Genomic DNA, 64,744 nt, shown 5'->3' on the forward strand with positions numbered 1-64,744 from the left:
TGTATCTTTAATTTTGCCATATGACAAACTCGCATCTGCAGCTGACAGTCATTTTCTTCTTGTATCCCACTTCCCCATGTAATTTGCACTCCAGACAGTGAAGGTGTCAGTGGAGGTGTTAATTCATAGTTCCTATAACCTGGCTCACCTTTCTAACCAGCTAGCTACTGGCTAAACAGAGGGCACCTTCTCCAACCGGATTTTGAAGGACCTGTGCTCAGTTTTTGTAGCACTATTCTAGGCACAAAGCTGTGATCCTCAAGCAGAAGGAGCTATCTCCCCTCTGTCATTGACCTCTGGCATCTTCTATAGCCCTTCTCCACCTTTCTTCTTCTTGGGAAATAACAAAGGCAACAGTGTGTCCTGTGTGCTCTCCTCTTGACCTGCTGAGCTCTGTGAGGACGTGTCTGACTTCCCCTGTGCTTCTGATGAAGACAATAGATTCCTGGTTTCGCTTAGATCACAACATCCTGGACAAAGTGATTAGCAGTAATTTTAAAGCCACTGCAACTCAATGGCAAAGCTAAAATGACCATAACAGTACATGGCTGATTAGGTAGATATTACTCTGGACAAAACAACTGAATACTCACAGGTACACATGGCTAAAATTCATAGAAGTATTCTGACTTCCTTAAGCTATTAATGCAACAACAAACTAGATTGTATGGCACAGCTAATACACAAACATCTGAAAATATCTTAAGGAACAGTATTAAAGAAAATGGGTCTAATCATAAAATGCGTTTAAAAAGAAAAACATGAGAACATCCCTGCAGGGAGAAAATGAGGGGTCAGGAACTGTATTGTTTCCCTACGCGAGTCCCTGCACTATGAGATGCTGAATGGGGGAAGAAATAAACTGTCGTTGCTTTATTACCACACTCCATGCAAACACTCAGGCAAAGATAACCAAAGCTTTACTGATTTCAGTAGTCACAGGACAGCTTAAGATGGTGGAGAAAATAGTTTTAGAAAGACAGAAGCAAAGGGCCTGGTGAGAAAAAGGGTTGAAATACAACCCCCTGGTTTTGCTCACCTACCGCTGTCCTTTCTTTTAGCTGGACTGCAAGGTGTATGGAAAGTATTGACAGGTAGAAGGAGATGAATATGTGTATAGCCAGCTAATATGGTAAACCTTAGGCTACAAGATTATGTTGATGGAATAATCTTCAAAGAGTGGAATATGAATTCCCACTAACACAATAATAGCAGTAATTAAGAACGAAAAAAAACCTGAAATAGTGTAGAGAAGAAAGAATACAGACATACTAATTCATGCCTGGCCTATAACAGAAGGAACCCCATCTGAAAAATATAACTCCTGGGAAAAAAAAAAACCACAAAAAAATCTTTAAATAAAAGTTTAAAAATAAAGAAGTGAAAAAGAAATTACAGTTTCACCTTCAGATAAAAGCTACTAAGGGAAATAGAAAGTACAGACTATAAAAGAGTATTTTCTTTAAAACTTTACATATTTCAATTCTTGTCTTTCCCTTGGGGTTTGCATATTGCGGTCACATAGTTATCCAATTAAAATGAAAACTTTGCATTATCCTTTAGGCGAGGACAGCTGCCAGCTGCTAAGTTTTATAAAGTCTTTAATCTTGTCCATAAATATTTAACAAGAATTGGTTGGTACACAAACCAAAGTAAAGTAAGAAATCAAAGGCATAAGCTCTGCAGTAACCTCTGTATTGTCTGAATGGAGATGAACTACTTGAACAAAATTATCACTTTTCTCTTTTTATGTTGAAAATATTATTAAAATATATGCAGGCAGCTTTTCTGATCATTTTCCCATTTTCTTCCCCTCATGTAACATATAGAAAAGAAACAAGGTACTAAATAGATTTCAAAACTGAGATAAACCTCTCTTTTCCAAACTGAGTTTACAGCACAGCAAAGTACCAATCTTTGCCATTTTATCCTATATGCTTTCCATGTGAATCAGTTGTTTTTCGAGCACAGCCTTCAATAAGGGGTAACATCTTTTAACGATATGTTAGATATAAGAGACTCTGTGTTCAATATCTGTAGGCAGAAATATACTTACAAGTGTAATGAGACTGCAGGCATAGCCTGCAACATGAGGTCCTTGCAGCACCAGCACCAGCACATCCTTACCCATGGCATGCCATCCAAGCCCCACGGCAGCAGCAATGCATATGGCCTTCTCATTTAGACTGACATCATCGTGACAACTGAGCTGGAAGCCTAAGTCACACCCAGGAGCAACAAGGAGTCCTGTGATCTGCTCTGTTTCAACAGACTTCCCGCATAGGAATGTACCTGGGAGGAGATAGCCTTCAAAGACACGTCTGAGGAAATCAGCGATGGAACAGCCCCATGCTAAGCCATGGAAAACCAGCAGCTCTTGCTTGGATACAGAATATTCTAACAGATCATGAACTGAGAGGCTGTTAGACTTCTATTTGTAAGGCTACATGCAGTCATAGCCTTGCATAACCTCATTTTTGCAGAAAGCAGAGGAATAGACCTGTTGTCTATAAGGAAAAGGTAACCAATCCCCCTCCAATTCCAGGCCTCCAATCCCAATTTATGTCTGAAATGGATTAGTAGCAGGAAACGTGGCCTTGCCCTGCAGCAGTACATTCATGATAAACACAGAGCAGAGTTACAGCAGCAGCATTAAAGCATCATCATCTCTTGGGCTCAAGAAAACAAGCTCAATGACAAGGTCCACATGCATGATCGGTTTCAGTTTTTCTCATGTCTCTGCTGACCACCAAACCTCATCTCCATGGCCTGGACTATCAGCTCCCCGGCATCCTACACCCATGGGACTAGGGAGTTCAAACACCATGACAACAGGTATGAAACAGCACCTTCCAAGTCCTTTGTATCAGTGATGGGCAACTCACGGCCGAGACAGAGAATGGCAGCTGCTGATTCACACTTGTAGATCTATTTTTTCAAAATGTTTGCAAACAGAACCATATGTTTTGGTGCCTAAGGGGTTTTAGCCTGGTTTTGCCTTCACCTCAAGGCATTATCTTAGTTTAATTTTTGTTTGGATTACATACATACCACTAAGTATAGTCAAACTAAGATAAAGTCCTTTAGCGCAGGCTTTAAAAAATAATTAATGAGACTAATTTCTTGCCCATTTGATTGCCAGGTCTGTAGAAACTCAGAGCTGAGAGATAGCACAGTGCACAGTCTCAGTCTAAGAAATAAATACACAATGTCAAGCACTGCTCTTAATCCTATCCATTTGACAGTAGCATCATAGTATTTCAATGGGCAGAGTATTGAAAAATGTAAGCACAAGCTCTCCAAGCACACACTACCCAAGAAGAGGATCAGCCAGATGACCTAATGACTCTTTGCTACCCTTGTGACAAAAATAGGTATTTTTGTCAGCTGAACCCAGCTCAGGTGAGTCAGAGATGCTTTTAAATGGATTGCTTATCACTAAGGCAGCCAGAGCAGAAAAAAACCAAACAAATTCTTTTTTAATTTCCAGAAATTATATATCAGTTATAACAACGTAAAATAACTGTCTGTGTCAGGATGTCAACCTTGATGTAAACAGACAGTTAGATATTGGAACCACACTCAGTAAACCAAAGCTGCATATTCTATAAATTGGTTATAAGGCACGCCCTGGCACAACGGAGCAAAGCGCACGCTAGAGCTTAGTCCTTCTGCTTTCTGAATCAATAGAAATATTCTTCTCAATTTAACAGGATGGGATGAAAACACTAGAATCAGCTTCACAGAAGTGGCAGAATGAATTATGAGGGATGCTGGAGATGAAATCAGATGAAAAGGGTTATTGCCAGGACCTTTGTGAGCGACAAACACTTTTCAGAACTTTGCATTTTCGGTTTTAATCTGAAAACTGGCAATAAAGGAATCTGACTTTTCAAAGGAAAATATTTGGCAATGTTGTTAAGGTGGGAGGCTGGGGGAAGAGAGGCAAAAGATAAGGGTTCTTGTGAGATTTCTGGAAATTAAAACCTTAACCTATTCAAAGTCAGTAGTCATTCACGAAAAATACGACTCATTCTCCCAGCTCTGTCACTAGTGAGTCAAGCAAACTTAGAAACTTATAGTCGGAAATATAGGTGACTGCAAGTCTCTCTGAAGTTAATGAAAGTTGCTGAGACTATGCACAATGGAAGAAGCCAGGTTTCAAAATTTCACATATTTAAATGTAATTCTGAGGTAGTATTGACTCATCTTTTTATTCTTCAAGTAATCAAAATAAGGCCTTCAAATACATCTATGGAAAAAAAAATTGCTTTAAATTCCTCTGAAGATAGACTCCAAGTACAAAGCCAATGGTATATCCCACCCAATCTGTGATGAAGATGCTATTTGCACTTTGGATCCAGACTGAAGAGGTATTAGTCCCGAGTTCTGTTAGCCCTGGCAGATTAGAGCACAGTCCTTCACAGGACTGTGAATAATTGAACAAAGGAATTCATTGCTATGGTCAAGGTTAGCAGAACTTGATAAATATTTTCTTGGAAGAACTCATCCCCACAAGAAAATTTTATAGCACAGATTCATCTCTGACATATTAATTATAGATGAGGGAGCTCAATGTAAAGATAAGCTAGGCAGGACAGGTACTACGAGAGCCTCAGAAAATCTGCACTTAGCCTAGTGAGCAAACGTACTTTTGTCAAAGAAGAGCTCCTCAGGCTCACAAGCCCTTAGGGCAGAGCTAATTAAAGTTCAGAAAGAGCAGCAAGAAGTGATGAGCATGACAATTTCTCTGATGGAGGAAACAATCCAGGAGAAACCAGTGGGAGGCTGAGCATAATCGCCTGGAGGTGAGATGTGTCAAAGTTAGGGAAGGCCATAAGAAAACTGGTGATATCTGGGTGAGAAGAGCTGGGGAAAGCAGGAGGCAGTCTCATACTTTGCAGTGGGAGGTGGAGGAGACCCGTAAATGAAATATTTTTTCCACTCAGTACAAACTTAACTTTTCTTCAACAAAAGCACAGCTTACGTGCTGAAGGACAGGTTGACTGTCTGAGCCTAGCCTCTGGGCTAAACATCCATGTCCAAATGCTTAGTCCTTGAGCCAGAATTAGCTGTACAGAGTAAAATAATCCTATTAGATGAAGCCATGGCTACTGGCAGAAATGCTATGAGTAGATGAAAATACATGCAGTTCAGCTGTATGGACTATTAGGGACACATGGTTGCTACAAGCTGAAATATGCCCTGTGACTGCTGTGGGACCAAGAGGAGATGGGGAGTACTTCACCTCCAAAATACTAAACTGTTCAGCAGAGCAATATAAGCCTGGCAGAAAAGAGAGCAGTATCTTCCTTGTGTGCATCCAGACAGCATTGCACCATCGAGAAGCTTCGGTGAGAGGCACAAACAACATCACTCTCCCCTTTTGGATCTCCTCTGTAGACACGACACATAACATATAGCACAAGACACATAAACAACTTGAAGTGCAAACATATTGCAGTTCTATTTTTACCTGATGCTGTATCAGAAAAGATTGCTATAAAGCTAGAAGAAATTTCTAAAGCAGTGCCAACTGCCTTTAACTGATACTATTACTTTAACTGATTCCTTCAGCAAGTAGCGAGCAATAGCCTTTATTTCCTAGGTTACTTCCTCACAACAGTAATCGAATTCTTCTTAACAATTTTCAGTCATGGAGGAAATCTGAACAAACTGATCTCTGATAAAGCACCTCTGTTCACAGCTGTGGAATCTGAAGTATTTCTGAGGGAGAGACATATTAAGCCTTTAAATTCTTCCATTTATTATCCTCATGCCAATGAGAAAATGGAACATTTTAATTGAGTTTTGAAAGAGTGTTTGCAAACTGCTGACCTAGAAGGAAAGCCCTGCAAATCATTTGCCATAGATTTCTTACAGGACTAGGGAAAAACCTGACATGAAACAAAACAGCCATTTGCCACAGCACCGGTGGGTAAGTAGCGCATACACATCCAGTTAAAAGCCGTTTTTCACAAGCCTCACCCAGAGCTATGTGTAGCTTTGATTCAGGAGCAGAGGAATCATTTTACACCACAGCATCATGCACACCATTTCACCTTTCCTTTAAAAGGAAAAAACCAGGAAAATATAAACCCAGGAAAATACAAACAGATAGAGATCATCTGATTTCTAGTGCCCACCTCTCCGCAGAGCACACAGGTAGAAATTCAAGTTGCTTAAGCAACCATCTGCCTGTTCTCTAATTTCAGGGGAGTCCACACAAGTTATCATCACACTTAGGCACGGAGCACATAGGTTTATCTCATTCTGGTAAGAAATGATTCAGCATAATTCAACTGACTGGAACGTACACAGCACAGCACAGATATAAATAGACTTATATCTGCTTTAACGTTCTGTGATAAATGATTCTGTTTTGATTCTAAGACTGGATTTCTGATAATGAAACATGCTACTAAGCTCAGAGGTGCTTACAGCTGCAAAGGAACTCACACCACAGTTACCAGGAAGGAAAAACACGAAATGATATAACCCACATTCTTGCGATAGCAGACCAGGAGATTACATTTTGGATTATCTTGACAGGCTGGATTGCAATACTTGATATTTGGAGCAGAGTGTATTTGTGTCAAATAATTGTTCTATCAGAAAATGAAAGACACATTTATCAGTGAGAGACAGGTGTGAAAGCAGAGATCAAACACACAGAAGCATCTCCGCACAATCTCCCATAGTGGTGCTGTGGTTGACTTCACATGTTAAAATATTTCAGAATCAGAAGTTTGACCCGGTGCCCAAGGACACAGAAAAGGCCATGTAAAAGGTACTCAATGACTCCTCCACCTTGGTCTTTCACTGGTAAAGCTTGCCATTGGCAATCCCAGGTCCATGATACCTGTAGGAAAGTCTAGAGCAAGGAAGGCTTGCCATTCCTGGAAGAGGATCAAGTTAGGGAATATTTAAAAAGAATGGACTTACATAAGTCCATGCAGCCTGATGGTGTGCATTCACAAGTGCCGAGAGCGATGGCCAATGTCATTGCAAGGCCACTCTCAATAATGAAAGGTCAAGGTGATCAGGGGAGGTTCCGGAGCACTGGAAGAGAGCAACAACATGCCAGGACCTACATGCCAGATGGCCTCACTTCAGTCACAGGGAAGGTAATAGGACAAATTCTCCCAGAAATGCTTTACATAGGACAGAAAGGTGATTGGGAGTAATTGGCATGGATTTATGAAAGGGAAATCACGCTTGACCAACCTGATAGCCCTCTACAATGACAAGATCAGCTTGATGATGACAGTAAAAGCTGTTTATCTGTACTTCATTATGACTTTCAGCACCATCTACTACAGCATTATCACTGACAAACTGTTGAAGTATGCACTAGATAAGTGGACAACGAGTGGACTAAAAACAGGCTGAATTGCTGGGCTCCAAGGGTTGTGATCAGTAGCACACAGGCAAACTGGACACCATTCCCTAGCAGTGCACCCCAAGAGTGAATATCAAAGCCAGTGTTGTCAGAATCTTCATTAATAATCTAGATGATGGGGCAGATCAGGAAGGCATCATCAGGAAGTTTGCAGATGATACAAAACTGGAAGGAGTTGTTATAGAGGTTGATAGTGGTTGGAGGGACCTCAATGGGGGTGAAAAATGGACAGAATAATGTTGGACTTCAGGAAGTTCGACAAAGGAAAAGATGAAGTCCTGCACCTGGGAAGAAATAACCCAATACACCAGTTCAGTCTGGGAACAACTTGTTGGAAAAGAACTTTACAGAAAAGGATCTGGGAGTCCTGATAGACAACAAGTTGAACAAGTTTGCTGCAATGTGCCTTTGCAGTAAAGAGGACGAAAGGCATCCTGGGCTGCACTACAAACAGCATTGCCAGCAAGTCAAGGGAGGTGATGCTTCCTCTCTACTCAGCTCTGATGAGACACATCTGGAGTGCTGTATACAGCTCTGGGTTCTCCAGGACAAGAAAGACATGCACATGCTGGAGTGTGTCCAGCAAAACATCCCAAAGATTACTAAAGGCTTTCAGCATACAAGTAGAGGCCAAGAGAGCTGGGACTGTTCAGGCTGGAGAAGGGAAGGCTCAGAGTGACCGTATCGATGTGTATCAATACCTGATGGGGGAAGTAAAGAAAATGGAGTCAGACTCTTCTCAGCAGTGCCCAGTGACTAGACAAGACACAATGGGTGCAAACTGAAATATGGCAAATTCTATGTAAAATTAGAGAGGGTGGTCATGTTCTAGAACAGGTTTCTCAGGCTGTAGAGTGTCCATCCTTGGAGCTATTCCAAACCTGACTGGACAGGATCCTGAGCAATCTACTCTAGTTGACCCTGCTTTCAGAAGAGAAGTTGGACTAGATTATTTCCAAAGGTGCCTTCCAGCCTAAACCATTCACCATTTTGGTCAATTGTCTACACATCTTTCAGTGGGATAATTCAACAAAATTGTGAGATGTCTATTATTTCATCTAAAAAAAAAGTATGTATTCCACTAGGCACGACATGTTTGATGCTGTGTTTGACAGCTGCAGTTAGGGAAATGGTTTTAAAGTATACTTTATATTGCAGTGCATTAGTGTGACTGCTCATACTGTCCAGGTACCATTATTAGATGGAAGTACCTGAAAGAAAGGATGCCATTGCACTTTCCCAAGTAATGTATCTATGAAACAGCCCAGCCTCTTTAGTGACACACAAAGAAACTGTAACTCACATTTTATATGAGTTCATGTATTTTAAAGCTTTCATAATTCAAAGATACCAGCACTTACGTGTTATTGACTATATTTAGAACTCCTAAGTCCAGGGACCTGTTTCTCAGAGCCAAGGATCACCTTTTTCCCCTTCTAACCCATCTATAATTTTTATTGAAGAAGATCTGTTTCACCCACGGGCACCACTTGTAGTCAGTTGCTGCTTAATAGCAATCACTGCCTCTCTGTTTTTTCTCTTAGCTTTAGTGTAATCTCAACAGCAATTCTGTACTGATTAATCGTACCTAAGTTTAGTTAATACGTCTCAAACAGTATGAGTATTGAATTTCAAAGCACTGCCTTCCATTCTGGTACTTCTCTGCCTCAGTTTCCATTCTGAATCTGCTTGTCTCATCTATAAACTTCTTTGGAACAAGAAGCATTTCAGCCAAGGCACACAGGTGCTACCATAGCAGAAACAGTAGGAAATATGAACAATAAAACTCTCTCATTGCATGCTGAAAGAAGGTCTTGGCTTCTCTCTGTATGTACATCTTCAGAAAAGAGATTGAGATTATTGAGTGCAGGAAGACTTTGCTTTTTTAAGATGAATATGGTGAGGAGGGAATATAATCAAGTCAGACTTGAAGAAATACATTAAATATACATAAGAACATGTAAGAAATACATAAAAACAAAAGAAAACAAAATCACATTTGCTCTAGACAATTCAATATCATGACTAGTCTTCTCCACAGATTTTCTCTCACTCAGAAGTATTAAATGCTGCTACGGTGCCAACTTAGCTGGCCAATAATTAGTGGCTAGGGTCGCACTTAATGTCGTCTCATCAGCATTCAGTAGCACTACATCATACTGCAGCAGAGAGGAGAGAGAATGGGGGAGGGAGAGGAGATAAAAGGAAAGAAGGATAAAGACAAATACTATTTCTTAAATTACACTTAGGTTTTCATGCTAATGGATATCCCCTTCCAGACATCATGCTAAGTAAAGAAATTGGCATAGTATGTAGCAAAGACACTAGTGTGATTATATTTATTTTTAGTGGTTACATTTTGGCAAGAATTTTGGCGGCCTTATTCCACACAGACACATAGACAAATCATTCACTCTGTGAACAGGTCTCCATCACAGGCAGAACAACATCTACTATTATTCTCTTCTTCTCTCTCTGTGCTCTTGAGACAATATCATTTTTGTCTACAAAGAATACAGAGGGTGGCTGAGGTCTTAACAGCACCCCAGGGCCAGATCCTTCTTTGGTGCTAATGGCCACAGGGGACAGCAGACCAGTACCAGTGCATATCAGCTGACACTCCTTATTGCAAAGATCCACCTGGAATTTATGACCAACACGTGCAACTCACGCTGAAGCCTGTGATGCTAGAGTATCACTGCCATCAGTATTCGTTCTACCTACAGGGAACTGACTTGCTGTTCTGTGCTGCAGTCACTCCTTCCAGTGACGCTGTACACACATCACTGGTCTCTGCTATAAAGCACCTCTGGTCCCAGTACAGCAGTTTTTTAAAAGTATTTAGTATGTTTAGTATGCTTGTTATTAAAACTGTCTCCAAATCCTACAAACCTATAATTACGCATTGCAATGAGGCCATGCTTGCTGGAGGATTAATATAATTGTATTGTATATTTGTTGGAGGATTATACATCTATTTTTTCACCCTTAAAGCACTCTTTTTCAACTTGGGCCAAAAAAAAAAAAAAAATTGGTAGTTTATGCCTTTAACATAGCACTAACATTTTCAAGCAAAAATCCATCTTGCTAGCCTGTGGCTTGGACTATCTCCATGGACTGTCACCCTATCTCCCCAAGCTTTTCTGGCATTCTCATTATCCAGAGCTTTCCCAGTCCCATGCTGACCAGCTACATTGGCTGCTGGGAGAGAAATGCAGTCACAATCCTCATTTGATCTCCACAGACTCACATGGAATTTGGTAGGACGGAGTAACAGTACAATTCCTTCTTAAGGATTTATGCCAAGTGCATGCACTGCAGAAGAAAGTAGAAAGAGGGAACTGCAATAAAAATATAGGTATAGATAAAGTTTCAACTTGTAGTTTCACATAGTGTTACTGTGAAAAGAAAAACCTCTTCCATTTAAGTCTCTTTTCCCACTAACATTGCTGGATATATCAACAGACTTCACTTTTGGACTTTGTCACTTAGCTATATATAAACAGATCTACAGCTGGTTCTGATTGACTTATTCTACCTGTTTCAGAGACTCTGCCTGAAATTTTATAAAATATAATTCCAGCAGTTTGCAGCAGATCAGGTGAAAGAGACCACAGATATCCAATTCCCATATGTATTGAAAAATCAATAACTACTAGGCATAGGACAAGAGAAAGAGACTTGTTATTAAGGTCAGGAGCCCATATATCTAGGTTGTATTTCTGGGTTGAGTCTATGTGTCTGTGGGTCCAAGTATATAATTTCTTATTTGTGTATCTAGCTGTCTTTGTAAAATGAAGTATTTAATTTTCAGAAGGCTTGCAAAGGTAAGGTACCATTTATAAAGGACCTGAAGTCTTCAGGTGGAAGGGCAGTCTGATATCACCGGACTAGCATTAAGTATCTGTTATATTCAATAGAAACCAAGCAAAATGGGAGCCATTAGGAACAGTCTTGCACACAGCAATTAGTCAAGGCCAGTTCAGTTGCCCTGATTCCCTTCTCTTTGTAAGTCCCTTCTGCACACTGAATAAGGCAGGTAGCCTGTAGAGAACTAAAGTAGGATGTTATAATTTAAGACACTGGACATACAGTTAATGTTGCACAGCCAACCACAAATCTAGCATTTTTCAGACTCAAAATACTTCACTTGACAAACTAAGTAACTTTCTTAATGAACTTCATTGCTTGAAATAAGTAGAATGTTAATCTAGACAAGCATCACTTTGAAGTGGAAAGAAATATAAATAACTTAAGTTTATATTTAAGCTTTACCTGGTCCCAGGCTTAGAACTCCATAGTCAATTTACTATGTCAGTGTCCATAGTCACTGTCCACAGTGCCATTCTGTGGACACATCTGCTAATCACATAGCCCCATGCCATGGGGGTCTGGCTCCATTTGCCTGAAGCCACTTCTGGATTCAGAAGGTTCACTCAGCCTTGAAAGATTCCTAGCCCTTTAGTCAAACAAGCATTTACCAAGGAGCTAAAATGGATATAACAACTCTTTTCCTGCCCCATGTGCTGCCTTGGCATTACCCCTGGCTTTGTTTCTTCCCTAGAAGCAGTCCTTGAACACCTATACTGGCATCTCCATCTTATACCATACCCCAGCCATTAGCACCTGGAAAAGTCCCAGGGACTTCATTTCATTCTTATTTGAACTAAACCATGTCTTTCTGTGAAAGAATATTCTTACTATCTAGAAAGGCAGAGAGATCTAAGCCTTATACTGGCTCTTTATTTCTTGTATGACATTACTATCAAGGGGGAAGGCTGTGTAGGTCAGATGAGGTGCCCAGTTTCACCTGTGTGGCACCCTGGCTGTCAGTGTATTTGCACAGCTGTGACTTAGCAAATGGGTCTAACGCTGAAGAGAGACAAGGAAAAGAGTGTTTTTCTTTGTGGTACTGGCTGAGCAAACCTTGCAGGCACTGTGCTAACAGAGTAAAAAAGTAATTCAAAGCTGCCTCTTGTCACACTAGTCAGTGAGTATTATTCTCTGAGTGCAGCCTTATTGGAAAGGAAGAAGCTATCCTTACATAGATACTTTTTGATCTACAAATTCATTTTAAGGTAAAGATGTATATTGTAAAGTGAGAACAGAGAGACCAGTTGGAGGAGAAAGAAATGCAGCATGTGCTAGAATGAAACCAGCAATGGCAAAAAAGACAGGACTATGACAGATATCCACCTTCAGCATGCCCTTCATAAAGCCTTGAGGGCTCAGACCCTACTGAAACAAACTCCGTATTTCTGCACAGAATATTGCTAGTTGCACCCTAACTCGATTGCAGACATTTATATATCTCTTGCAGTCAGCCACCATCATTACCCAGCCTGTGGGTGGCTGGCTGCTTTCCATTATATACGTAAAATATGGAAAACTAACAAGGCTGCTTTCACTTACCTGCTGTATGACTGACATCAAACAAATAACAGTGTAGGATCTTTCTTCAGAGTGTTTTTTGCCATGTCTCTTCCTTACAATGGTGCAGCTGGACTCCCATGGTCCACAAGAAAGCATAGATCAGAATGTCCCTGCGTGTCTCCAGGGTGGGCTGTACCCAGCTTTGTCTTCTGGTTTGACTCTCACAGATGTTAAAATGAGCATTTCAGCTTCTTACACTAGAGAGTAACAGCAATCAGATGGGCATCCCTCCTGAGGCAGGAGGAGTGAGTGTTAGAAAGCCTTTTTAACCTATGTTGGCATTAAATATATTCTTCCTCAAGCTAAATGTAGAAACTGAAGAAATGGCTGGAAACGTATAGCTGCACTAAGCAGACAGATTGACCTTCATTTTACAGAGCCATGTTCCCAGTCAAGCCCAATCTCCCTTGAAGAGTCACCACAGTGTCAAGGATAAAAAGGTCACTGGAGTTCTGAATCTGCAATGTGCAATTTCGTAGTGCATCAAAATCAGATATACAGACAACACGCACCATGAGTAGAAAAATACTTCTAGCTGTTAATTCAGTTCATAGATATATTAGTAGCTAGCATAAGGTTTCTTCTCCTATTTTAAAATTGTCTCTAGAAATAAAGCACTAGAGCAGGATCCCACTGAGAAACAAGGTAAGTTCAGCCTTTTTCAAAAAAAAAGGTTTTGATTTAAAAAGTAGATTCAACACTAAAATGAATTGAAATAAGTTTTCTGCAATTTTGAACATGGCATTTTCAAAGATGTGCTAGTGTACTCTCTTTTCCACAAGAAGCAACTGATATGTGTCAAACCTTCCATGCCAATAGAGACAGTATTTCATGTGTCATTTCAGTGCCTTCATTTGGAGATTTTCAGATTGTGACACTTTCATGGAACTTACTCCTTTTCAGGGCAAATATTGCTGTCAGATGAACACTTATCAGTCAAAGCACCAACTAGCTCCTTGCTTTGGAAAGTATGAGTCATGTGTTTTTAAGGTAGGAACTGAGCTACAGGAAATTGACTGTATCAGTTGCCCCACTCAAACAAAATCTTTGTTTTCTTACAAAAAAAAAGACTTGAAATGATGAAAACTCACTATCTATGATGACATATATGAAGGGTGATGTCACAGCAAGGGAAGAGATGCATATCTGCTGTTTCTCCCCTATGCTGAGACGCAATGGGAGCATTCTGATCCCTTCCACCCAATGCACTCTGGCACACGTTAGAAGTCTATGGCGGGACTCAGGCTGCCTCTGCAGTCTCTTTAGGGTCTACACATTTTTCATTTCTTAGTAAAAAACTACTTCCTAAGCTTGTTTTGGAAAATACAGCCAAATCTAAAAGCGGATCAACAGACTACGTATTTGGAAATTAAGTTCATCTTTTATATCTAAAAAGGAATACATATGCAACATAAATATGAAGCCAGGGGGTGCTCTTTTTATTCACAATGTCCTGGTTAAGGCTGGTTTCTATGGCAGCAGAAAAGAAGTGTTTTGTTTTTTCCCATACACATACCCCCCAGAGGAACTATTCAGCTATTGAATTTAGGAAGATCCACTTAGCTTATTAAAAATACTTTTTCTTCTTTGATGATATGCCAAAAGTGATAAAAGATCAGCTATTTAAATCATATCCCACTTTAAACATTTCCTTCCATGTATCTGCAACTGTATTTTCTTATTGCTGTTCTGTGTTTCAAAAGAGGCATTTAGAGATACAGCAAGGGCATTTGACTATTCAGCACCAGCTGAGGTCACAAAATCACATTGATTAATGATATTAAGCTGAGGAGAGTCACAAAATTAATTACAATTTTATATCAGACTTTTACAAGCAGGTAGCTCTAGGTTCATAAGAATGACATTAGGTTTTGGATAAACAGTTTTATAGGTCAAGATAATTTATCCTATTAAAAGCATATGCATTTACATTTTCTATTTTTATACCTGATAGCAAAAACTATAAACACCAACTCATTGTGCAGATATGGAAAGTCCCATTCTGAGATGTTCGGGTTAGATAAAATGTTGCAGAAAAAAGAAATACAGTCCATTTTAATTTACCACCTCACAGCCACACATTAGTAGATAAGTTCAAAGACTCAAAGACTGTGGTCTTTTTACATTGGCTATGGAAGGCTAATACACTCTCAAATGTCACAATATGTAGGTCTGTGGTAAAAGAAAAAAAAAACATACAGCCTGGCATTCAACAGCAGTGAACAACTGCAAGGGCAGATTTAGGATATCAGCTCAGGATTATTTAAACTGTTAGGCACTTGGAGATTGATCTTATTTCCACTGAAGTCAACAATTACACTTCTGTTCACATCCATGGTAGATTTGACACTTTGACTAAATAGTTTTCCTGTTTAGACTTTTACAATAAAATACATCAAGCTGCACAGCTTCCCAACACTAGAGGTATGTCTATATAATCAACATCTGCTCAAACTTGTGCTTAGTCCAAACTACTACTGTGTCCACATTGTGTGGACACAATTTTTGGTTTAAGTCTGCATAATCCCTCGATGTGTATCAAGACAAGACGATGAGAAAAGCTGGATCCCTCGTGCCCCTTGGCACAAGTCCAAATACATCCATATCCACGCATGTGACAGATACGCTACAACTAACCTGGCTGCTACCTCATATCCCACCTGCTCTTGCAGCAGTGTCATATGGCTGATGTTAAGAAGATTTATTATCTATCAGCTCTTTCCTGGCGACCCTTTTGGTTGCAAATGAGTAAATATTGCAAGGATTCCTGCACTCCAAGCAAGTGCATGCTATAGACAACAATTTACATACACAGCATATGTGCAGCTGTAATTTTACCTTCTTCTCAGGTGTTTTCATGGCAGGCTTCCTTAAATCCACAAGAGAAGCAGCTTTGACACAGTGAAGATTATCTATGCAGATCCATTCCACTCTTTGTAGGACGTCTTCCATTTTCTCTGCAGCACCAGGCTACCTTCTGGAACATAGAAAGTAAAGTCCATATAATTTCCTTGGTGTTTTCAGGAGGATTCAGTCATAGAAACATCTTAGCATTAGCGTGGTCTTGAGTCAAATAACATTGTTTTATGGATTTTACATCCTAGATTCACAATTCTTTGCAAACCTGACCTTATAACCTTCAATTCTGATGTCACAAATATTTACACAGATAAGTAGTTTTGGGGACAATACAGTTTTGCTCAAAATGCAAAATCTCTATCTAAATATTTGTGTAAACAAATGCTGTTTAATTTGGAGCACTACCTTTACCACACCACTTAGCATTTACCACTTAACACTTAGCATTTCATTTTTATTCCAGGATGCCATACTGTTGGAATGTGCTCCACGTTTGTTTCAAAAACCCAGCACAGAGAGGGAGGGTTTTGGTCCAGATCCTGCCATCACATACCTTCTTTCAGTGACCTGAATGAGAGCTGCATGGAGCCTGATACATCTTCCACCACAAAATTCCAGTGGACAGTTTTGCTTCTAGCAGACTTTCAGTTCTGCTACTGCTTCAGTGCAAGACCATCCAGGGGAAAAATGCCACTTCACCCCCACAGACTGCAGTATGAATTACACTTCATTCCTTTACAAATCTGCCTCTTCTTTTTCTCTCAGATGGAAACTGCCCAGTTTCTACTGGAGGGAGAAATAAAAAAAATGCATTAAAAAGACAGCGAAGTGTATGGTGATTGCCTTTTTCCCTATCTAGTGAATACTCTCCCAAAGATGTTCTGCTCAAGTCAGATGAAACTGAATAATATCTTTTAATATCACTGCAGGCTAAGTTTGACCTTTAAATATTAATATTTAAATATTAACGAAATAGCAGGAGGAAAGCAGACTGACAGGTGTAATACAAGTTAGACAAAATAGCACAGTAAAATTATATGCTGCATTGAAATTCTCATTACTGATAATGAGATATGCACATATAATCCATGATCTGAAGATGTACTCCAGAAAATCCAGGTAGAATAAATGATCAGAAAATTTTGCTAAGAGTAATTATTCTTATTTTATAACTTTGGGGGTAATTCTTTAAAAGAGGAAAAGTCAGACACTTGTACTTATGCATGTAAGTGGACTTTTTTCTTTAAATTGGACGCTTACTGGATCTGTTTCCTAAAATATTTTACCCAATGGTCTCTTTTGATTCCAACAGTATAGGAAAATCTTAATCTTTACACAGTTCTTCATAGCAGCTCACTATTAATCAAAGTGTTTTTCTCAAACTTGCTCTGAGTACTGCTTATACCACTAAAGCTGTCTGAGAACAGTGGAATATTACATACTGAAATTATAAACATTATTGCACATTAAGTGCAATATAACAAGACAGAGACATAATTTGGAAGTAGGATCAGTTCGTCATTCAGCACCTTCACTGCAATATAAAAAGGCAAAATCACAGGAGTCAGGTAGGGACACTGGGAGCTTTCAAATCATTCACACCTGAAATCATGTGTGCAGATCTACAAGACAGTTTTGAAAAAGTGACTGAAGGAATCTGTCTTGAAACCAATGAAAACAAGACATTAATGAAGGAGAGCCTAACAGATCCACAGCTGCTGCTTCACAAGTCTATGTCTCTGCTAAAGCTGTGCTGTTTAATGGGAAGATAACACAATGTTGGAAATTTTGTCATTAAAAAATTATTTACAATTAGTTTATTTATCCTTTTTGAAGATAGTTAACTACCTATAAGGTGTAAAGTTGTAAAAGGTGCAAAAGTTTAGAAAAGCATGGTGGAGGTGAGGTTTAACTTCCCTGGAAGTTAAACTAACAACAGGCTGGCTAGGGAACTCCATTTGTTACATCTCCCAGTGTCTCTCAGCATCACCTGCAAGGCCAGACTTATTCAACGCTTTTTCTTCTTCTGCCAGAAAATAAAAGTGACTAACACTAATTTTATGGCACAATACAAATGACTTCACTTTTGCAGGTAAATTCTTAGCCTGCGCAATCGGACCCCAGAGAAAGTCTCATAGTGACCAACAAACAGCTGTACAGCCTCAGCCAAGGTGAGAGTACCGCAAGAACATGAACGTAGCATACAACTGAAAATGCTGTTTTCACAGGGCATGTATATTCTGAAGAGGCTGAGATCTGTGCATGTCATAAGTCAGAGCTGCCAGCAGAGAAAGTCTTATTTTAAATAACACCTGTACCACCTACTCTGTCCTTACTGAGCTTCTGACACAGCCCTTCCAATACTTATGTCCTCACCACCGTACCTGTACCATACAAAACTCCATGACTCCATGACTCAACACACAGTCCAGCTCCTTACTCTCTCTAATGATTTCTCCTGACTTTATTGTGCCAGAATCCTGTAACAGGCTCATGAAATTCAGGGAGAACAACTAACTGAGGGAGCTGAGACGTGGCATCCCAGCTCATCCCAGACACTACTCTGCCCAAACCCATGTGAGATACAGGTCTGGATGAGGCAGCCTCTAAGCACAGGCAACATGGTTGACCTCATGCCAAAGGCATCTCCACGGTTTTTAGGAAACACCACCCATCAGCAGGGATGCTCATTCTGAGACTAGAAGAAAATAAAAATTCTTTCCATTTCACTCAATCTTACTTTAAAAAATAAAATTTCACTCCATACCCTCCAGAAGAGGAATGAAGGCACAGGCACAAAAACTGCAAAGCAAGTGGAATACCAGGACTCTGTCATGTTTTGTGCAGAGAGGAGGACAGGCTCTCTGAGAGACCAAGGACTCACCAGAAGGACACAGGAACAGCTCTAGGCCAGACACAGTCTTTTACAGTAACCAGGAGCTTTGAGTCCCTACATAACCTGGACATGGGGGAAAGACTGATTGTTATCCTGGCTAAGCAAGCATAACTAATTACAGAACTCTATACAAAAGGGTACGAGGAACCCTCTAGGGAAGTACAGCATTTCAGCCTAGCCAGGTAATACTTAAAGATTACAAATCCAGATAAACATCCAGCACTATTTCCAAAACTGCACCTAAGGACCTTGACTATGCTAAAAGCCTATTCACTGTACTCCCAACAGTCAATGGAGACAGACAGATGCCACTATGGAGCTCATGGGACATTTGAACTGCTTTTTGGAGTGAGTTCTTTAATACAAGACCTCTGTAATGTCCATAGTTATGGCAGGAATGTGACCACAAATGATTTATTTCAATCATGCAGGATGGCTGCGGCAGCGCTAGAAGCTCTACATGTATTTTCTGAGTCCCAGTCTCATAACAGAGTGACACTCTGTCCTGGTTCCAGCTAGGATAGAGTTAATTTTCACAAGAACCTGGGAGGGGACACAGCTGGGATACCTTCCCAATTAGCCAACAGCTGGGATAGTTTACCCAAGTCAGCCAAAGGGATATTTGATAGCATGTGACATCATGCTCAGTACACAAACTAAGGACCATGCCAAATGTTTTTTTTTTTGTTACCTGGGAGTCAGCTGGGTGTCAGGATCCACCATGAGCTATTGTGCTGTTAATCACGTGCTTAGTATGTTCAGTTATTGTAATAGGTTTTTTCCCCTCTCTCTATTTTCTCTTCCTTTGTTCTTCTGTTAAACTGTTTTTATCACAACCCACAAGTTTTGCCTTTCTTTTTCTCCTGATTCTCCTCCCCATCCCACTGAGAGGGCAGGGTGAGTGGGTGGTTGTGTGGTATTTTAGCTGCTGAGTGGGGCTAAACCACGACTGTTCTTTTTAGCATCTAACGTGGGGTACAAAGGGATGAGATAATTATTTTGGTTATATTATTAATGCTTTTTATGTACATCTGCCAATTTACATGAGAATGTTTTAAGCTGTCAGAGTACGGGGGAGTGTAGAAACTAGACTCTATGCCATGGCTAAACACTGTTTCAATCACCAAATGCTTCCTACCTTTACTAATACATATCCTCTAATAAGGCTCTGTTAATTCTCTTCAAGAAAATTCCAATATCTGAGTGCTGTTGCATGCTTGGCAAATGACCTGTGCTTTACCATTATGCAAGTAAAGATGGAATGTCTCTCTCTGCATGACTCAATGATTTAATAATTATTAATGAGAAATTATGCCTTTAAACATTTCTGGCAGATTATTAAGTGCATGCTAAATGTTTAACATAGCTTTTAGAGGCATATTATGACACTGCATAGCAAGTGAATCTCCATATACACAGCTAAGGTAAATTCCATTATAGCTACCTGGGAACTGCTGCTGAGATTTTGTGAGGTGGACAAAATAACAAACTTTGGTCAATATATTAAATGTCATTTGTATATCAAGTAGTTTTGCACTCTCAATGTGTCCATATTGCAAACCTATATCCAGATACTCCTTTAACATGTACACGATTCTCACCCACAGAATCCTGGCAGACAAGTCCAAAGACATTTGCCTTCTGCTAGATGTGAACAGCTCGTCTTCCTGCATGCCAAGTTAAAAATAGAGCTCTGCTATGAGAACCAGTCATCTGCAGAATGTCTACAGGCGTGAATGTTCAGGAAAACAGTGGCAAGACGTTGAGTAACGTGCAACCAACTGAACATGGTGAGTTGCAGAAGACCAGTTGAGGATCTCTTTACACACAAACGTGACACGGAGGTCATAACTAACTTAAAAAGCCAAAAACATTTCCCTTTTTAATACTGACAAATATGCACTTGCCATTCCCATGCACCTTACTGCAGTGTAAGGGAAGGAGTGGTAACACTGAGAAGCAGCATTGGGAGTCCAAAAGCCATGATGACTATGGAGATGCAAGATTATTAGTTTGTTAGAATTAAATCTACCGCTTGGTTCTAGTAAATAATTGAAGGCAGATCATGGTTTTCCTAAGCTCTCTTTGAGTTGAACTGAGATAATAAGGACAAATAGTCAAGTTAAGCCAGTTTTATGCTCTCCTGTCTCGGAGTTTGTGGTGCTTACTCTACAAAAAAACATATAGAATTATAAGAAGTTTTTGTTCATGCTTGCAGCCAACAGCTCAAAAGAAACTGATATCTAATACTGCCAAGCAGCAATTATTTTTCCAGTAAGAATAGACAATGTCATATCTTAATACAGTCATATCCCACTGGGTTATAATCTGATGTGATGCTGCCTTTTGTCAGGTTACACATACAGAGACCAAAAGCGCCACAGTCAGAAAAAAAACATCTTCATCCCCTGTGGAGGTTCTGAGTTGTCCAAGAATGGTGACAGATATGTTAAGGAACAAACTTACAGAAAGACAGAGACACTATGATCTAGTCTGTCTGACCTCATTTTCACAGATTAAACATACATGAATGAATTGTGTTTTGTTTCTAAGACAGTTTTTTTTTTTTTTCTGAAAAAGCCTGCCTTCAGATGAAGTACACAGTCCCAGGAAGGCGGGCTAGTCATTGACTTCTATCAGCATTACCAGAAAAGAGAGAACTGTAGCTCAGGTATGTTGCAACAGCCAGATTGCATCAAGCCCATCTGAAGACTGGAAAGACCATGATTTCCCCCTGGATTTATGTGCTTGTTCAAGATCTGACACCTGAAAGAAAAGGCTCTGGAAAATACCAGAGGGATGAAGCATGCGATGACTTGCTGTGCCAACAAGACAAGAAATGTGGTTCTTCCTTCACTTCATTTCACATTTTTGCCTATTCTGGGGCACGAGAACAGAAGCTGTGATCATCAGTAGAATTAACTCTGATCCGTTAAGAAAGACTGCCATCTCCCGGCTTCTTCAAGAACAGGAAAAAAAGAATTGATTTAGTTAAAGCTTACAGCTAATCATAAAGTCATGCTTGCTCTGAACCTTTAAGGGAAAATGTCACTGATAATAAAGGATAGGCAACTGAGAGTTGGAAAGGTTAATGCATTATGACTACACTATATAGGTTAAGCCAACGCGTGCAATAATTATAACCATCATAGCTTGACATAGTTTATAAAGGCTTGAACCATAAAAGCTTGAAGTCCAATAATCCAAGGTATTGAGCACTCTCTTATGGAATGCTGACTGTCTGAGCTCCCACTGAGCTTCAATCAAAAAATGCAATATTACATAACACACTAATAATTAACCATTCTCATTCTCAGGAATATTAAAAATCGTTTAAATGGCAATCTGAAAGGGTCTTAAGGGTAAAAGCAGCTTACACTGGTTTTAAGAACGTACACAATTATGTAAAGCAGAAGAGTAGTGTAAAACCACGGATGTAGGAGCATACCAATAATATTGAGCAAGTGAGGGGTAAGCCACTTGAAGGAAATCACTAGTAAGTGGAGCCCTAACTGTGCCTTGCAGCAAAAGTGAGAATGAAGTCACCGGATATTTTCTTGAGGGTATTCTTTTATTCACCATAGATTAAAAGCACACTTGGGTAGAGGTATCACAGATTGCTGGACATGCTGTATGTTCACTGTTTAGTTTCCTGCTCTGTCCAGGTTTATTAGAATCTGGTCCCCTAAGATGCATACTTTGTTACAAAACAAGATTTTACTATCACTCAAAATTTTAGTGGTTAAGAGTAAAAGACTTATGTTTAATGTTTAAAAAGTGCCCAGGCCTTCTTCCTTGAAGGAAGAATTTTGCATTGTTTAGAGTAAAGGTAAATGGAATTTCGAACTGCTACATGAAGAAAATATTACTCTTCAGCACAAAAAGTTTTACACAGTTTAGGAAGAAACATAGCAATTTAACTAGGTTATATTATCTGAAAAATTTTCACAATAGTTGCCATTGCATCCTTCTGTAAGTTTTTAGACTTCCAGGTACATATATGAAAATTAATAAGACTGAAGAAAACTCAGAAAAATATTGCACTGTGTTATCCATCATCTGTTTCACTAACAGCATAAGAAACATAGAGCTAGTATTCAAGGAAGTAAAATCTGACTTCAAATTTCAGGAACCTACTTTAAAATAACAATTTTAAAAAATCATAAATGTCATGATAGAATTGAATTTTAAATACTCAGCAATGAGTAGAAACCTTTGTAGTGAAACAGTGTTCTGTGACAGTTAAATGAAGGACCACGTGCGACGTACAAGTTGGGGCGGCGCGGGGGCGGGGGGAGGGGAAGTAACCTCAATCCTTCCTTTCTTTCCTCTTCCACAAATGGCATTTTTGTGTTGGAGCTCTCTCACAGTTAGGGTGACATCTTGTGTCCGTTCCATCACAAAACGCCATGAATTGTCCCCATCCAGCTGCCATGCACCCAGAAGGCCCAAAGCTCTATCCTTCCATTTCAAACTTTATCTTCAAAATAATTAAAAAGAATTGTTGTAAAATACAGGGTAAAAGTTGTTTACCCTATGTATTTCACTTACTTTCTCTGATTTCATAATCTCTTTAATTGTTACTTTATATTATTTGAACAGAGCTATTTTGAATGATAAGGCAATATAAAAGACACGCCCCTTCTGAAAAGGAGACAGTAATGTATTTACGAGGATTCTTTAAATCATTGAGGGCACTGTAAAAGGAAAGCCTTTTATGCCTGAGAAAATTATTATTTCAAAGATTATGAACCTGTCAGTCTGTAAGTTATAAGCTAGCTGCTACACCTGCAGCTTGATTAATCTGTTAATTAATCACTTGATCCCACTTGTAGCCTTTGCAGTATTTTGAAAGACCTTCACAAAGTTTTTATAAAAACAGGAAAATATTTTAAAAATGGATCTTTATATGTACAGAAAGAATATCGTGAATTTAAATGCCATCATAATAAAAGTGACTGTACCTTAATGTCATGTGCAAAACAGAGTATTTATCAACACTTACAAGGGATGGTAGAACAGTTGAAACAAACAGCTGTAAACAGCCTCCTAAAATAAACCAGGAAATGTTTGATTATTCTTTCTTCCAATGCAGAAAAGCAGTTAAGTTCCAAGTACCCCAAAAATGTTGTGTAACTTTAAATTACAAATGTTAGAAACAACTTGTTCTGCATTGAAAAAATAAAATAGAATGTAAACTATTCAGTTGTGTGCCACGAATGCTTTTACACTGCAGTTATCCTCAAGGTACCCTACTGCCTGCCAGTAGTACATTACAAATTGTGCACTGCTCTGTTGTTATGGATTATTTGTTCTCTCATTGCCTCTGTGAGGATAAAAATGTGTATAGCACCTTGTTTTCCTAGAGGATTTTTTTTGTTGTTTGCAGTGTGCAGGTGTTAAATATAAAATGACTATAAATTTATCTTGGAAACAGCAAAGTTTTCTTAGCAAAAGAGTTATATGATTATAAAAGAAAGTCTTACTGTGACAATGTAACAAACAAAAGGGAGGTGATCCTTCCCTCTTCCCAGTACTGGTGAGACACATGGGGCGCACTGTGCTCAGCTCTGGGCTCCCCAGTACAAGGACATGAACATACTGGAGGGAGTTCAGCAAACGACCACAAAGATGATAAAGGGATTGGAGTATCTGGCAATACAAGAAGAAATTAAGAAAGCTGGGACTGTTCACCCTGTAGAAGAGAAGGTTCAGTGTGTACCAATACCCGATGGGAGTGAGTAACGAAAATGGAGTCTTTTATGGAGCCTCCATCCTTGGAGACACTCAAAAGTGGACAGGGTCCTGAGCAACCTGCTCCAGCTGACCCTGCCTGAGCAGGGGAGTTGGACTAGGCAATTTCCAGAACTTCCTTGCAACCTCAGTCATTCTGTGATTCTATGATTCCAAATGTCTTCTTCATTTCAGAGAAATTTAAGCAATATTTTAGACAAGCTGGGCCCTAGTGCTGATGGAGATGAAGACAAAAATACTGACCTTAGCATAAACTTCTGTGGTAAACCAGTGCATAAACCCTGTTACTGCAGGGAAGAACTACAGCAGTTATACTTGGTGGCATTTCCTAAACACTGAAGACTTTTTGCCCATAAGCATCACACAGTCTAGCTGTAGTCACATCTATATAGCTCACTTCAGCTTAATTGAGCTAATCTCACACAATTAGCCAATCACCTTGCTAGCAGCAGAGACAATGATGTAGTCACAGATGGCAAGGAATACACGGGGCCAAGTATCCTCTGCAAATTGCTAGCCTCTGAGTCCAGCTGCCAATGTGGTTGCATTCCATTACTAGAAAAGGACACAAGGAAATTTATTTTTGTGGGTTTCCAGCCATTAAAGATGAAGTGGGGTAGCCACTGATCATCGCTATCTGTTGGATGCATCGCTTCAGGAAGGGCCCAGACTAGTATGGTAACCTGGACTCCTGCCATCCAGATCATATGACACACCAGGATTTCACAATCCACCATGCTAAACTCTGCAGAGAGGTCTAAAAGAGTGAGATTACACTTTGGTCCTCTGTATGTATAAAAGAGGAGATAATTCATCAGAACAATTTAAATGGTTTTAGTTCCTTACCCTAGTGTGATCCAGAATATCCAGATTATCTAGAATATTGGTTTCTCTTTAGTGAACTAATAAGGGCAATTGTGATGGCCTGACACTTTGAGATATTAAAACACTTCTCAAAAACACTTGAGCAGTTATAAGTTCCAGAATATCCACAGGAACTACGCAAAATCTACAAAGGTCTTCCATAAAACGCAATTCAACCCACCTCTACTTTCTCATCCCAGCTGCAGGTTTGTGCTGGTTTTGACTGGGAACACATGTGAGTACATGTCCATCTGCATTTACAACTGACACACGGAATAGCTTCAGCTGTAAAATACGGAGTAAACAAGAAATTTCCTGAAAAATTCACAAATGTGGTTTGAACCCAGCTGTATTCCACATGCTACACAAAGTGTTCATGATGTTATAAATGAGACAAAACCTCCATGTGACACAAAAGAGACATTATTTGGAAGCAATATTAAACCAAAACCTTTAAAAAGTGTGATTAGGATAGCCTAGCTTGCTTTTTCCAGACACAGCTATTTCACTCTCCTTGTCTTAAACTCAAAGGCACACTTTAAATTCCCCCACAGATTCAGTGAAATTCAATGATGCTCTGTGGAGATACAATTTGCACCAGCAATTTCTAACCCCCATTAACATTAACATGTCCTATAAATCAAGTTTTCTGTTCTCTATGTGCTATATCTTGATATATCTTACATCTGCAACCCACTTACACCAGTTCTGGTGTGGGTAACTTTCCTCTTCCAAAGTTTAGATTTCAGAATTATATGTCTCAATTAAATTGGAAAATCTATTATTTCTGTGGATACCTTTGTATCCATAACTTGCATAAATATACAGATCTTTTTCTTACATAAGAAAATCAGTGGTGGCTTTTTTTATATCCAACCTAAGACATCAAAAAAGGATCTTTTCAGACATTCTGCTTTCTGAAAATAAAACCTGTCTGCCTTAACTCAGCTCTGTACCACAACTCTAGTATTCAAAAATGACTATACACTTCTGATTCATGATATTTTCTATATGGGATTTTGATACCTTCTGTATAAATTATTACCATCTACCTAAAATGATACAACTGAAATCTATGACTACTTTTGTGTTACATTGTTAATCAACACAAGTTAGTTAATGATAAGTAGGAGACAACATTTTGAATTTGTCTTTCATGATGAATTTACTCTGGGAGATAAAATACTGACATTGGCAGCCCACTAAAAACATTCATCTTTGGAGATAAATTTGGAGTCTATAATATGGACTTCTTCAGCTCTACAAAGGCTTTGCTAACCCAAAACATGATTTCCTACAAACCTTCCTGCAAGATCATGTGTGAAGAATTTGAGACATTTTGACAACTCAATACCTTTTGAGAAAATCCTACTGTTAGTAACGATTGCCTGATAAGTCAAGCAATTAGGAATGAATCTATTGAACAGAAATGAAACATGTGCCAGGGGGAATTCATATGATATCTAAGAAATTCCAAACTTCAGAGAAAAACTATTAACATGAGTTAGCGGTTTAAACTATTGTCTAGACCTGTCACAATAAACTTATGATTATTGCCTTGAGTCTTCCTTTTTTGTGACTTTCCACAATTGCAGCTTGAAGAAAAAACAAAGACAAAAAGAAAACAGCTCATAAAACACATTTTGAAATTTCCACAGAAGTACTCTAGGCAACATCTTTTAGAAGATATTGAGACAAAGCAATGTTGGAGCACATGATACTTTGCCATCTAATGAAATCTGTAATTCCTGAATTTCTATACATAATGCCATGACATCTGTTTACACAGATGCAAGATCACATTTTATCTGCAAATGCAACAAAGTTTTCCTTCTGCATCATGCTGATAAGTCAGTTGACATAGACAATATATTCAGCTCAGTGGGATCTAACATACTTTCTCAGGACAGTTTATCAATTTGGGTCTCGTGCCACACTAACGGAATTTCAAGAAGACTTGCCAAGTCAGCTGGGACCCAACATGGACACTGAGGTGAGTTTTTTTATTTAGGGTCTTACCTGACCAGACTTTCCAGGTCCTAATTCTTGGCAGAGCTGGGAGTGTGATGACGTGGGTGAAAGCAAACTAGTGATGATTCTGGCAGTACTGGTTAAGATAGGAACATGTGGACCACACCATGCCCAAAGGACATAATTTTCTCCTCCCCCAATGTAAGCATCAGTGTCAGCTCCCTCGTGCCCAGATTTTTAATTCACTCTATCTGCACAATGACCATACTCCAGAAAGACGCACCACCTGGGCTAAATCTGGATCCAAAGAGCAAACCTAGTCACCTACATATGAATCAGTACAGACTAGGAAGTGCAAACCCATATCTACTTACAAATACATTCTGCAGACACAATATAAGGTAGCCAGGACGAAAATATATCCAGAACCTAAATTACACTGAGTTCCAATAAAGAACTTTTACCCACTTAAAAGTCAGCCTTGAACTGACTTCCCTTGAGTTTTGTACCAAAAGCCTCTCTTGTTGAGGATGGATCAGTTTATCTTCCAACGCAGCTGATGGAGATGGCAGTTATCCTTTCAACTTAATAAGCCAGTGGCCAGACCTGTTATCCAGTCTGTGAAAGTCTGGACAGGATCACGTGATTCATATTCTGAAGTTCTAGCAAAACAAATCTAATTCTCGTCTCGTGATCCATATGACCTCTGCAAGACAACAATTACAGATGGTGAAAAATGACTTTTGTTTCATCTCTAACATTAGTAGCTATTGCAAAAAAAAAAAAGGTTATATGCAATAAACACTTTGAAATTAGTACAGTAATAGCTCTGCAGTTTATTCTGTGTTACAAGGTATTGCAGCCTGGACCTTAGACAATTTATAGTCATTCAGGATTCTAGGAACACAGCGGTTACTGGTTTAAAATAGCAAAGCAACGTGCAGTGAATTCCTGTGCTGTTTGTGCCATCTGCAGGTCAAGAAGGATCTGAAGGGCGCTGAATTTCAGCCTTCAGGAGTTCATTCTTTGGCAGAGGATGCAAAGCCAGGAAACAGGAGGACCCTAGAAGGAAAGGTCATGCTGTCTATCACCAGAACGGAGGAGCAGCTGGGAGCTCGGGAGCTCCAGCTGGCCAGCTGGAAGGTGCTGTCTAAAAGAGCTCCAAGAAACCATGCTCTGGAAATGAGGGGCTCCCAGACTTGACCCACTTGCTAGTACTGCCAGACTGGTAAAAATCCAGGAGATTTCCATGTTAATTGTGCCCATCAGCAGGAACAGACAGAGGACCAGGTGGCTACTGAAGAGGCAGGACTTCAGTGAAGGCACAGCTGTGTCCATTACCCCAGGGCTGGCGCTAGGCATTCTGTGAGGCTGAAGGTTTCACCAGTTTTAGCGCTGGAAGTCAGCACTGGAAGTTTTCACCACCCTGTGCTGCATCCCCTGGGGATGCTGGCAGAGACAACAGACGGTGGGGATCACGACTTTTGACACCCCAGCTCCTGCCTGAGGGGTGGCGGCACTGCAGGCACACAGTGGGGCCTCCAGCCCCTCCTGCCTGTGCACGAGGACACCCCGTGTGTCCCCAAAAACACCTCTCTCACAGGTGCTAAATTTGGGACCCTACAAGTGGGTGCCCAGAAGCCCTTCTTTCTCCCATTGGAGTCAAACACCTGTAACCACGAGCACAGGCCACGCCAGCGGGCAAACGGGTGCTGCGGGGCCAGGGGTGCCTGTGGCAGAGATGGCAGCTCCCTTCCTCAGGGTGGAACGGGTCGGTTTCCACCCTCGCTTGCTGAGCTACCGGGGCCGGGCAGGGTTGGGGGGGGGGGGGACACAGCGGCCCGGGCCGGGACAGGCGATGCCGTGTCAGGGCGGGACGCCTAGGCGCTGTCCCTCGGCGAGTCCCGCTCAGGAGAGCGGCGCTGCCTCCGCCGGGCCGCCGGAGGTCGCTGCGGGCCGCCCGTCGGGCCTGGCGAGCGGCGGAGGGCGGCGTGGGGGGGCAGTTCCGGTGGGGCCCGGATGCGGCGGGCCGCCGTCCCCACGTGCGGTAGGTGGTGCGCGGGGTAGGCGGCCGGGATGTCGGTGCCGGTGGCGGCCGCGGGCAACCTGCCCATGCGGCTGCTCCGCAGGAAGATCCACAAGCGCAACCTGAAGCTGCGGCAGCGCAACCTGAAGCTGCGGGCGGCCGAGGGGGCAGGTACGGCGGGGCCGGGCCGGGCCGGGCGGGAGAGGGGCCTGCGTGCTGAGTGCTTGCGGAGCCGTCGTTGACTTTGGTTTTTTGATTTTTTTTTTTTTTCTTTTTCTTTCCCGCCTCTGTCTCCGCAGTGCCTGCGCCGGGCGAGGCGGCGCCCCCGGAGGAGGAGGCGGAGGAGGTGGCGGCGGCCCCTGAGGTAGAAGCGGCGGCGGCCGGAGCGGCCTCGGAGGGTGCGGGCGCTGCCGGCCCCCGCGGCGGGGAGGAGAAGAAGAAGAAGAAAAAGAAAAAAAGGAAAGCGGCGGCTCAGGCGGAAGATGGTACGTTGTTTTAGCAAACACAACTTGTCTCCCAGGGATGAGTTACCCTTGGAGACCCCAAAAAGCGCCCGGTTTCATTTTCCACCCTGTCGAGGGGATCTGTGGGCTGGACGGCCTGAGAAGTGCCGTGTGTTGCTGTGGGGCACGTTCTAAACCCTGGAGGTCTTCAGTTTTTCTTCTATTTTCTTATTCCAGCTGTAACATTTAAACTCCCATACGTACCAAACTGTTAGCAATCAATTTAATTGTTGTATAGGATTCTGCTTTGTACCATTAAGTTTGGATGTTTTATGCAAATACACATGCTGGCTTTCCAGGCAGAGCTTTGACAGACGGATGGTTTCTGTGCTTGAATGACCAGCCAGTACATCTTTTTAGCAACATGTCCAGCCTTTTGCAACATTTGAATAACATGAAACTAAAGTATGCTGGGAAACTACCTCAAAACTTGCATCCTGCAAATATTGGTAGATTTGTATATGTATGTACTTTATATATCTATAGACATATTACACATATGTATATATATTTCTGTATAAATTTGAAACGTCTGTCTCTTATGTATTTGACTTTTGTGACACTTCCCATGGTTATGCAAATAAAGAGATGTCTCTGAGGATCCATGTACTTAGAACAGGCATTACATTTCACATGACCTGAGCACAAAGCACGGTGGAAACTTGATGTCTGCGTTACAGATAGGAAAGAATTTTGTTACTTTTTCCTAATTTCCAGAGAAAGCTTCATATAGTATACATCACGCGTCACTGTTTTACTGTGCAAAGTGGATTCTGTGCAAGGAACTTCTGACATTTTTTTTTTCTCTCTGCCTCTGTTTCAATATAAAACTTGCCTCCCTTTCTCCTGCCCTTCTCCCACCCCATGAAAAATACATGACATTTCTAAGAGGGTTACAGACTAAAGAAATTCAGTCTGTGGAACAACTTTTAATGATGAACATGTTCTTTGTATCTCTAACTGACTTGTCTTTTGTACTCTAGGTACAGAAACAAAAAAAGTAAAAAGAGAAGAAGATGAATCTGTGGAGGTAGAACATGAAGATAAGAAGGATTCTGGAGAGACTGGAGAGAAAGAAGTGGAAGAGGAGGAGGAGGATGAAGTGCCCAGTTTACCATTAGGTGTAACAGGTATCTTGTGTTGTCTATCTCATGCATGTGCAAAAATCCAAGGTCCAACACCTTCTTCCAGAGCAAGTTGCAGTTTTCAAATTAGCTTTGTAAGTCAACTGTTTGAATATAGGTGACATGACACTGGCAGCTGTGCAGCTGTTACTCAGTTACTGCTCTTGAAATTTGCATTATATACACACTCCTATTAGTCTTAAAATTACTAGTGAAAATTTGTTTTGAAACAGATATACACAAATATGTTTAACTGTAGAGGGAAAAGTCAATGAAGAGCAAGATGGATGTGTACAACTAGTAAATTTGGCAGGAGAAGCAGTGCGTTCATGTTCATTTCTAACAGCTCTGTGCAGTATTCCTAAGAACACATTAATACAGAGTACTTTGTCAGTGTCTTGAGATTTTGCAGTAGAAAGGAATAAGAAAAAGTCCTTTGATTTGATTTAAGGTCTTTTTTTTACCTTTGATAAAAAGATCAATTTTAACTGAGTGGTCTCAGAGGACAGATGGAATCGAAGAAATAAGTTTGAATATTTTTTATTTCCCCCTCTCACTTCAGGTGCTTTTGAAGACAACTCTTTTACATCCCTGGCTGGTATTGTCAGTGAGAACACACTGAAAGGCATAAATGACATGGGGTTTACGCACATGACTGAAATTCAGCATAAAAGTATTAAGCCGCTTCTGGAAGGAAGGTAAGAAATACATCTTTTTAATCACTGTATTGACCCCAAATGTTGTGGGAGAAATGTGAATGTGACTTACCGCAGCTAAACTGTTGTGTTTTGGTTTTTTTTCAATATGTTCTCATATGTTTTAGATGTTTTGTTTATAGACATTGATACAAGTTAACAAAGTCTATATCTGTGTTGTGTGTGAACAAATACTTAGAGTAATCTCATGGAAACGGTTTTGCATTTGGCTTTGACAGCAGGGAAGTCTGTTTTCACTAGTTTCATGTCAGTGTGTCTCACAGAGACTCTAGAGACATAGTGACCAATTGCTGTGGACCACATCTGCCACTGCGCTCTGAATACTGACTCTACTGGTTTCCTGGAAGCCACGTTATGTTTTTACATTGTCAACATTGTTCAAAATAGGATTGTTCTGTTCCTTGTATGATTAACTAAATACTTCTCTCTCTAACTTTGCTACATACAGGGATATCTTAGCAGCTGCAAAAACGGGTAGTGGCAAAACACTTGCGTTTCTTATTCCTGCAGTAGAGCTCATCTACAAGTTAAAATTCATGCCTAGAAACGGTAAGGCTCTCCATTTGACAGCTGAATTTTATTGTGGCACAGCCATTTAGGAACATGGCTAGGAGGGAGATGGGACAGGTTGTTGTAACTTACTCTTGCCTGATTGATGTACTTTTTTTTAGGAACGGGTGTTATTATTCTTTCTCCTACTCGAGAGCTTGCTATGCAAACCTATGGAGTTCTTAAAGAACTGATGAATCATCATGTTCACACCTATGGTCTGATAATGGGGGGCAGTAACAGATCAGCAGAAGCGCAGAAGCTTGGAAATGGAATCAACATTATTGTAGCAACACCGGGAAGACTGCTGGATCATATGCAGGTAGATAAAATATTGCTGTCTTTTCTGCGCTGTTAAAATGTAATAAAACCTCTGTCTCTGTCTGACTCTGAATTTGTTAATCTTCTAGAACACTCCAGGCTTCATGTACAAGAACTTGCAGTGCTTGGTAATTGATGAGGCAGATCGTATCTTGGAGGTTGGATTTGAAGAAGAAATGAAACAGATCATAAAACTTCTACCAAGTAAGAAAAAAAATACCTGTCTTTCCCAGAAATCACTTGACTAACATTATGTCTTCTTTATGACTCAATTATTGTAAGAGAAGTCGTTAATTTTTATAGTTCTGTAAATGCAGTTCAGAGTGACTGCCTTACCCTGTACTTTTTTCTGATAGGTAGTATATGTTACTTTATTTAGCATCATTTATCTGAAGGACAGAGTTTTCATATGCACTTTAGGGATATAATTCTGTTCATATGAGATCCTTTTAGTCTAACATCTACATTCTCTCATTCATCTTTCCCTGCCCATTTATTTCCTACAATTCATTATTTCCTATTAAGGCTTAAATGTAACAAAAAAGATCTTCTGACTTGCAGTTTGAATTTTCTTCATATCTCCAAGAATGGTATCTTACAGAAGTTTATTTGACTATTTACCTTAAAATTTTCTTTTCCTGATGTTTCATTTAGTTATTCCTTGTAATTAATGTGTAAAACACATTTCTCTGAGTCAATAAGGCCCTCCCTTAACTTCGAAAAGAGAGGAAAAAAGGATGGAAATCATATACAAAAGCCAGTGATAAATATTTTGAGGTTCCACATCTTAAATATTAAAATTCAGATCTGCATGTTTAAAATGCAGATAGATAAACCTAATAAATAACATCCTGTGAAGAATTTTAATGAACAGTGCTAAAAACGGAAAGGTAAGGAAGAAAAGGAAACTTATAGACAAGAGAAATTTTTACTGTGCATGAGCTTAACTTGTTTTCGTTTCATTACGAAGGAAATTATATTTTAAAACAGACACTTCAAAATATCAAAAAGTATTTCAAAGGTGGTGACACCGGTTGTTCAGCAAGAACAAACTGCTACTGTTCCTGCAGTTGTGAATCAATGTAAAGTTAGAATTAGAGGGTCAGTCTCTTGAAATCATAGAATCATAGAATGGTTAGGGTTGGAAGGGACCTTCAAAGGTCATCTAGTCCAACCCCCCTGCAAGGAGCAGGGACATCCCTGACTAGGTCAGGTTGCTCAGAGCCTCATCCAGCCTGGCCTTGAACGCTTCCAGAGATGGGGCCTCCACCACCTTTCTGGGCAACCTGTTCCAGTGTTCTATAACCCGCATCGTAAAAAATTTTTTCCTAATTTCTAATCTAAATCTACCCCCCTCTATTTTAAAACCATTACCTCTCGTCCTATTGCAACAGGCCCTACTAAACAGCCTATCCCCATCTTTCTTGTAGGCCCCCTTGAGGTACTGGAAGACCGCTATCAGGTCTCCCCGGAGCCTCCTCTTCTGCAGGCTGAACAGCCCCAACTCTCTCAGCCTGTCCTCATAAGAGAGGTGCTCCAGCCCTTTTATCATCTTTGTGGCCCTCCTCTGGACCTTCTCCAACTGGTCCATGTCCTTCTTGTGCTGGGGGCTCCAGAACTGTACGCAGTACTCCAGGTGGGGTCTCACCAGGGCAGAGTAGAGGGGGAGAATCACCTCCCTCGACCTGCTGGCCACGCTCCTCTTGATGCGGCCCAGGATGCGGTTGGCCTTCTGGGCCGCAAGGGCGCATTGCCTGCTCATGTTAAGCTTCTCGTCCACCAGCACTCCCAAGTCCTTCTCCTCAGGGCTGCTCTCCATCCATTCCCCGCCCAGCCTGTATTTGTGCCTGGGATTGCCATGACCCAGGTGCAGGACCTTGCACTTGGCCTGGTTGAACTTCATGAGGTTGGCACGGGCCCACCTCTCCAGCCTGTCAAGGTCCCAAATCATTGTTTAATGTCTGAATTGGATTGCAAATTATTATTGACATTTTCTCAGAGAGAAAGAATATTGTGTTTTGATAGCTGTTAAGATTTTAGGGGTGGAGGCAGCCTAAGTAAACATCCTGTACAATCTATAATACAGCTACTCCTGTCTTTATTTGTCAGTAGCAGTATGTTTGAACTAGAATTTAATTGAAAACAGGAGACTTGCTCAGAAGCTGGCACCTAGAGATTTTATGGACTTGCTATTTGAATTACTTAAAAAATGAGGTTCCTTTCCAAAATAAATATTTCCAGAGCGCAGACAGACAATGCTTTTTTCTGCTACACAAACCAGAAAGGTTGAAGATCTGGCAAAGATCTCTCTGAAGAAGGAGCCACTGTATGTTGGGGTTGATGACAACAAGGAGACAGCAACAGTAGATGGTCTCGAACAGGTAAAACACAAATGTTATTAAAAAGGTTATGGTCTGTGAACGTACCAAGTCCTATGTGTTTTTAAGTGGGTTGTATAAACACTGTCTTAAAGGGTGTTTGCCATCCTAAAGGGCACAAGCTGATAGTTGTCTAAAGGGCTTTATTCATTCTGCTAACTCTAGTAAGCTATATGCATCTAGTCAATGTTTGCAGGACAGATGACAAAAAACTCATGAAATAGTAATATAGTTAGTTACACTTGTCTATTCCGATCTATATTACGAACCTAAGCTCCAGTTGTCTTTTTAACTGTATTCTCCACATTGCTGACTAGAGGGATATACTTCAGATATTTTTCATTTTTGGTGTTTCAAATAATAGCTAAATGGAGTTGCACAGCAGTTTCTGAGTTTGTGCACTTGACATGATGAGTGTTGTTATAAAATTATCACTAGCTATCTATTACCTTAAAAGAGTAAACTCATAGCAAGAATTCTGTCAAATAAAATTATTGACATTTAAAAAAATTAAGAACTCTACGCAGTTACTTGCATGCCTAATGTGAGTAATTCGAAGTCCTTTACATGAATTTTTATTGTATAAAAGAATTTCTTTTCACTGAACTTAGGTTAGTTTGGAGAATTAATTAAAAATTACTTCTTTATATTTCAAGTTAGTACAGCAGATTTCTTGCCAGGTACATCATCTTTAGGTGTTTTGTATACCAAAATGAGGGACAGACAATAAGTCTAATGATTTGGCTGGAAAAATTAACTATGTGGCATATTTGTTCACAGCGTAACACTTCCCTAATTTAATTGTCTTGCTGAAGCAAAAGGTTTGTTTCATACTACTTTACTTAATAATATTTAAATAATTTACAGGGGTATGTAGTTTGTCCATCTGAAAAAAGATTCCTTTTGCTCTTCACATTCCTCAAGAAGAACCGGAAGAAGAAATTAATGGTATTTTTTTCTTCATGTATGTCAGTGAAGTACCACTATGAATTACTCAACTATATTGATCTGCCTGTTTTGGCCATTCATGTAAGTATTTTATTCATTAATTTATTTTTAATTAATCTGATAGTACCTGTATGTTCTTACTGACCTTACATTTGCCTTGTTTATTTCAGTCCAGTTTCTCTAATAAACTCTGCTCGCAAAACTGATGTCGATTAGTCTGTAGAGGAAGGAGATAAAGCAAAGATTATGCAATAACAACACTTCAATTTTGTTAATACTGCTATTTTCCAAATCAGGGTTGAGCACTGATACTGATTTATGCTCTGTGTGTAGAAAGCTTTCTGTTTACTTCCCAGGGGTTGCCTTTCACAAACACTTGAAACTCAATTTGTGGAGCAAAGCTATTGTCAGAGGAATCCAAACACTGATTCCTGGAGTGTTGGATGCTTTTTGTAAGGCCAGGGTGATGTTTGGTTTTACTATGCCAATTCTTACCATTTGGATGAGTATATTAAAATTTGTGTTCAAACTGCAAAATGCATAGTTTAGGATAAAGAATTGACTGAAAGTTTATGAAACAGTTACAACTGACTGCAAACATCCTTTTTTACTTTGTTCTTTTGGGGATTTTTTTGCTGTGTTTTGATAGAACTGTTACAAGCATGGTTTCTTGTTTGGTTGGGTTTTTTAACCTGTAATCTATCTAATGTCTTGCTAGACTTGCAGATGTTCTTTTTCTGAACTTGAGGCATTTATGCCGCCCTCCTGAAAATGCAACCCAATTTTTAATGCTTTAGAAGATGGAGTGTAACTTCTGAGAGATACCACTTCACGTAGCCCTGTGCTGTTGATTGTGGTAGCGTTGTTTCTTCACTGCAAAATGGTCCTACTTGGTCTGTACAAGTCCATGATACGGAAAGATGCCCCAAATTATTTTATATTTTTGACAATTAAATAATAAATGAAATGGGAAATTAGATTTAAGCTTATAAGTTGGCAGATTTTTTTTTATTATTTTTTTTTTCACTTGACATTTCATCCTTAATGTGTTTGTTTCCTTTTAGGGGAAGCAGAAACAAACCAAACGTACTACAACATTTTTCCAGTTCTGTAATGCAGAATCCGGAATACTGTTGTGCACTGATGTAGCTGCCAGAGGATTGGATATTCCTGAAGTTGACTGGATTGTCCAGTATGATCCTCCAGATGACCCAAAAGTAAGTTAAGGAAATAGAGAAACTTCACAGCAACAAATCACATCCTAGCTACAAACATATTTGGAGAGAAAATCTGAATCTGCTGCTTGACAGAGGCTAGGATTCAGCCACATTCATATCTAGCAGCTGATTTTTTCCACTTCCCTCCAGCAGCTCCTAGGAGGTGATGCACCTAGCTGAAAGTAAGAGTTGCTTTTAAAAACATTATTCTTTGTGCTGTTAAATTCATTTAAAATCTAACCAGCTAAACAGCCAAACACTTCTCAGGAGGAGTATGAGTTTATATATGCATCCCTGAGACTCCTAACAGCACTTTCAGTGGAAATTTGGTTTTTATTTACAAGTCAGTATTCTTATTTGAATAGATGTCCAGTGTAAACAAGCAAAACTCAAATTTGTCAGAAGTTCTGACAAATATACAGAACATATACCAAAAAGCAAAGTTTAAGTTTTAGTTATAGCAGATTTTTTTTCTTCACTAAAAGGTAAAATAATTTTAGTCAGGGTTTCTGTCTCAGCTTAATTATGGTTTGCATCTTCAGCATTTGGTTGCCCTCATCCATGTGTCAGTGCTGAGAAAAACTCTTAAAACGTAATGGATGATGCATTACACTGTGTTGATGTTAAATTCGGGGGCTTTTTTTTGTGAAGCTCTTTGATTATTACATGTGTGAAAGACTGATTGGGCTTACTGTTTCTTATTCTTTCCAAAAGGAATATATTCATCGTGTTGGTAGAACTGCCAGAGGTATAAATGGTAGAGGACACGCTCTGCTCATTTTACGACCAGAAGAACTGGGCTTTCTTCGTTACCTAAAACAAGCCAGGGTAAACTTACATCTAGGTTTTTGTCGGTTTTCTTTTTTTTTTTAACTATGCAACAGGTTTTTAAAGGCAGAAACTGTAATGATTAATCAAACATTTTGATTTTTTTGAACAAAAAACATTCTGTTGCTTAGGAAGTATTTAACTGAACATCTAACTTTAAGTCTAAAGTTAGCAGCACAAAGGTAAATATTGAGTATGTTTATAGTTGATTTGCAACTGTGCAACTTGTGTTATTAAAAAATAAATACATTTCCTATGACCTGTCTGTGGAAGGATACTGGGAGCTTGACCATCCAGAGGAAATTAAAACGTGGATGTTGCTTGTGCCATTTTTATTTTTTCTATTCAAAGAGTCAATTGCATTTTGTTCAATTCCAAAGTAAGCGTAGCCACCTTCTAAATGCAATCATTTTAATGTGGTAATACTGCACATAGTTTCTTGGTTGCTCTTCTTATGGGCTTTTGCCACTTATAACTTAAGTGATACTTCTATATATCTTCTAAAGCAAAAGCTCAAGTGGTAAAAGTGAGCATCTTTATTACTGTAGCTTAAAGGAAGTGAAAATGCTGGCATATTGATGTAAAGACACTTTACATATACTGCTGTGGTGTTAAAAAAAAAAAAATCCTGTTATGTAGCAGGTCTTTTTCTATTTGTCTTAGATCTTAAACACATTCACTATTTACACAGTATAAATAATTTTTATGTTTTATTTCTTTTTTTTTTTTTTTAAGGTACCGCTAAGTGAATTTGAATTTTCTTGGTCAAAAATTTCAGACATCCAGTCTCAGGTATGAAATTACTTCATACTACAGCTGCTCTGAATATCTGTAATAATAATTTACATGGAGAATGTTAGTCTATAATGACTGTAGTTTAAAAATATGTATACTTGTTTGGAAAAAGTTCCTATAGATGAGTACTGTGCAGTAAATCCTCTTGCCGTATTGTCCCTTGATGACAGTAAAGGGATAAAATGTTTAGAAATTAAAGATGAATTTTCATATCTAATACTAAATTGTTATCATTATATGGTACAAATTTGCTTGTAATAATTGTTTTTTCACATTACATTGCAAAACCACAGTGATATAAACCTGCTTTCAACTTCTGAACAGAGTGTCCTTGTCTAGCATCACAAACGGGATTTCAGTAGCTTTTACTGAATAACTACATATGTTCAGATGAATTGCAAGTAACGTGTCTTATAAGGTGATTTACTCAGACTTCAATATGCAGAAAGAGATCTAGTACCAGCACTTGGAAATGTTAGTATATACTCCAGGTATATTTTTAACTAGCTGATGTTAATAAAGCTGAACATCAGCTAAACCTGTTTTGTGCTCAGTGCTACAAAAATAGCCATGGAGCACAAAGTTGAATAGAATAGTGTAGACAGTTCTGTAAATGTGAATTTCTATTTTTGTTTAGTTCTGAGTCATTCTTTTGATAAGAGCTCTGTAAAGCTTATTTGCAGTAACTTAAGATTTGAAATAGCAAGTACAAGAAACAGTGAAAACAGTCTTTACAGAAAGAGGTTTCTAGTTAAGAATAATTAGAAAGTTATTATGTCTAATGTAACTTATTTTTGGTATGCCAAATTAATGTATGTTAAACATCCCAAGAGTATTGGGAACTTAGCCCACAACAAATAAGATGTCTCAGTCTACACTAGTGCATCTGCATTTTTGTCTTACTGCTTATTTCACAATGCATTTGCACCATAATAGAGAAGACTGTATAGAATTTCATGAAATGGTACAGTTTAGGTGACTGACTTAAAAGTATATACTGTTGTTGTCCGTTAATTCTCAACACACATGGTTTCATGGTGTGGCTGCAGCTGTATACTCCTTGAATAACTTGTTTGGGACAACCCAATTTAATATTTCTGTAAATTTTCATACTGCTGAGGCTTTGTACTGTAATTCAGTTTCAGGCTTTTTTGTCCCCCTTTGTTAGTAAAAGCAGTCTGGTATATGTATGTGCACTCTACCATCACAGGGCAGTTTTGCTGAAGTGAATAGTGAATGTCGTTGCAACTCACACAGTCAACAGTCTGCTTGAATATAATTTATACACTTGTTATAGCTATAATTGTTTATCTCTTTTGTTTTGTTTTGTTTTCCTCGCCCAGCTGGAGAAATTGATTGAAAAGAACTACTTCCTTCACAAGTCAGCCCAGGAGGCGTACAAAGCTTACATTAGAGCTTATGACTCCCATTCTCTGAAGCAGATCTATGATGTCAATAACTTGGATCTTCCAAAAGTCTGCCTTTCATTTGGTTTTAAAGTTCCTCCGTTTGTTGACCTCAGTATCCTTCTACTGCAGCATTTCAAAGCTGAGTTTCTGCTTTATAAATGTGAAATGCCACTTAGTGAAGTTCCTGTGCTACCTCAGATTCTGTTTTCTTTTTTCTGCTATTATTCACATAAATGCATCATGCTCCAACAATAGTTTATCAAAGAAAATGTTAAATAGCAAATATTAAAACTGCAAAAATTGCCTGCAAAGGTGTTTTAGTGCATGTACATGCTATGCATGCTTCAGTTCCTGCAGGGTGGCAGATACTGGAATGCACACACGTTCTAGAGTACTGTTCTCCATACTTTCATTGAAAGGTACCTGCTTAAGCTTAATAATCATGATATATTGAAATAGAGAGGCAAGAGCATGAACTAGAAGACAATATCTAGATTACTGTGAAACCTACCAGTGGATGGAATTTGAAGCATTAGTACTTTGGCCACCTTAGTTGCACAACTGGAGGAATGAAAGTATTGTTCAGAACCACAGGCACAAAGTTCTAGCTTTGTCTGTAGTTACGCAACTCAAGTTTTTCTGTAATGCTGTTATTTTTTTCTGACATAACTCTTGCAGTACCTAAAAAGCAACATTTCAATTTATTTCTTTTTAAGTTCCTTAACCAATAAAATTTCAGATGTGAACAGCAACCATGGCAGAAGACTACAGAAAAGAGGTGGAGGTGGGGGATTTGGTTACCAGAAGTCGAAGAATGTCCACAAAGCTAAAATCTTCAAACACATTAGCAAGAAATCGGACAGTCGGCAGTTTTCTCGTTAATCACACATTCATTAAAATGGCTTCTGGCATTGGAACAGACTACCTTGATCAAAACCATCTGACAGTTACTTCAAATTTAAACTGCTCTATTCACATTTTTGGGAGTCTTTATGGTTTTGTTTATGGGGACATCTTTTATCTTTCAATTCAGGAAGACTCTTCGGAAGGGAGACTAAAGATAGAAAGGGAGAATATAGCCTGTTAATTTTGCCATACTTGTAAGGAAGAAGATAGTTGAATATAATTATCTTAAGTCAATATTACAGAGCTTTTTGTTAAAGTAAAAATACTTTTAGGTTTTCTAGAAGAATGTGCTTTGCATTTATCCTTTTTTCTGTGCACACCCCTGAAAATTGTTGGAGCAGACAGTGCAAGGACAGATTACAGGGCAAGATAAAAAAAAAAATCTGCTCACATGAATCATTGCAAGGATTTTTAGTGCTGCAGAATTCTATTTTGTCCGTCAAATATACTGAAGCGTGTAAGAAGTTTCCTTTAGAACAGAACATACCTATGAATAATTAAGGCTGTATGAGCCTGTGATTCATTTCAGTCATGGCATTAGTATAACAAGTATACAGTGTCAAAGATAAAAAAAAAATCTCTTATACCACATCTGGGACATGCTTAATACTGGTTTTTTTAATTGTTATGATAAAATGGCAACATTCTAGTGAAATACTTGGTTTTCCTTTATGTTCTCTTGAAGTCTGAATTTATCCATCTGGTAATGTCTAGTATATTCTCTTGGGAATATGCAAAGAAAATTAAGAAAAGCAGATTACATAAATTGAAGAAGCACTCAGCGCAGATAATGTTTTTTAAAATGAGAATTTTTGCAGTTGTATCTTGTAAATTACAAGAGATAATTGCTTTTTAGTCTTATTTTTATCAGATCAGTGATGGGCAAAGTCAAAGTAGGACACCAGGTAACCCAGGACCAATTATGAATACAAAAGCATCTGTAAGTTATTCCAGTATAAAATGGACTGTTATTCCTTAGGTCTTTTGAAATAGCATGTTAGATTTAAAACTATGATACATGGAATATTGCAGAATACATTGAAGTACTGCAGAAAAACACTGGCGAACTTTCTTCTCACCCTTAGAGAAACCAGATCATTTTTTTTTTAGAAAATATGACCGTTCTGTTGCTAGTGCTTCCATCATTCAGAACTGAGACTGGTGCGTTATTTCTCCCTTTTTTGTGAAACAGCTGACTTTAAGCCCTCACAGACTTTTCAAGACTCTTAATTAACATTGGTCAGATACTAAGAACTTCTATTTAAGTAAATTAATTTTGTTACTAGGATTTGATTATCTCATGCTTCCAGGGTTGCAACGAGAAAGCAAAATCTGCTCTGAAGGGTAAACAGTGCTAAGTACATGATGCCTGGCTCTGCCTAGCTCATTGAGTTCTAATCTTTGATTCTCGGTTTGCTTATATATTTATAAATAATAGATGTCAAAATATTTCTCATGTCTGTTTATTAATAGTGCATTTTAAGAATTATCTCTGAGATCTGCAGCATCATACAGTTGAAGGGTTCTGTCTACGCTTGTAAGCTGTGCAGTTAGAGTATAGGAATTAACATTCTAGTGAAATTGACCGAGAGACTCATGAGATGAACTACAAAATTAATTACTTGGGAAGAGACATAAGCAAAGCTCCAGTAAACCATTGAAAAATCAGAGTATGGTTATGTAGGCACAAGCAGCGTGGAACAGGAAAAAACATGAGACGATGGGCAGAGTCAGTGACCACCTGTCTGACCATGTGCTGCATAGCCAGAACTGGTTGGGCTTAAAAATGCTTCAGTATTCCTGCCATTTCTCTACGTAGGCAAAAATCTGCTTCACAGAGAACTGCTTTTTTTTTTTTTTTTTTTCTGTTGCTCCTCGTCATTCTGGGAATAGAAGGCTGGCTTCTTTCCTGGCAGCTAGACAAACCAGCTCCAGCTAACTTTTTCTTTAGAGTAAGGCACTGTCAATTTCTGAAGTCTGATACGAGAACAACTGAAAAACAGGGGTCTGGCAAGAGTCTGCACAAGTCCTCTGTAGTATTCTTGGTTTGCATTTTTTTTTATATACCCTACGAGAAATATTTGAAATAATCTCATCTAGGAGATGAAAAGACTGGATAGTATTGTTCTAGCGTAGTACTAGCTTACCCTAAAAAAAAAAAAAAAATAGCACTGTTACTTAAGCATTACAGATGTACAATGGCTGCACAGTCTGCAGTAACTACGTAGTCTGCTAGTTCACACTCTTTTCCTGATTAAGCAGAAGATAAATTCCTGAGCTGAGACTAAGCGGGTATTGAAAGAGAAGGGCTTCAGCTTCCTGGCTGGTGCAGATACAGTTACCTTTCTCTTTGTTTATGGACTCATAAATGAAAACTTGTTTCTGATTAATTGTCTGTGTGTATCGGGCAGCATCTATTCTCCTATTGTATTGCAAGAAGTTTAAAAGATTGTCAAAGTGATTGGAAATCTAACGTTTCCTTTGCAACCTACCCTGTTATCAATCTTGTGAGCAGTTAATAGACCTCAGCCATCAGGCTCTCAAGGTTTGGCTCATAACAGTGACTGATAGGTTGGGGACTAATATTGTATGCCTTGAGAAATTGCCTTCTTTCTCTAAGAACCTTGACAAAGAAATTGAACTCTTTAAACCACTTAAGAGGGGGATCAAAACTGTGCTGCTTAAACTGGAAGATTTTTTTGACAGTTCTTGGAACAGGCCCATAAAGGAGAATTCCATTGCCGAGCTACTGCTCATAGTCATGAAAAATGTTGTCATGATATGAGTTTCGTATGCCATAACGCTGCCGGGTTACAGACAAGCACAAGATTAGTCAAAGTGTTGCCATCAAATTTTTCAGGGTGAATGTCACAGGTAGAGGGCACATTTGACATGGACAGTGTAGAGCAAGAATACTTGAGAACTGAGTATTACCTACTTATGTCTGCTGTAAATAAGAAGTATTTTTATATTTTGTCAGTAATTAGCCTTTTTGTTTCATGTATGAGTTGATAATTTAAGCTACCAAAGCTGATTTGCTTTCAAGCCAGTAATCTAAGGCTCAGGGGAAGCAAGCTCTCACTGGAAGGGTGAAAAGGACTATGTGATTAAAAAAAAAAAATATTTGAGTAGAGGTCTCCAATTTCTTCCTACTGTGAAGGAAGGCAGGGTACTGACAGGATACAGCACAGGTCTGTGACTTGTGCTTTTAGTTGTACCAGTTGTACCACTGTCCTGTTGAGGAGGCAGCTGTCCAGTTACTTCAACCTCCCCCACCCCAAAACTTACGGGGGATTTTAGAGATCTAAAAACCTAACTAGAAAAAAAGCCAGTTAGCCCCTTTAAAGGTGAGAGTTGTTTGGTTTTTTTTTTTCAAACTAAAATAACAATGCTGAAAGAAGCCTAGAATCAACTGTCTTGGCATGCAGAATAAACTTTGTTGCTGCTTTTGACTTTTGCTCTACTAGCTTGATTTCCTCAGGATTTTAGCTGCTTGGCTTGACAGGAGAATTCATGGAACTGTTTCTGATGCTTTTGTTTGCTCTCGATTTATAGAAGACGTTAAGCCATGACAGTAAGAATCCAGCTTCTTGAACTGGAATGCTCTTTGCTTCTAAAAAATTTGCTAGCTTGCATCAAAGCCATAAATACTATAATGTTGCTTGTCAAATCTCTTTATTGTACAGCCACGTGAGAAAGATATTATCTTTTTTTTTTTTTTTTTTTTTCCCTTCCTCTTAGCCACCATGATAAACTTTTGATATGGACTTGTAAGGAGGGGTAGAGGAAGGATGCTATTAAGAGAACAGAAGACAAATGGAAAATCGAGGTGCTGTCTAGACACACACTCACTTTGTTACATCGGTGTCATCCAGCTTAAGAACTGCACTCACCCTTCAGAAAAATATCTCGGCATACTCTGCAATGGCAGTCCATCTTCCCAAACACTTTTGTAAGCTACAAGACTGAAAAACATGTGTCTACTACTTTTTCACCCTTGGTCAGAACTAAAAAGAAGAAAATCGTAGGCCCTGCAAAATCTTGTATGACAGCTCCAAAACTTCTTCCACATGCTGCTCTCTATTTTGGCTGTCATCTGAAGACCTTCAGCTGTGCAGGGCTTTCTGGGCTCCTCTACGAGTGCTTGTAATCCCCTACGGATGTTGAGAATCACAGGAATATTAAATAAGTGTTACTCTGCATAACTAAAACTAGATATTCAGTCATAGGTGTTAACAGACCGTATGAATTTGTAGGAGCTATTGAGTCTTCTTTATAAGCTCCAGATAAGAGTTCTTAATATATTTTAATTAATGAAACGCTTTCTGTACAGGAAGAGAAAACAGATTCGAGCAGCAGGTAAGTTCTGCCTGGCACCTTTCTCTAATTGTTATTAGGAATTCTCTAATTGTTATTAGGATATAATTAGAGAATAACAATTCTCTAATTGTTATTAGGAAAACTGAGAATGAATTTGTGAAGGTACACAGTAACACTGATACCTACAAAATGTAATTTGAGAACATAAATGTAACCATTGAATGATGTTGCTTAAAAAAAAAAAAAAAACAACTTCCTTTTTCTAGAAGGAAAATTAGCTAAATGGCTTGTCATACAAAAAGAGGTAATTCTTTAATACTACAAAAAGAGTCCTTAACGTCTACTAAGCCATAGATGCAGACAACCTGTAACAAAGCTATATGAAGCACTAAAAGACTAAACATTGTATTTTCCACTTCATTGCAAAATTTTTATTAATCTTTTTCTGGTGCTTTACAAGTATCTGCTACTATAACTCTGTCAACTCTCCATGATTTTTTTGTCCCACTTTCTACATAAATTCAGCAAGGGATTATTTGTAAATAAGGACAGGTAATATTTCAGGTGCAAACTCATCAATAAGGTATACAGATTTTAACTATTAAACTCATTCAAAGAATTATTTCTCTGACTAAAGGGATGAAATCTATTTTCAAGTATTGCACAGACAAATAAACCACACACAACATATATTCCAGACTTGTACTCGTGATAAATTCATATAAAGGCCTTGCTTTACTGTATGTTCACTCCACTTTATAATGGCAGTGGAGTTAATTACTAGTACTATGTGGCCCGTGTGAGGAATGTTTTGGAAACATCTTCTCCAGGAAAAGAAGGCCATTTCTACCAAACTTATGACAAATGTGAAAGAGTTGCTGCGCAGGTTTGAAGTGAGCTAGAATGAGAAACAAAGGCATTTGGCCACCGCAACATTATCAGACACCAATTAAAATAGAGGTCAATGGATGTGAGCTCCTAAAGAACTTTGAATCTGACACTTAAAATATTAAATTCCACAAGTGGAAAGCCTGTGTCTTGTACATAGTCAAAATAAAAAATAAAATTAAAAAAAAAATCTGGCTCTTCCTCAACATTATTGGCGATAGCAGAAACCAATAGTCAAGGTCAAGCAAATTAGATTTACTCAATTATAGATTACCAGTTTAGGGTTTGAGGTTTTTTTATGTGGCTGCTGTAACAGGTGGAAAGCCTTATGGTAGCAAATCTGCTACTGTATAATCCTCTTTGTATTCATGTGTTTGCCTTAGCTGTGCTAGGGCTCATTGTCTGATAACATACATGCACACACCTCTGTGGCAAACGTAATTCATGAAGGTACACAGATCTCTGCTGACTGCCCCTTGTGTTTGAAAGCCTTGCGTTTGGTGGTTCACATCCTCATAGGTTACATAAAACTGATATTTGAATGGAAACTATTCTGTCAAAGATGTGGTCATTATTACTACTAAAATCAATACTAGCTAGCATTTATGTGACATCCAGATTCTCCATCACATTTTCAATCATAAAAATAAGGAACGATGTGTCAAAGGGCTTTTTAGGGTTTGATTTTTCCCTTGAGCTGAAAATCTTTCTAGATATTTATCATATTAATGGCAGGATTTATATAACTGAGTTTTCTGAAAAATGCTTTATAAATGAGGCTGATTTTCTATTAAAGAGCTAGCAGAGAAGACAGGATGGAATAAAACTGCATCTACTAGAAGCTCTCATAAGACTTTTGTATCTAAAACAAAAAAATAGAAAATAAGTCAAAACACTCAAGTTCACTGTAGGCCCTTATAATGGTCTAAAAATAATCTGCTTCTATCTCTAACAAATAAAAGCAAACTTCTGAAAAAGGTAGAATTTATTTAAATTTTACATATTTGCTATAAAAATACAGCATCACTTCACATAATGAGTTGAAATTCTGTTATCATCTGGATGAATCATCATCCTCCAAAGCTGTTCCTAAGCAGCATGCTGTCCTTGAAAGTGCTTGAAAACAGAGAGCTCTAATGAAGTTGGCCTGGAAGCTGCTGTCTGGCAAAGACAGACACTTCTTCAGCACAGCTGTACAAAGGGGTGCTTGGACAGGAATTATAAGGATGCAGGGAGGATTAAGCTAAGTTAAGAACTTTCAGACTGACAGGAAAAAAAAAATATGAGAAGACTGTGTCTTAGGAGATTCATTTCAACATTGGCAGCCAGAAAAGTGAGCTTTGCAGGTGGTGTTTGGGAAGGGGATAAGGACTAAGAAATACGTTTTGCAATTCCTCATCTCCATCACAAATCCTTTTCTCAGCAATTCTCAGGTCACCAGGGAAAAGTGAGAAACGTTGCAAAGGAAGATGTAATGGATTTCTACACTTAGACTTAGAAGCAGATTACCATTCCTCAGACTTTTGTGTTTTGCATCCCTCAGACTGCTCAGCCCACAAAGCTCCAAACATCCAGATGGAAAGGTGATGTCATTTTGTATTTACTGTTAATTCCACCATCTATCTCCAAGTCCTTAGTCATATATTTACTTGTTTATTTTAAGGGCAATGAAACAGTTGTTGGTATCAATTATCTTTTGAGGATACACACTGCCACTCTTTGTTGAGAACAAACTATGAAGACGCAGACTGTATTTTCTGAAGTAATTGAAAAGTATCAGTGAGTGAAGCAATGGATTTTCATTGTTTTCACTGCACTTTTACATGACCGCAACTTGTAATACTGTAACTGTACATAAGAATAAACTAGGTCTTCCTTTAGTTTTAGTAGAAGCATGGGTTTGTTTTGTTTCTTTCTTGTTGATGGCTTCTTTTTTTTTACCATTTCATGCAATATTTACTTGTTTTTCTGTTATTTAGAATACATTAATACCTGCAAGTCTCCTCATTTTTTTTTTAAATTCCTCCTTCTCTTTTTCAAAGTATACCCTGGTTTCTGAGACATTGTAATGTGTTGCCATAGCAATCTTTGAGGAGCACATTCACAGCACAAGACAACAATGGGGTAATTATCAAGAAAAAATAAATCCCTTTGAGACTTTATTCAAGCCTCTGTATTACAGGACTAGGTTTTTTCAGTCAAGTGGGAGGAAAAAGTGGGAGACTTCAAGGCATTCGATGTGCGGACGGAAATGTAACTACCTGGATGTGGCACATAATGTACACATAATAAATAGGACTAAAGGGATGGAATAAATGGCTTCTAGGAAAGGAAGATTTTGAGATCACCTGTGCTGCTTTAATGGTGACCCACACATACTCCGCAACCCACAAATGAAGTACCCTTAAACACACAAAAAAAAGACAACCTCATTTCCTGCAGGAGCAGGAACAAACGGGTCATATCCTGGCCCATTTGGGCCCGTAAATGTGAAACTTCTGCAGTTAGTCTGAGTTTTGTTTGTTTACTTGCAGTCTTTTTTTAATAGCTGAGTTATTCAAATTGGGACAAGATTCTCATTCCTTTACTAAGTTGACAGAATTGGACTGACAATTGTTAAAATATATAGAAGTTGAAGGGCTTTTTTATTTGCTTTTTTCTCTTACTGCTTTTAGGTCTGGATGCCTTTTAAAGGAATAAAGTGTTGTTCAGTAATTTTTTAGCTGGCATTTTCAAAGTAGCATTAACTAACACAATAAGACACAAATTAGAAGGGAGTGATATAAAGACAAAACATGTAAAGCTGCTTGTGAAGCAGTCATATGCTGTCTGCCAACCCTGACAATTTTTTACCAGTGTCTAATTGTTTCAGATGCTGCTTTAGGCTTAACTTGGAGCAGTGTTGTGAAAAGGCTTTTCTTTACAAGCTCCATCAGATTCTCTCTATTGGAAGCTCAATTGGCAAAATGCAAGACATTTAGCACTCAGAAGTCCTTTTCTCCTAATAATAAAAAGCTGGTAAGTATTGCAAATAGTTTTCTCTTTGCCACTGGCTAGAACACTTGTTAGAATTACTAAAACAACTAGAGCAACTTAAATCATGCCTGCATTAAGAGCCTGGGAAAGGATTTTTTTGCTTTATTGTTCATCTGGTGAGTGAAGTGGCATCTAAAAGTTAACCAAGCAAAAGAATATGGTTATTCTGCCTATGGTTGTTGTCTTTAATTTCTGTAATATTTAATTGTTACAGCTTTTCAAGTTGGGCCCCTCAAGTGCGGCAAGCTGGACCCTGCTTGCTGTGGGGTAACATAGTGGTGCTGTGAGAGGTCTGTAATATGTCAGATGGTGCTGTTTCTTCTGCAAACATGAATGCAAATAAAGAACATTGTTTTGAGTGGCATTCATTTAGACGGGACTATTCTGATGCAGAAAATACTCCTCCACATCAAAAACAAGCAACCAACCTCCTGTCCTCAAACTCTGCCCCGTGACAGACTGTGATTGTAGGTGTGCTGCTATTTGCAAGATAACAAACTTCACCAACCTTCTTTGATCTTATTTTCGTCATCAACATTTTGATGACGAAACAACTTCAAACACCTTTGGAGAGCTCTCAACGGCACCGTATGACCTGAAATTGTACTGGGTAATGGTCTACGCAAGTGGAAATGCTAGTTAGGGATTGTAAAGGACCTCAGGAATAAAAACAGGCTAGGATAAAGGATATTTCCCAAAGATCTGGGATATAATACCTTAAAACCACCTTCAATATAATACCGAGGTTGCTATGTGATCCTTTCACGCTACTTGCCACCGTCTACTACTCAGGAGGCGACAAAGCTAACCGTTGTGTCTCTTTTATGCATGCCACCCTGTTAACATCTACTACAGACTTCAAAAGAAGCTGTGTAACAGGTTTTAAATTATTTTTGAAACATTTTAGGGGCAGTTACTGGAAAGTGCTGGGAGAAGAGCAAGTTTTCAGAGGCTGGGCCTGTGCCCTTAGTAAAGAAACGCCATCAACCCACCCTGAAACAGACGGAAAGGTGGAGATGTTCCCGGCCACTTAAATTTTAAGAGTTTCAGAGGGTTTTTTGTTTGTTTGTTTGTTTAAACTGGCAAAATTCCCATGTAAACGCTGCAGCCTAGAAATAACCCGTGTTCAGTACAAAAACCCTCACCAACCTCGCAGGCTGCCTCCGGCGCCGGGAAGGGGCCGCTTGCTCTGGCGGGAGCGCTGAGAGGAACATGGCGGGCGGGGGCCGTGGGGAGAAGGGGGACTCCCGTCGCCTGACGGGGACCGGGGGCAGAAGCCGGGGGAGGCGGTGCCTCCCGCCACAACCGAGCGGCCCGGCCACCGCCCAGGGGCTCCGCCACCGCCTCCGAGGCGGCCGCTGGGGCGGAGCGGGAGCGGCGGTGCCGCCCTCCCCGTGCCTGCCCGTCGCCGCCGTCCCGGCGAGTCGCCGCCTCGGCGCTGTAGCCGCCCGGTGTGGCCGCGGGGAGCGGCGGGACATAGCGGGCGGTCGCTGAGGGGAGGCCGGGTGTGGGGTTGTGGAGGGCGCTGGGGCGGCAGACAGCCCGGGACGGGGGAGAGTGCTCGTGTGCAGCAGCAGAAGTGAGGGGTTCAGCCCCGGTCCCCGGGCATGGCGGAGACCCTGAGCCCCTGCACCCCGCGGGGCCAGTGTCGGGCCAGCTTGGGCGCCAACTCCTCGTCGGCCAGCGTGGGCACCAACGCCTCCTTGGCTGCCTCCGCGCTGGTGGGCAGCAGCACGTGGAGGGGCCAGGAGCCCTTCTCCATCTTCACCATCCTTATCTTGACCCTCCTGGTGCTTCTGACCCTGGCCACCTTCCTCTGGAACCTGCTGGTGCTGGCGACTATCCTGCGAGTGAAGGCTTTCCACCGCGTGCCCCACAACCTCGTGGCCTCCACAGCGGTGTCGGACGTGCTGGTGGCAGCCCTGGTGATGCCACTGAGCTTGGTGAAGGAGCTGTCGTCCGGGCGGCGGTGGCGGCTGGGCCGGGAGCTGTGCCTCGTGTGGGTCTGCTTTGACGTGCTGTGCTGCACGGCCAGCATCTGGAATGTGACCGCCATCGCCCTGGACCGCTACTGGTCCATCACCCGCCACCTGGAGTACACGCTGCTCACCCGCCGCCGCATCTCCAACGTCATGATCGCTCTCACCTGGGCGCTCTCTGCCGCCATCTCCCTTGCCCCACTTTTGGGCTGGGGGGAGACCTACAGCCCTGAACAGCAGCGCTGTCAGGTCAGTCAGGAGCCATCCTACACCATCGTCTCCACCGGCGGGGCTTTCTACCTGCCCCTCTGCGTGGTGCTCTTCGTCTACTGGAAGATCTACAAGGCGGCCAAGTTCCGCGTGGGGAGCCGCAGGAAAAACGCTGTGGTGCCCCTTCCCGAGGCTGCCCAGGTAAGAGTCGGGGACAGGGAGGAGAGCCCCCGCTGCCTCCCCCAGGCACCTGCACCTGCTTCTCATCTGCTCCCAGCCGTTACCCCTGCATCGGTGGTTTTGACACAGCAAGAAGACTGAGACATGCCCTGGAGCTCTCATGTGAATTTAGCTCTGTTACAGACCGGATGTGAACGATAATTAACCAGTCAAAAAGTGCCACTCTTGGAGAAGAGTTCTGTTACCATTTTTTTTTTTTTTCTTAAGTGTGCCAGAAGAGTAAGTGACAGGTGCATTCCCTGCCAGTCTGGAGAGCCATTTAAAATTTATTTCTTTCTATTTGTCACTATTCCTTGGGGTTTTTTTCCCCTTTATTTTTTCACAGTGTTGATGGAGTAGACAAAGATATCAACAGATTTCGAGGTCTTGTATGGAGTACATGTATGCACATTTGTCTGCCAGCCTGGACTTCGTGTGGGATCTAGCAGTGTCTTAATAGATTTTAATAAGCAAATTATACACTTTATTTGTGTGCTTGGGCTATCTTACCTTGAATACTGGGAACATACTGCTCACTGCATAGTATTGCAGCAATGAGCAATGAATTGTTTCTATTTTTAAATTACCAACTGTCTTAAAAAACACGTTCTCTTTCTTCTTATCCCAAAAGCCCTAATCCCACAAAGCCCTAGTTGTGTGGGAGGTCTCATTCATTTTGGGGATACACCTACCTGGCAGGAAAGTTGTGTCTCTGCGGAAGGGTTGGGGTTGGCCCCTTGTGTTCTCTTAAGTCAGGCTGTGCATGACCACGCTGTCACCCATGCCATGTCACCAAGGTGCTCGGTAGTGCTCTCTGTAAACTCTCTCCCCTTTCTGCCGCATACCCTTAATCTCTCTCCTACCTGTGGAAATTATTCTTTACAGAACATTTTTGTCATTGCATGTTGTCTTTGCTAAGTCCAGTCCCTTCCCAATAACAAGATGAGCTGTGTGGATGTTAGAGATAGCTAAAGAAACATGGAGCATTGCTGTTCAGTTGAGGCTAGTCCTGGAGAGCCTCACTCCTCTACTAAATCCCTCTAACTTTGCTTGGGAGTCATGGTAGGAAACTTGTTGTTATGGTCATTAATAAAATTCTGTAAGTTGTGTCCCCTGATTCTAGCAAGAGATAACAGCACTGGCAATTATATGTGGTCAGACTTGCAGATTTGGGTCCTGATGTCTTGAAGATGTTTATAATATAAATTGATTTATGAAGCTGTCTTCTATGCAAAAGCAGAAAATGTGTTAGAAAAGATGAGAACGTCTCCTCTAGTGGCATTCTTTTTTTTTCCTATGGCCTTCATCCTCTTGTTTGCACCGAATTTGTTTCCAAGTTGTTATAAGTATGATGAATTATTGCTTGGAGTTAATGTATAATCTTTCCAAGCAGAAAAGATAACTGAATATTTGCAGTGGTTTTGCATGTCTGCTTTTACATACACATATACTGATACAGAACTAGTTGGAATCTAAAATTCTGGGAAGCTAAATGAGCCGAGACACTGCTGCTTCAGTTTTAGCCTATACAGAGAGATGTGTTGTTGGTATGTCGGTTTTAACAAGAAGTGTGGCTCCTAATTGTCATAGTTCTGTCTGCAAAAGCCCTTGCGTGGGCACAGCTAGGTTGGCAGGTGAGTGTTTTTTTGCTGATGACGTCTCTGGGAGCTGGTTTAGGCTCTACTGACAAAACAGCTCCCGTCAACGTGAGCTGAATACCCATTTTGGAGGGGTTGCCAGTGTAGCAGTCTCACCAATACCCTGGCTCAGGCTGGTAGTTCTTCATCTTTCTTATATTGGTAGTGATTGACATATTAACTTCTCCTTTTATAACAGTGATTCTTGAATCTACAATTGATATGTAGTGGCAATCTTCCCCATTGTCCCAGCAGCTTAATTTGCTGACTTAAATTAAAACACTTTTGTGATTCACATGCAAACCTTTATCCATCATGTAAAGGAAGAGCTGATGCCCAACTGCACGTGTATTTGTTAAATAAACCTGTGGATCAAGGGAGCTGGCATTCAAGGTGCATTTATTCTTTTAAGAGAGACTGAGATTCACCAAGTTTTATCCTGATCCCATTTAAGCTTGTAGGAACAGGATCCGTCACATTCCCAGGAACAGCAACAGTTCCCTAGTGAATTCTGGAGAAGAATTTCAGGTACATTGCTACTGTTCCTTTGACAAAATTATTTGTTTTTAAGATGCAGACACAAAGATAACATTGCCAGGGTAAATGGCAAACCTAGTGAGCTGATACAGCTTTGCTCCTTCACATCCAAGGGTAATTACGCTGTCAGCATCAGCACTGTCCTTCTCTCTGATGGGACAAATTCTGTTCCACTTCTCTCGTTTTGCCCATCAATTCACTCTAATTTTCTGTTTCTTTCTCTCCTAATGTCTGTCCTATCTCTACTTCCATCTCTCCCTTCTCTGAGAGTGTTCACCCTGCAACATTTATCTTTTGTCACTGTTGCTCTGGATGTGAAGTGCCCTCTGCATTTGTGTCAGCTCCTCACCCCACGTGCCCTGCCCTGGTTGATCTGAGTAACTTTAGAGAGGCTTTCGAGAGCCGGTGCCAAGGGCTGGCGGTGCTTCCCAGGCTGGAGGTGAGTAGTAGCAGCAATCCCTGTGCTGCAGCCCGTGCTGCACTCAGGAATTAGCTGTCAGGTAGCCCTGAATTGGAACTGCGTGCCAGGGCGGCGGTTTGTGGCCTGAGGTGCACCCAGCAGTGCAGCTGGTTAATACTAGCAAGTTAATTTAAGGAGGAAAAGATTTGAGGTCGTAGTACTCGTGTGCCTTGAAGAAACCGATGCACCAAGTGGAACAGTTATGATGATACCTTGATGGTTTTGCACAGTGCTTTTCAGCCAACAGAGCCGGGTGCCAAAGTGCTTTGCAGGTTGCCTCTGTGTGTGTATATATATATTTATGTGTGTGTATATATATATTTATGTGTGTATACATACAGAGAGAAAGATCAGTTGTCTCTGAGCTGAGAGCTGGCATACATATGTTTCTATACTCTTATAGAATTGCAGAATAGAATAGTTACAAAATAACTATTTTGGGTAATTTTTTGTTAAAATTGTACTTGTGTGTTTCAAAAACACTTTAAAATTCTTTGAAAAAAATTCAGGTGAGGGAGATTCACATGAAACATCTGAAGTGCTTCCTGTTTTAATGAAAGCTTGTTTCTTACATTCCCTTGAAACAAAAAAAAAATGCAGAACTGGGACCCTAAATTAGACTGGTGCTTTTATAATTATTTGTTTGCTAATTATGAAACTCCTTAAAAAGTGAATTCTACAGTCAATACTGAGGTCAGTGACTCTCATGTAAAAACCAAGTGGCATACCGTCACTGACAGAGAGGTATACTCTTGTCACACCTTGTTGAGAGTAGGTAATAATTCTCTCTGTAAATAGTCCAGCTGAAATAAATGAGACTGCTTGGAAACCAGCAGATACTGGACAGTGCCCTTTGAAATCAGTGAAGTCACTTGTAGCACAGGTTTTGCCCAGCAAGAATAAGGACAACAGAATCTGGATGTCAGGTTTACTTACATGTAACAGTTGCAGGGTCAGGATTAAATTTCCATGTGAGGTGTTAGAAATCAAGTTCTGTTGATGGTTGTTTTTTACTAGGGTTATTTTTTCTCTCTCCCCTCTCAAAGTACCTTGTACAGTGTATGAATAATTAGGCCTGATCCAAAGCTTATCAGTTTTGTGAAAGTCCTTCCCGGTCTCAGGCCCCAGAGCTCCAGTGGTGCAATGGTGTTCTGCACCGTGGTCTGTTCAGCTTCTCCACGTAACCAGTCAGGACAATATGGGAGAGAAAACAGATTCTCCTTCCCTGAAGGAGTCACAGGCCTTCTATTTCATATTTTTGCCTGTGACTTTACAAGTAGAAGAGATGGGTGAGGAAACAAGGTGTGACTGTCTAGAAGAGTGGCAGCAGATGTCGGATACGAGAAAGGTGAGGCACGAAGCAAAGTGGAGTGGCTACCATTTCCTGGGAGAAGTGCAGAGCTATTCCTGCTTGAAGAAAATCCTGTGAGAGAAAGCAGGTGTTCTTTTCCATGTCAAATGTACTGTTTGTCATATTGGTGGAGCATCCAAGAAAGTGTAGACATTCCTATGTTTTGATCCTTCTTTGTGCATTTCCGTTTCTCGTGTTCTTGTTGAAATATCAAGAAGTATGCCGAAGCTGCACTGAGGCAGTACTGATCTTTTTCTTTGCTGAATCACACTGTAATAGGCAAAACTCTGAATTTGTGGCCAGTAAGCCAGATTTAATTGATGTTTATCATCTTTACTGTTGTTTAAATCAGAAGTTATTGCAGACCCTGGAGGTATAGTACAAACACATACACAGTACCTGTCACGAAGGACCAGTAATAACAATCATTAAAGCTCTAAGGAACATTTTAAATCAAAGGATTTCATCAGAAGCTCCTTGGTGGCATGTTTTTCTTTTGTAATGCTGCTAGGAACACAGGAATTGGGAACATGCAGCTCTAGGAACGTACAGCCATTCAGTAGCAGTAATTCACTGGGGACAGACAAACAGCAGAAGTATCATTGAACTGTAACTGCTGATGAACGTACAGAGGAATTAATTCTGAAATGAAAACCAAACTTTTGTATCTGTGGAAGATTTTGTACTAGAGAGCTCTTTTCCCTCATTTAACTCTATGACGCTCTCACTGTAAGGCGGTCATCTGCACTTCTCAGAGCCTCTTGTCCTGGAAATAGCTGATTTAACGAATTTAGAACTTAATTCCGGTCTGAGAGCAGCAGTCTTTTTGTGCCAGCTTTTTTCCCCACTACTCCTGACTCACACCTCCTGGAGCAGCGCCTGGGTGGAGGGCAGGAAATCTCTGCCCACGGCACAGTGTGCTGCGAGGCACTGACTGAGGCCGATGTGCAACACCGTGCAGAGACACTCACGTGAGCGATGTCCCCAGTGTAACCTAAGGCATCTTCATGGATTGCTTTCATTTACTGTCTGTGACCACATGTTCCCCTGTCACAGACTGTTTGTAAGCTCTCATCAATAGGCCCAAAATGGGGGGGAAGAGTTTCATGTTGGGCTTGTCCTTTGTTCCACGTGGCACAGGGATAACAGTCAAGTACTGCGACTTACGTTAGAAATTGGAGTCATGCAAAGCCTCCAGGATTGGCACTGGAAACTGCAGATTTGGTATAGGCTGAGCCGTGGTTAGTTCAAGAAAATCACAACTGGTAAGGCTGGAAAGTTGCTATGTAATCTTTTTGGCCTGTGCTCTTGTTCAGATGATGCTAAATTAACAGTGGATTACCCCGTGCCTGCATAAGGGGGGGAATCCTTTACCATGGTTCCCCCACCAGCACCACGCACCACAACAGCGTTTGCCTACAACAGACTAATTTACTTTCCACGTGCATTGTGTGGGTCAGCTTATAACAAATAGCCTTGACTACATAGTCCTGGGGGCTGGCAGTTGTAGCAAGGATAATCTTGCACCAGCCAGGCGGGGGAGATGAGTCAGGTCTGCAGCAAATCATCTAGAAAGCAATAAAAATAAAAAAAAAAAATTATAATGAAAGGTTGGACTTTCTTGGCTTTGCAATCCACACTGATACGTATTTTCTGATATGAACAGCACTTCAGATTACATCTGTGTTTAACTTTAAAAATCCAGTGAAGTTGTCGCCTGAGGAACCAGTCCCCGCAGCAGGGGTGAGACACTGGCAGTCCTGTAGTACAGGTATTCGGTGACCGGGCGGGGGGAGCACCGTACGGCAAAGCGGAAGCATTTACAGGGGCATTGAGCACAGGGCCTCGCTAGAAACCCTGCGTAAAGGCTGGTCCCTTTTGCCGTAGTACAAGCCGGGAGCAGCTGGCCAGGGTCGTTCATGGCGTGTGTGGCTGGTCAACTGGAAACAACGTACAGGGTGAGCATTTAGACACTGATGATGATGGAAGGAAAGCTGAGCTTTCGTACGGCTTCCAAGGTTGTGTAAGTCCCGTTGAAGGCACAGGCTGAAGGACCTTGCTGAGCAGGAATACTACTTTACCTTTTCAAGGATATTTTGTGTATCCTTTTCAAAGGATTTCTTACGGAAAATTGAAGCAAAATATTTCCAGTCTGCCAGGGATATTTGCACAGTTTACTTAATAGAAGGTTCCGTGAGAGATCTCATTATTTTTCCTAAAGTACCAGGCTGCGATTTGCACTTCTATTACTATTACTGTTATTGCAACATTATTCAGAAGTCTGAGGCAGGACTAGTTAAAAAATAATTGAAAAAAACAGCTATGGCAACAGAGAAAGTAGAAATTATGTCCTGTAATTTGCAAAAAAAATTTACCATATTCTATTTTCACTTGCTGTTTTGTATTCAGAGGCCTGATCTAACAACCAGTGGAGTTTGTGAAAACTCTTCTCATTTCAGTAGAAGCTTGACCAGGCTGTAAACACATGCTTTGTTAGGGAAAACACCTGAGGACTGTGGTATCTTCTGTCAAAATAAATTGAATAACTTTTTCTCACAATATGAAATTAAGTGATTAAAGAGTCGCTACAAGTAAATTCTGCAGTTTAGTCACAAGCCGTCTAAAATCTGAAGTACTGAAAAGAAAAGGCTCTGATTTGCTGATGGCACATTGCAAGCTCTATCTTTTGAGCAAGAGTTGAAGGTTAAATATAGTACCAAACTATGCCCGATGCTAGTGACAAAGTCCTGTGTGCGGCTCTTCCCAGGAGGCATATTTATGTAGCTATTCCTCAGGGCTAAGACGTAATCTTTCAGGGTTGCCTGTCACAAATTTGTCCTCATGCCATACATTCATCCGTTTTTGCAGAGTGTGATTAAGGACGTGCAGAGCAAGCCCTTCTGCAGACAAATGGTGTGATCCTTGCTACATGAGGGGTGTCCCATTATAATTGTCAGGACAGATGTGATTTTCATTTTCCTCTGTTATTTGCCTGCGCCCATAATCTGCTGCTCTAACATTCTGCAGCCATGTCTCCTGTCTGAGGATGAAGACAGGAATATCCATCTTGAAGAGTGATTGTCTAGCCATTGCCAGGGCTTCCCTCTCAGAGTCGCTCTGCTTATATTCAACAGAGGCCCTCCATCTATTATACAGCTTGCACAAAGGTGGCATGTGTGTGTGGACTGTATAGCTAATTTAACAGCAAGCCATCTTTGGAGTGGTGTCAAAGTCTTGCTGTGCCTGTGAATTATCACTTAAGCAAATTTTAGAGCCTCAGGTTGCATCCTTAACTGTTTATTTTATTGTATGGCCCTCATAACTCTAGTGCCTAGAAGAACTTTAAACTCGCAGATCAATTATATTTCAGGCATTTATGATTTTGGCGGGGTAATGAAACATCGGCATTTTTCAAAGATTAGACACATTTCTTAAAAACTTTCCTTTACTTGAAATCCCATTATTTCATTAAAAAAAATTCCAATAGAAAAATATTCCTGCGGATTTAGCTGCGGTTTTTGGAGTATGCTCTGTCCCTTCTGCAGAACAAGTGGCAGTGCCAAGCGCCTGCACGCACCAGGGATGGGATTGCAAGCTCTGCGTCCAGGCAGTTAGGCTGAAGAAAATACCTTTACCTTGTAGTTGAAGAGCAGGCATTTGTTGCGGGTCCCTCACTAATGCCTTAGGGAAATGACCCAAAGGGCCTGCAATGGCATGAAATTCTTTTACGGTTCAGGCCTTAGAAACCCTGAAGTTCATGTAGCAGCATAGGAGGGTCTGGTTTAGGGATAAGAAGAAGGTACATGCCTTTGTTAGCCTTCCTCAACAACCTGATTTCCCACTAGGTATCAAAGCATCCAATAAAATAAACTGAAAAAGAATGCCCACAACACACCTGGCATCAGTTACTCTTTATTTAGCTTCGTTTGTCAGTCACACTCAGCAGCTTTTCCAACATAATGAGAAGTCTGGTAATTTTGGCACTCTGGGGCCTTTTTTTTTTTTTTCTTTTAGCATGGAAGGAACAGAGTTGGGGCCTTTTGTGGTAGGTGCACAGATGTTGTGCTGTCATTTAAAAGTAATACTTCACTCAAACAAATTGTCTTGGTAAGAATCCGTGTTTGCTTTTGTTTTGAGGTGAAGGAAGCTTCGCATGAACCACAGATGGTGTTTACAGCTCGTCATGCAGCTATCACTTTCCAGACAGATGGAGAAACATGGAGAGAACAGAAAGAGAAAAAGGCAGCTCTGATGGTTGGCATCTTAATTGGAGTTTTTGTACTGTGCTGGATCCCTTTCTTCACCACAGAATTAATAAGTCCCCTCTGTTCCTGCAACATCCCACCCATCTGGAAAAGCATCTTTCTTTGGCTTGGCTACTCCAATTCTTTCTTTAATCCTCTCATTTATACAGCGTTCAACAAAAATTACAACAACGCCCTCAAGAACCTTTTTGTAAAGCAAAGATAAAAGGGGACAGAGAGGAGAATATTATTCCTTTATTGCATAATACAGAGATTTCTTGAGGGAAAACATGCCTGTGAAACGTACAGTTTTCATGCGCAAGAGCTATTTGAGGGGATTTAGGAACAATGAAAAAGAAGATGGAAGATGTCTGGATATAAACCTACTGACAGTTTACAGTTCCCCCTTGGAAATACAGATATGCTGCTCCGGCGTTTGGCAGAGAAGATGGAAGCAGAGAACACCTCCCGGCTGCTCTGTGAATCAATATGTGTTCAGGTCTGCAAGCGAAGCACTGGCTGTGTCTAACACCGTGACTGTCAAATCCAACTGGACTGATCTCATCCGACCAGCTACAGGTGCCGTTCTGTAGCTCGCTCATCATTAGCAAAGGCACCGGTGGGAACTGCTAATTGAGCAATACTGAAATGTTTGTGATAGGGGCAGGATGCCGGCTTCATTTGTGAGATTTATTTGGAAGGGAATAAACACACTGTGTTCAGTCAGTTGTTGAATGGATGTGAAATTAAAATGGGTGACTAAGCTGCTCAGAAACACGCCCTAGCGTGATTGAAGGGCTGCATGTGCTGTAGCAAGCAGCAGTTCTTGAGGGGAAGTCTTGGTGAAATACAGGTCAGTTATGTCCCCTGGGGTTAAGTGAAATTTTCGAAATGAGTGTAAAATTATTCTGAGCTACTGAGAATGTGCTTGCACCTGCTTGCACAGGAGGAGGATCTAACATGGAGTTTTCACCTGGATTGCACTCCCTCACTCTGCAGGGCTCAGGCTCCCCTTGTTTCCTGAAACCCAGGTAAGCTCAAGAGAGACACCTGATACCTCGAAGTGAAGGGGGACTGTATGCTTTATTAGTCCCTGCTACCATAAAACTAAGCATGCAGCTGTGTCACAAACACCAAATGTGCTGTGTTCAGTCACCAGCTTTGCTGGCAGCAACCCATGGCCGCTTGTCAGTGGTAGGTGAGTATCTGCACTGCGCTGTCTTGGGGTCCTTGCACCATGAGTGTTGTGCTCATCACCCTCCCAGAGTGACGTCCACAATTTGTCAGCCTGCATCAACTTTCTCCTACTGTAAGAAAGATATTCCCGTCAGGTCTAAGTCCCCAAAAAATCCAAAATTACTCAAAACCAAGGCTTAAATTGTTTTGCCAACATCTAACAAACACCCCCATCCCAACAATATATACAGAAATAAATTAAAAGATAAATATTTCCATGGTAGTGTCCAGTCTCTCTCTCCCGGTATTTGTTCCTTTAGTGGGTTTTTACTTCCTCCCTTTCCCTGAGGGGGGATGCTCTGAGTATTTCTAGCATGGCAGCTTTTTACTGACACAGTCCCAGCACCTTCTCCTATCTCCTCCTAAGACTTCTTTAGGTACCGTAAGGGCAAAATATCGTAGCTCTGATGGGGCTGGGCAACATCTCCTTTTGAAGCTGAGGTTTAACCTTTTACACTGTCTTTCTCTGCCAGTTTTGTGTTTTCTGCTCCTTAAGCAACTCTTTGATTCAAAGCACACCCTCAGGCAAACAGCAGGAAACTGCACAGCATGACTAAAAGTCCCAACTTTCAGCTCCAGCAGTACTACACCACTGGCATCTTGATCTCACTGCAGTGCATCACACTCGGCCTCAGTAAGCGTATTTCCGTCAGTTAGGGACTGACGTACTGAACACCCATGTCAGAGAGGTATTCTCAAAAACAGAAAAATATTTATTTTATTTACTTGCTTAATTGTAAAGCAGTATTTATTGCAGTGTAGCCTAACATGATTCACGTATCTGGTGATGTCAGTTGGCACTTACTGTCAGGTGTATGGCAAACTTAAGCAGAGGCAAGTTCCAGTTCCTTCCTAAATAACCAATTTAAACAAATGCTGTCAAAGTGCACATCCCTCCAGTTCCTTAAAGGAACTGCCCATCCTCATGGCCCGAGCTGTACCTCACACCCTGCGGTACTGTGAAATTCCAGTGTGACCTGCTCTGTGTCCAGCCATAGGCATCTGTGTGTCTTATGTACCTGCAGAGGATGCTTCTCTCAAGAAGAAATTTTAATAACCTCCAGCTAGCTCGAGAACTGGGAGCAGGGCTACTGATGCAGCATACAGTAGAGCTTTCCACCTCCTCGGGGATGAATTTAGCTTCCTCAGGAGGTGAACCTGAGCCTCGGTAATTTTACCGTGGGAAGTCCTCGATAACTAGTTTAGTGCTCTGCCCACCCAGGCATCTGTGACAGCAGTGAGCTGTTACAGAACGACAGGCTTCCACCGAAAGCAGCCTGGCTTCACACTCAACCCAGAGGTGATGAAAAACAAATGGAGCTTTCATTTCACTACAGTGGGTTTAGAAAGCTCTTAACAAAATCAGCTTCCCACACAGGCTCTGTGCTTAGATAAGCAGCAGCACATATTCAGGATTTTAAATTCTGGATTTTAATCACATAGGATTTGATCTTAGCATGAGGGAAAGAAATAAGTTATCTGGGGTGATGGCCTAACCTGGTGGATGCTGCTTTCTGCTTAAAGCCAGAGGAGGCATTACCAGCCCCTGGCCTTCTGCACAGCAAGCAGAGGCTCCTTCCCAGAGATTTGTGTGCCAAACCTGGTAACCCTGTGCACTGGAGCATAACTGTTGGATAGTCATCAACCCTGATTAAAAAAGTTGGAACTGTGGATAATTTTCTACCTCCCTTGGTGTTTTATTTCTGTGATTAATTACTCTCATTATTAAAACTTGCAACTTTATTTTAATTGAAAAAAAAACAAGGAAAAAGTAAAATCAAGCATGCAAGTTCTTGCACTTCAAGCATTAGAGTTTAGATATTATGTTATTGCTGTGTTGTTATCCTTGGCTTCAAGACAGACCAAAGAAAACATGGAAAATACAACTCCCATGTGAACTCTGATAAATTATACAGTATCTTGAATATCCAAATAAAATAAAAATAAATCAGCTATTCTAGATGTCATTTGGCAGTGCTTAGACATACAGTCACTTATTTCCTCAAATAGAAGTTACCAGTTTGGAGTACACCAATCATCTCTGCTTGTACACAGTGGACTACTAGTTTTATTTCCTGACACTGAATCTGCTCCTATAAAAACTTACTGTAGGCTACTGCACAGCAGAAAGGCATTACTGGACGCTGCAGCTCTATTGAAATGGAGGCCTCAGTTTGTTGCGCTGTTAGAATCCATAGATTGTGCAGAAACGTGGAAGTTCTGGAAGAGGAATGTGAACAAAACAACGCTAATAACTTTCTGTGCTCTTCTCTCCAAGAGACCCACATCCATGCTACTGCTTCCACAATGAAAGCTCTTCAGTAATTCACTGTTAGACCCAGGAGTTCCTGATCTTTCCACCGTTCTTCAGTCTCTGCTTCTAAACAGCTGTTTGACATGAGAGCCAGGTGAGCTGGCACAGGCAGCAGCCGTAGCTGTGTAGACACCACATGAATAAACAGGGTGGTGTTCATAAATGTTTTTAGGTAAAAGACTGTCCTAAGAGTATTCACCCACCACCCAAATGAGTAAGATTTGTGTACCGCCTACCTACGTGCCTAATTTAGCAAAGCTGGCGCTAAGGAGGTGGGCGTACCAGCAAATCACAATTCTCCAGCTGTCTGTTTTACCTGAGTACCAGCAGCTATACAAAGAAGTAATATCCTTTCTCTCATGCAAGTAATTTTATGTTTCTAAAGAAATTTCTTTAAAGTTTTGCTGTCTCCTGTATGGCTGGGTGAACAGTGCCATAGCATCTCCGGAGAATAAAGACTACAACGTGCTGCTTTGCCACACAGTAAAATGCTTTTGCATGTCATACATTTCTCCCCCATCAAACACTACACACTAAGGTCACACTTCAATAAGCAGATTTTTTTATGAAATAAAGAGGAAGGAGGGAAGAAACCTTTAAGAAAATATTGGTCACATTTTAACTTGCCTTCCAACATTTTCTTTTATTCAAATCAACAGTGACTTGGTGCAGTACTGCACTCATTTTGATATACTGTAACAAAAAGACTGTCTGCATTTTGTCATGCTTGGATTAGATGTGTGTCACTGATTTCACTCTCAAAACTTATTTTACCAGTGGACGTGTGGAACAACATTTAAAGAAAGCTGTCACAGTTTAAAAGGTAAGCATATGCCTTAAGTTTGGAGACTGTCTCAGCTTCTGAAACAGAGAGCAGACTTACTTTACAGCAGTTTATTCATCAGCATATCAAAATAATTTCATTTATTGAAATGCAAATTAAAGCTCTAAGCAAGCTCTATCAAATAAAAGAAGAAAAGACATTTTGCTACAAGTCCTGTGAATGTTATTTTACAAGCCTGGTAATACCAAATGAATTCAGGGTCAAAGAAATCCAACACTACTGAGGTAAAATTCTGAGAAACTCGCAACCAGTTGAAATGGAGAATTAAGACAGATTCTGCTTGCTCTAGGTTTGCACAGTCCTTCACATACACGCATCTACACCCTCAGAATTTAGTGCCTCAGCTGCACAGCTCCAATCACCAAACTGTAGGCATTAAAAATATTTTAAATTCTGTAGATCAAAAAATTAATGTAATAATTATACAAAAAGACCTTTAATCTCTAGCAAAGAGATGGTACACATTGAAGCTTATTGACTTAAAGGAAAATAACCACTTCAAAGCACTGCCCTCCTTTCTTTGAAAATTCCACTTAGAAGTTACCTCTGCCCTTCACTTTGACAGAGCTG

The 64,744-nt window shown here is 40.4% G+C and overlaps 2 protein-coding genes across 2 annotated transcripts; both read left to right on the plus strand.

The window, feature by feature from the left end:
* The first annotated feature begins 29,199 nt into the window (after window positions 1-29,199).
* On the plus strand, window positions 29,200-41,571 carry DDX18 (DEAD-box helicase 18). The gene is made up of 14 exons (XM_086751369.1): window positions 29,200-29,376; window positions 29,505-29,690; window positions 30,692-30,838; window positions 31,395-31,530; window positions 31,997-32,097; window positions 32,220-32,419; window positions 32,508-32,622; window positions 34,660-34,799; window positions 35,664-35,825; window positions 36,809-36,961; window positions 37,676-37,789; window positions 38,525-38,581; window positions 39,928-40,105; window positions 40,733-41,571. The coding sequence occupies exons 1-14, from the start codon at window positions 29,256-29,258 to the stop codon at window positions 40,873-40,875; spliced, it is 1,953 nt and encodes a 650-aa protein (XP_086607495.1). The 5' UTR covers window positions 29,200-29,255; the 3' UTR covers window positions 40,876-41,571.
* Window positions 41,572-50,597: 9,026 nt separating this feature from the next.
* Window positions 50,598-60,506, plus strand: LOC147600173 (5-hydroxytryptamine receptor 5A-like). The gene is made up of 2 exons (XM_086751033.1): window positions 50,598-51,533; window positions 59,674-60,506. Exons 1-2 carry the CDS (start codon window positions 50,751-50,753, stop codon window positions 60,004-60,006), a joined length of 1,116 nt encoding a protein of 371 aa, XP_086607159.1. The 5' UTR covers window positions 50,598-50,750; the 3' UTR covers window positions 60,007-60,506.
* The last annotated feature ends 4,238 nt before the right edge of the window (window positions 60,507-64,744 follow it).

Source organism: Chlamydotis macqueenii, chromosome 6 (assembly GCF_036417535.1).
Source record: "Chlamydotis macqueenii isolate bChlMac1 chromosome 6, bChlMac1.mat, whole genome shotgun sequence".
In the NCBI taxonomy this organism is placed as follows: Eukaryota; Metazoa; Chordata; class Aves; order Otidiformes; family Otididae; genus Chlamydotis; species Chlamydotis macqueenii.

What these genes read in the sequence shown, in the direction of transcription:
- DDX18 (XM_086751369.1), top strand. Translation starts at nt 29,256, where the DNA reads ATGTCGGTGCCGGTGGCGGCCGCGGGCAACCTGCCCATGCGGCTGCTC. An exon ending in TTTACCATTAGGTGTAACAG is followed by an intron (nt 30,839 to 31,394) that starts GTATCTTGTGTT and finishes CTCTCACTTCAG; the next exon opens with GTGCTTTTGAAGACAACTCT. An exon ending in TTTCAGACATCCAGTCTCAG is followed by an intron (nt 38,582 to 39,927) that starts GTATGAAATTAC and finishes TTCCTCGCCCAG; the next exon opens with CTGGAGAAATTGATTGAAAA.
- LOC147600173 (XM_086751033.1), top strand. Translation starts at nt 50,751, where the DNA reads ATGGCGGAGACCCTGAGCCCCTGCACCCCGCGGGGCCAGTGTCGGGCC. An exon ending in CCCTTCCCGAGGCTGCCCAG is followed by an intron (nt 51,534 to 59,673) that starts GTAAGAGTCGGG and finishes TTTTGTTTTGAG; the next exon opens with GTGAAGGAAGCTTCGCATGA.